Source organism: Vicugna pacos, chromosome 32 (assembly GCF_048564905.1).
Source record: "Vicugna pacos chromosome 32, VicPac4, whole genome shotgun sequence".
Taxonomy (NCBI): Eukaryota; Metazoa; Chordata; class Mammalia; order Artiodactyla; family Camelidae; genus Vicugna; species Vicugna pacos.
In genome coordinates, this window is record NC_133018.1 from 16,058,551 (window position 1) to 16,128,263 (window position 69,713).

The window sequence follows — 69,713 nt, forward strand, 5'->3', positions numbered from 1 at the left end:
ATCAAATTGTAAGGCGCTCTGGGTTAATGAGAGTAGGTGGTCAAGAAGAAACGTGCAGAAATGTAAACAGAAAGCTTCTGGTTACTTGATTAAACTGATAACTTGTTTATGGAGGTTCAAGAATCCATTAAAGGCATTTAACGGTTGGTTGTTCAAAACCTTGCTGTAACTCTTGGTACAGTTCCATAAGCTGACAGTTATAAGTTTCTTCAGCCCTTACTATGTGCCACAAGTCGCGCTGAGAACTTCAAATGCATTCGTTTATTTAATATTTCCAACATCCCTATGAAGTAATTTACTTTTATATTTTGTCCTCCTTTACAGATAGAACACTGAGGTTCAAACAATTAGTAATGACAGGGCTGGGATTTAAATCCGCATGTGACCCTGCTCCCCCCAACCCAAGATCTTGCTTTTTTAATCACTTAGTGGTTAGTCTTCCCAAAAGAGAGGAAATACCTCTAAGGGATGAGGTGCCTATCTATCCATTATGGCACCGCCACCCCAGAGATAAATCCTCACCAAGAAACTCCCACACAGGAAAGACTGCCTCATCAGAGCAAGAGGCTCCACCCTTGACACATACACCCGGGATCAGCACTCCCAAATCCACTCAGAGGGCCGCACCCCCACCCCTTAAAGAACCTCTGCTTTGCCCAGCGGGAGACTCCACTCTTGGGTTCAATCTTTTAATTCAAACCCTCTCCCATTTCTGAGGCCCTCTAACCACCCTCCACACACCACCATATTTCAGAGGAGGTCCAGCTGCGTAATTGCGTGCCCAATGCAATATGAAAATGTGGCGTCCCTTGTTTAAAAAAAAAAAGAATTTCAAGAATGAGACAGCAGAGTTTCAAACCAAATCCTGGGACCCCTCATCTGGGACTGCACTGGTCACTTGCCCACGGAACCGACCCTGCTTCGGAGATACCCTTTTAGTGAAGGGATTGGCCAACTCGGTCAGAATCAGTAAATCTTTCTGACCTGGAGTGGAGGAGGGGGAACATAGAATACCCAACTTCCCAAGACTACCCTTATTGGAGAACACATCCTGGGACAACCTCCGTAAACTTGGAATCACTTCTCTTGGCTTGGGCTGAAGCTCCCTTCGCACCTTTCTAGCCGCTGGGTGGTCCTCGTGACCCAGCCCCAGCTCCACCCGCCGGGAGTTTGGGCCTCACCGCATGCGGCCCATTGCCGGGGCAACCGACGCCGAGAGCGGTGCATTGTGGTTTGCAATAAAATGCAGGCGAAAGATCCTGAGGGAACCATTGAGCCCATGGGCCAATGGGAGAGTCCTGGTGGCTGCGTCAAGCCAATAAGGACGTCCAGCGGGAGGCGGGGCCGGCGGGAGCAGGGCGGGGCCTAGGCACTAGGCGGCGGCGGCTGGCTTGGGGCTCCTTAGATGCGCCACGGCTTCAGTAGCGACCGCTGCTATTGTCGGGTCTGAACCTCGCCAGCCCCTCCCCCAGGAGACTGTTGCGGTCGGCCACCCCCTGCTCCTTGGTGAGCGACAGGGGTCTCCGCTACCTGGCTTCGTTCCCTGCTGGACTTCTCCCGCCGTTCGGTCCGCGCGGCCCGCGCTTCCTGAGAAGTGGGGTGGGGGGCGTCGTCCCGGGGTGGCATGGCGTGGGGCGGAGCGGGCTGGGAACGCTGGCGCTTCGCGGGCGCAGCCCACCCCGCAACTTCTCACCCTTTACTTGGGCCTCGCCCCCCAGGTAACCATGTGTGACCGAAAGGCCGTGATCAAAAATGCCGATATGTCGGAGGAGATGCAACAGGACTCGGTGGAGTGTGCTACTCAGGCATTGGAGAAGTATAATATAGAGAAGGACATTGCGGCCCATATCAAGAAGGTGAGGATTGGGCGCGGGCGTGGGGGTCTCGGGCAGTTTGCGCACAGCTGGGGCGAGTTACAACTTAGTTCCTTCTCCCCGATCCTGGGTCCCCAGGGCGCTGGCAGAGATTCTCCCGGCCTGCGAGGCAACGCGGGTGTAGAGGTTTCCAGAAAGGAGGCAGATGAATTTTTGCACTCCTCCTGAGAAGATCAGACCCTCAGCGCCCGAAGTTTTTTTATTACCCAGCTCCGCGGGGAAAGCGCCACCTAGCAACGGTTTCTAGGATCAGGGAGCAGCGGTTCCCCCTTCTGCATGGTTGCTGCGCCGAGGATCCATCTGGGTGTTTGTGAGGGAGAGCTGCGTGGGTGTTTCCAGCAGGGCCGGAGGGAGATCTTGCCAGCCTTCAGTGGGGAGTCAGTCGGCAGTTGAGGGAAAGTGGGTGGTAGTGGTGGTTGGGGACTGGGGTGGGGGCTTGGTGAATGGCAGTCTGTAGAAAGCTGGCAGGCCTGCCAACTTCTCGAGCTATGTTTTCTGGAAAGGGAGGAAGCTGGCAGCCTAAGCCGTGGGAGGGTTCCAATGGAGAATGAGAAGATGAAAGACTTCAGACAGAACAGACATACCTTTTTTGACAAAGGCAGCAAGCAGTGCGTTGGTCTAGCTTGTAAGAATGTTATTCCCTTTAATCTAAAAGATGTTCTGGTTGCCTAACTAACCAAAGACTTGTAAGAATTTCAAAGAAAAAGATTAGCTTTGGCCCCTGCCTGGGGTTATCTAGTGAAGAAATTAACTCAGGCATTCTAGTCCCTAGAGCCCTTTGGAATGAGGAAGATAGGGAATTACTGCATTTTGCTATCCTTGAGGACCAGGTGGTAGGTTAACACCATCAGGGTAGAGGTGGGAAGGAGGGCTATTGACGTTAAAGATGAAGTGTCTTGTCCCTTTAGATTAATGATGTACAGAGGTTTAGATGCTAATTGAAGCTTTGTTCTTTTGGAATTTTTACTTTCAATGATACTGGAAGGACTTTAACAATAGAGTATGAGATATAATGGAGTATTTTAGGCTAAATATTTACTATTTTCTTGGATTTGGGGGTGATTGTCAAACTGTAGGAGCGTAGTTTAGTTCTGTTTAGACATAAAAACATGATAAACTAGAACTGTTACCACCTGCTGTCAATGAATAAGAATATTATAGAAGTTATGAAGGTGGAATTAGCATGATAACAAAGCGCTCTGTCTTTGAGGCTGCCCTTTCTGCCTTTTACCTCCCCAGCCTCTGCCCTGCCCATCCTAGCCCCAGCTTAGCTCAGATTGCAAGTATGTTTGCATTAATGCACTATGTAGGCGACTTGGAGCTGGGGAACATTTCTTTCATTCTAAGAATTTGCAGATGCTAATATTCCTTTTTTCTGCCCCTACAGGCTCTGCTTATCTAGGAGGCAAACTCTGACCTCTGGTTTAGCACTAAAATTCTAGTGTTCTTTTTCTCCCTCCTCCCCTCCCCAGGAGTTTGACAAGAAGTACAACCCTACCTGGCACTGCATTGTTGGGAGGAACTTCGGTAGTTACGTGACACATGAAACCAAACACTTCATCTACTTCTACCTGGGCCAAGTGGCCATTCTTCTGTTCAAATCTGGTTAAAAGCATGGACTGTGCCACACACCCAGTGATCCATCCAAAACCAAGGACTGCAGCCTAAATTCCAAATATCAGAGACTGAAATCTTCAGCCTTGCCTAAGGGAACACCTCAATCTTTGAACCTTTATTGTGTTGTTTTGTACAGGGCCTTCTCTGTACTAATTTGTTGTGGTTATAAACCAATTAGCAAAACAGCTTACATTTGTATTTATTTTCTATTGCATACCTCTCTGCCCCATGTTTTTCTCTTCAAAGTCCATTCCTTTAAAGAAAAAATAAATCTGTTGGAGAAGTATGTGTTAATTACGATTTGTTCAAATAATCTAGGGTTGAAGATGGCATACCATTTGATCTCGAGTAGGTTGGTGGGGGTGAGTCCTTGAAGTTTCTGCGGGATATAATAGTCTAGCTTGTTCAGTACTCTTTTGAGTTCCATTCTTGTCCATCCTGCAACTGTTGTGCATGGGAGAATAATACTCAGAAGTGCATGTTGAGAAATGCATGGCAGAGAAACTACTGGATTAAATTTAACTCCTAATCTGATACTTTCCTTAAGTGCTCATTTTGTTAAAAGATGTTGCTCTATAGTGTCCTGGGCCTTAGGCCTCAAGTGATGAATGTATAGTAGAACTCCTTTAAGCGTTCTATGGCTGTAAAATGGAAATAAGCTGGTAAGAAAGTAGGACTAATGAGAAATTCGCTAGGCTCTAGACGGCTTCCCCTCCCTTGCCTTGGCCAAAGTATATTCTAAAGATTAAAGGTGGTCTTAAAAGAGAAAAAGCATTTGAGCAGCAGCCCTCCATGTGATTCTAATAAAGTCTTTGCAGGAATTTAAACTTAAGCCTGCTGTGCTGTGCTTTAACATGTGAATTGAAGCATTCATTAAAAGACCCAATTAAAGCTGTGGATAAGTCAACTTCATTAAAGTTTCCTGCTATCAATTTTAGGACAACAAATATTTTATATGAATAAAAGCAAATATGGCAGAGTTGGCTTTTGTGGGTAGAGAGGAAATATTCCAGAGGCTGAAACAACCCATACCCACTTTGGTAAGCTGCAAGAAAGGTCCTGGCTTTCAGTTTCCCTGTGTTCTTTTCAGTGTTCACATGAAGTAAGGTTTTTTATTTTGGCCCTAGGTCTATGAGATAAAATTAGGATGTCTGAGCAGCCCTTGCCTCACAGAGGGGGTGACAGACTTGAAATGACTGATGACTCCATGTTAAGAGCAGCCTTAGGTCTGTAACATCTTGAAGATTATTTTTCTTTACCAGAATTTGAACTTTTAGAAGTACTAGTGAAGCTGAGCCATGTTAGGACAGGGAAAATTTCAGGGTAGAGAAGCAAAAAACTTACTATTTATAATGGCAATTAAAATGGGAGAAGAGTATTTTTCCCCTGCTTTCTGAGGGAAAGAAGGATGAGGAGGAACTGTGGAACAGGGGACTGCAATTGGGGTGATTCAGGTTTGTATTTCTATGAATAGACATAATTCATCTTTTTTTCTAGCTACTTTTCCTCTTGTAACTTAGTTATAGTTGTTTGAAACCCAACAGGAATTTGGCCTCCAAAGCTGTTATCAGTCTTGTCCATTTTAGTTCTACATTGAAATAGTCTCCAGGAACAGACCCTAAAGCTGCTTTAGTCCACAAACAGCAGGACATTGGGGAGTTCTAATTTGATCAGGCCCATATCCATTGCCAGGAAATGATAGCTTTTAAATTTTATTTCTTGATTCAGATATGAGAAAACCACATTGCCACTGAGATGGGACTGGGTTGAGGTTTTATGAAGTTCCTTCCAGCATCTGCATTCCTTTCAGCATTTTCAAAGGCTTCAGCTGGCTGGAAACAAAATGGAAGCTAAAAGTTTTTTTCTCAGGTTTAGCACTTTATTGAATGTTTTCAGGTGCTGTTCTATGAGACAGTTGTAATATAGAGAGCTGTATTTGGAAGCTTTTCAAATGAGAGGGCAAGATTCTGTGGGTGAAGGTACTTAATGACCCTTCCTGTGCTGGGACAAGAGGCAGCATTATTTGAAGCCTTTTGAAGTAGCCTTGAACTAAGGTATCTGCAGTTAAACTGCCAGCCAACTCACAGGTTGATTTTTGCAATTTCTTAGCAAGACCCTCAAAAACTAAGCTTCATTCACACTCAAAATATGGCCTCATTTTAACATGAGTGGACTGTATCGAGACAAGCTCTGCCCAGCTCTGCCGGAGTACTGGAGCAGGTTAGGCAAGGTAAATAGTTATCAGACTTTTTTTTTTTTTTTTTTTTGCTATAAAATCCTTTCTTCAAATGTATTCTGGCAAAGAAGCTCTCCATGTAAGACATGAAAGCTGGAAATTGCTGGTACATTTATTCTTTCAACAAGGATTTGTCAAGTTGCTTTCTTCATGACCGGCACCGAAAACACAATAGTGGCTTTTGGTAGAAGAGGACTGAACGAATAATGACAAAAGTTTTTCTCACTTCCCCTCAAGAAAAAATGACAAATACTACACAAACTAAATGCATTTAGTGCTTCAGTGCGTATTTCTAGTTGCGATCCTTAGCCCTCTAACTCGGGCCTTGGCTTTTGGCCCTGGACTGTCTGGACTGAAAGGTGGACTCAGGTACAGCTAGGAAGTTCTCTGGTTCAAATCATCGAGTTCAAATGACTCATTATGCAGAGAAGCTACAAAACACTTCAAAACTGAGTTTTAGTGCTGGTTTTAACGACACACTGGACAGCCAAGAAAAATTAGTAGGAGTTAAGCAAAAAGTACAGACCAAATAAATACCTTTGGGAGAAAGCCTGAAGCAGCCCTTAAGGAAAGCTGCAGTAAAGTGACAGAAACTTGTTTCTTTCACTTGGAGATTGGTCACATCAGAACATGAGTCCAAGGCAGATAGCCTTAAGAGATGTTCTGCTGCTGGTCTCACTAACCAGATTATCCTTCAGCTCCAGGCTTTCCACAGGATGTGACTGGTTCATGCTCCAGGATCTTAAAGGAGTTACAGTTTGAAGCCAGAATGAATGGCTACAATGCCTGACGTTAGATTTTCATAAGTCACTTTCTGAAAACCTGCATCTTCTATCATCTCCTTGAACTCCTCCTAAAACACAAAGAAAGATATAGCAAAAATCACCTGGATTTCAACCGTAGGGTCTTTGTTGTAAGCTGTAGAAGTTCTGTACCTGAGATGGGAACTGTCGGATGCTCTCTACCAGGTATTGGTAGGACTTCCAGTCTCCTGCAATCACCTCTCCCAGGACAGGGATGACCTGGAAGCTATATACATCATAGAGCCTAAACAAAAAGGCAAAAGATTAGAACATGACCCTTGATAAGAAGCAGGAAGATCTAAGCCTGGGCTCATAAACTCACATGCCTATAGGGAGGGGTCAAGCAAGTACCTGAAATAGTGGGCCAAATGGCAAGATCAATAGGATGTGGTGACAGGTACAGTTAGAAGGACCATAAAGTGGGGGAGGGGTGGCTACTACTCAGCTCTGACTATTGCCATGTGGAAATACAGGCTTAACCGAGGGTCACCACATATCTGATTTCTCAAGTGAAGCTGGAAATCCAGGTTTTTATGTAAAATTTCCTTATTTTAAAAATTTAGACATCTAAGTCCATTTCTAAAATACCAAGAATCAAACAAAATACAGACGTTGGCCCACTTGAGTCTCTGGTTACTGGTTTGAAACTCTTCTGGCCTAGGTGTCATCATTTAGAACTGGCTAACCTCTGAGGTGGCACTGTCCCTCAGGGACTCTGGGACTCTGAGCTATGAAGTTTAGGCTTAGAGCTTACTGACTATTTTCTCTCCATTTTGGGATGGGAAGCTCTTGGCTAGATGATGAAAATAAAGCCCTGTTAACAATGCCAACCTGGATACGAGGGGATTGTTCACTTGGCTAAACTCCAGACAGAGAAACCGTCCTCCTGGCTTCAGGACCCGATGGGCTTCCTGGAGTGCCTGAGTGAGACAAGGAACAGAACACACATCTCAGCAGCCCTCACACAACTCTGGGAGGCTGAGAACCCTTTAGCTTTCACAGGCATTATACCAGCTACTTCCCACAGATCCCTTGTTCACTCTCAGCTGCTAAGCTGTAACAGCAGAAATAACCCTACAATCTCCTAAATGCTTTAGGCATCCTGCTGCCCATGACTAGAGAAGTTTGCTTGGAGTAACCTAAACTGACTCAGATTGGCACAACCCCCATGGGGGTCAATTTTAGAATGATTAAAATCACACTGAATATTCCTCTTTGATCTAGCAATTTTACTTCAAGGAATCTATCCTACAGAAGTGCATCTACTGTGGAAATGACATGTATATGGGTTATTCACTGCAGCACAATTTGAACAGCATAAGATTAGAGCATCTTAACCATTAATGAGAGACTGATTAAATTATGGACTATCTATGCAAATGGAATCTATGCAGCTATTAAAAAAAATAGCCAGTATTCTTTATGTGCTGACATGGAAAATCTGCAAGGTATATTTTTAAGGAAAAAAACAGCAGTAGGCAAAGCGTTTCAAGGCTAGTATTCGTATAAAAGAAGAAAGAAAATATATATACTTAATATGCACAAAACATCTTTGCAAAGATGCATTAAGAAATTAGTGACTATAGGGGGAAGAGGCACTGACTGAATGGTTGGGACACAAGGGTGAAGACTTACCAATACATCATTTTGTGCCTTTTGAACTTTAAACATTTTTTTTTAATTTAAAAGGAATAATAAACTGGCTACATACACAGGACAGGTCATAAAAACCAAGCTAGCACACACCATAAAGGATGTCTCACCCAAAGCAGGGAACCAGGCAACCGGAGTCCACACTAGAGATATGAAACTGGTTGCCTTGCTCAGCATCTTCAAATGTTTTGGACAGAAAGAAATAAATGATGAAGAGCTGAACACTCCCTTCTTCCTACAGAGGAACCATGAATCTAGCAACCTTCTGCCAAAAGAGGGTTTGAGTGTCTTTTTCTGTGCCGGCCAAGGAAATGCCTCTGATCTGCAAAATCACAGAGTCAGATGGCTTCACAAATGAGAGAAAACAGATGAAGTAACAGAGAAGACCGACAGTCTCAAAGATGTAAATACCAGCCCAAGCAACAAAGGCGTCCATGGGGATCTCTCTGTGATTCTGTTTTTTTCTTTCAATTTTGTGAGCAGGAAAATTGGCAACTTAAAGGATTAAGACCTCTAAGCCTGAAATGTTCCACTAAAGAGCTGGGCCCAGAAAAGGCTCTCTCCCTCTCCTCATCCACTCCAGCAGCACTAATATCCTGAGTCACACCAGCTGAGGAGGCAGCCATTCATACCTGATCGATGTGTGTGACATTCCGGATCCCAAAGGCAATGGTGTAAACATCAAACTTATTGTCATCAAAGGGTAGTTCTTCGGCATCTCCCAATACCCAAGCAAGTCCTGAAACAGAAGAACAGTTCCAGTCTCAGTCTGGGGAGTTGTCTCCTCTGCACGCAGCAAACTGTCAAACCTGAGGAGGGGTTCGAGGAACCCCTGAATTTGTAGTCAGCCAGACAGAAGTGTAGGTAGCCGGGATGTCCTGTCTGCGGCTGGCTTGTGAAGTGGGAGCAGTCTTGTGGCATCAGTGCTAACTTTGGGTAATTAATGTCAGAACTGAACTGAATTGCTGGACACCTGCTTGGTGTTGGACAGCTGGAGAATTGTTTGGTGCCTGGTGAACATCCCACATGTGGTATCTGAAGTGGCGTCAGAAAACACGTATCTGCCTTCTCCACTGGACTCCTGGCCACTGTCTTCAAAGTATCCCCCCGTCCCAAGAACTTGAAGATGGTGTCCTTGAAGCTTAGCAGGAAGTCCCCCAAGGCTTTGAGTAGAACTTGAGTACTTAGTAGTGCCTCACCATCAAGCAGTTTTTATCCAACTAAGTGTTTTGTGTAGAGCACTGTGGTTAAAAAGGCCCAGGTCCTGGGTTGCCTGGGTTCTAATTCCAGCGTCCCCATTTATTAGTCATATAATCTTGAATAAACTACTTTGCCTCAGTTTCCTCATCTGTAAAATGGAGTCAGTAATAATACCCACTTCAGGGGTCATTGTAAGTATTCTAAGTACACAATTTAGCATAGTTATATTGGTTTTATTGGAGTCATAGAGAAGCAAAGTGTCTAGACCCCAAGTCTGGTCATGAATTCAGCCCCTGTCAGGGTGGCTGTGTCCTCTGAGGGTCCTGATTCAGCTTTAACATTATTCACCTTGCAGTGAATCCGACATAAAATATGACACAGAAGGAAGGGACTATAGAGGAAAAGTAAATAAAAGACATCTTCCTCGAAAGCACACTAGCAGTATTTAACAAGGGCCTTAAAAGTAAGCATACTCTTTGACCCAGCTATTTGATTTTTAGGAGGGAGATATTAATGACATCACCATCCAGAGCTACTGCTTACTGGGGCCATGATGGCAGGGTCTGTGTTATCACGTTACCTTCTCACATCCTCATACTGACTCCATGAGACAGCTGTTAGTATCCTTCAGGTGAGCAAAACTGAGTTTCAGAAAGGTTAAAGTAGCTTGCCCAAGGCCACGCAGATGGATTAGAACACAGGCCGTTTTACTCTGCAGCCTGTGTTTTTACCAGTTATGGTACAGTATCCTCCTACTGTGAGGTGGTTTTATTTTCTCCATTTCATAGATAAGGTAACTGATATCCAGAGAGTTTAAATACTTATCCAAGTTTATATAGTCAGTAAAAAAAAAACCTAATGAATGTATGCAAAAATGTATAAATAAGGATGTCACAAAGTTGTGTTATATGCAAAAACATTAGGAAAAAAGGAGAGATCAACTGGTTATTGGTTATGTAAACTGGTTATGGGAATCATAAAACATTTGTATGGGGGACTATCATGAAAAATAATGATTTTAAGGAATTTCTTAATAACAAGGAAAAATCTCATGATACAATGCTGAATTAAATGAAGCAGGATACTAAATTGTCTACACAGGATGCTCTCAATTTCATAAAAAGGAAAACATTCAGAAGAAGATAGGAAGGAAATATATTAAAAATTTGAGGAGTATCTCTGGATGTTGAAATTGTGGTTAACATTTACTTTCTTATGAGTACTTTTTCAAATTTTTGCATTTCTGAAATCCAAATTTTTCTCAAATATATCACTTTAATAACCCATCAAGTAATTTTTGGGGGGGGAGTGTGTAGGGGGAAGAGGTAATTAAATTTATTTATTTACTTAAATGGAGGTACTGGGGATTGACCCCAGGACCTCCTGCATGCTAAGCACACATGCTACCCCTGAGTTATATAACCTCCTCCACCTTTAAAAAATCTTTTTAAGGTTCCTGCCCTCCAAGCTCCCATTTGGGGAGGAAGTGCTACCCATAAAACGTAAATAAAACACATCATAGCACTAAACATAAAAATGCCTCTACTCGTTAACATTTACAATTATTAAATACTTTCTAGGATCCTTCTATTTAGTTTCAAACTTTTCTGCATGATATTCTTTGCAAAGGCATTATTATTGGAAATTGATAAAGTGAGGAGGAAAGATAAAGCTGTACTAAGCAGCACTTAGAGATTCATATGCAGGTAGACCTGTCCTGGCAAGAGGGATTCAGAAGTGGAGCACCAGCCATCACGTCTGTCTTTGTTCGCCACACTTCGTAGCTGAGCATGAGAGAGAGGGAAACACATTTCTCAGTAGGAGTAAGGAGACATAGTGCCTTTGTCTAGAAATCCTAGTGACTGTCGGCCTTCTGATCCATGTTGATGGTTAACAAAGGAGTCCTTCATTTAGGGGGCCAAGTGGGCTGCAGTTCGTCTAGGCAGCTTGTTCTCGGGGTGGGGGCAGGAGGAGGAGGAAGAACTGACCTAAAATAACCATAGACACTCATGGTGGGGGCGGGAGAGGAGAGAAAAGCTGATGTTGACAGGAGGGACTTGGCTTTCTTTGCTGTGTCCCACTGCCTGTCGCAGGGGCCGCCTGCAGTGCCTGGCCGGCGTGGAAGAGGGAGCCACAGCATCTCTGAGAAGCTGGGTAAAACATGCCGTAGCTGCCACATCAGAACTTCTCCTGGGGCAAAAAACTGGGGGCTAATGTATTTCAAAATATTAAAACAAACAGCCAAACGTAAAAGGTACATTTTAAAGCTAGAGCAGAAATTGTCCATCTGGAGGCTGCAGTAGGTTCCTGGAGAAGCACAACCACTTTCCTACGGGCCATTGAGAGCAGCACCATGCGAGGGAAGCCGGATGACTACCATTTACAGGTGTCCTTTCAACTGTATCACGTGGGCCCCTGAGATGGGGGTATCACGCTGGGATGGACGGAAGAATGCAAAAGGTTTTTTCTTTTTTTGGGTGGGAGGGTGAGGGGAGACACTTGGGAAGGATAAAAAGAAGAGGAAGCAAGGCTGAGTGGGCAAAACCGTTTGACCTTGATGCAGATCTGATAAAGCCTCGGCCTACCCGACTTGGAACTCTGGAGCAAAGACTGCCTGCAAAGAGAGTCTCGTGAGGGAAATGCCCAGGCCCCAGCACCCTGTGGTGCTCAGTAACTGGCCTGGTTTGAGAGCTGAGGTCAAGTTTAGTTCTGGGTGGGGAATGAAATGGCTCAAGAATAGGGCACTGGGGTCACCAGTGAGCTGCTGGGAATTAAAAGCCAAACTTCTGTCTCAGGGCCCAAGAGCTGAGCTCTGAAGATCCAGCTCCAGTTTGGGATCTGCCATTTAAACTGTGTTACTTGAGTGAGATACTTAACCTCTTTGGGCTTTGGTTACCTCCCCTGTCACACAGGGGTGATGACCTAACTCCCTGGGTTGCTGACATAATGTGCATAATGGCACACAAATTACCTTCAACGCCTACCTATCTATACGTTTTTAAAACCCGGAAAACAAAGCACTTCAACATTGTACCTATTCCATCTTATTTTATGAACGTACAAACATTTCTTCTGTGTCCACTTTCTGCAGGACTCACCAGCTTTGTATCCTCGGGCACAGGCTTTCTGTTTTCCCATCTTCAGCATCTCCTTGTTGATGTCACAGACCATGACACGAGAACCGCCCAGTGAATCCTCCTGATTCTGGTACTTTTTGGCAATTTCTTCCCAGGATAAATTTTGCTGGGCCCTTAACTGCCTCTTCTGCTTTCTCTGATGCTGTGCCTGAACATAATTCAGGAACCGGAATGCAATGTCACCTGTCGGAAGCCAACAGGAGGAAAGATCAAACACAAACACAAACAAAAAACCAGCATGTCTTAAACCCAAAGGGAGCGAAACAAAGGCACAGGGATTGAGGAGCGGATACTCTGTGCTTTTGGTTGACATTCAGTTAAAAAGAAAAGAGTAATTAACTTTGTTAGAAGTGTATCAATTTTCAGTTGCCATCATCAGCCTAATGGTAGGTGAACTAACTCATTCCAAGAAGAGACTCTAATTTCCATAAAAGGTGCACAGTGGTACCCGAGGATACCAAACTGGACATTACCTGTGCCTCCAGCAACATCGAGCAGCTGGGTCCCAGGAAACGGGTGCATCTTCCAGAGCAGCAAATCCTTCCAAACACGATGGATACCAAGACTCATCATATCATTCATCACATCGTACTTCTTGGCCACACTTTCAAACACCTGATAGACTTGACATGAGAGAAACATGACTGCACTATTAGTAAGATTAACCTGGAAAAGTCCTAAATGAAAAGAGGAAGTTTTCCTCCCTGAAATTAACTGTCTTTGCAAGGTAGAGCCAAGCCGCAATGCTTGACACTCAAATCTACACCTGAACATTACCTCTTTTAAAAAAGGCTTAAACTACTTCATGTAAGAAAGAAATCAACCTCTTTTCTGTTATCTATCTTTACCTAGGACTGCTACCCTGTAATAACTCCATGCACATACTTAGTGCTAAATAGGTTTCTGTTTTTTTAGAGGATGGGGGTGGTGGTGGAATTTTTCTAATACTATTATATTAAAAGACAACAAAATCCATTAGAAAGACATATGAAAAATAGATGCGAAGACCTCAGCTCATCTCTGCCTGCATTGCTGAGAAAAACTTCAGGTACAATTTGGTGGGCAGATGGATGGCAGGATGTGAATCAGGGCCAAGTCACACTGTAGAGGGTCCTCATGAATCTTTTCCACAGGGTCCAGGCAGAATGTGGAATCTGGGCTAGCTGGACAGATAAGGAATTTACTATCCAAAACACTTTAAAGCACAGGCTACATTAACTTTTTTTGCAGCTGTGTTTCTGCCCATGCGGTGAGAATATCAGCGCTAGCCCCCTACCTGCCTGCCGTTAAGGCTGAATTTGGTAATGAAGGGAAGATACTTTGAGTTCCTCAGATGAATTGTGCTGCTTAGATCCAAAACGTTACTGATCTCTGCTGAGTCAGCAGAATATAGAGCCCCTCCTTTAACTCAGTCTTGAATGCCTATTCTCAACCTCAAAGCTTGCTCTTTGCTTTTGAACATCTTTGGGGGTATTCAGAGGGACACTAAGGCTCAACCCACTGAGTGTAAGCCCTCTTTGCTCCATGTGGTTCTAATATGCAAGAATGTCAGTTACTGTGGTTTAGTTAAATAACACCAGTTCTCCAGCAACATCATTCAAATACAATGGTATATTAACTGTGACTAATTGCATAAAGTACAAATTTTGCTAGTAGTTCTTCAGTCCACAAATCACTACATAAATAACAGATGTGCGTCATGATCAGAAACCAATCACGTCACTTCTTTCAGTTTGTAGGCGGTTGGTTACATCAGTTACTCAGTTCACACGCAGACAGCAAAGCATGTTGTTGTGTTACCTCCTTCTCTCTCAGTTGTAAATCCCTGTGGCATTTTGTGAGATAACTGAAAGAGGAAATGAAAATGAAAGTGCAACAAAATAATGAAATGTGACAATGCTGAAAGTGAAACTGGAGTAGAATGTCAATGGAGTTACAGGAGAAACATGTCAGTGGGAATGTTGCTACTGCTGCCACTGGAGGGATTTTAAACATGCAGCCAGAGGAACTTTGGGAAGATGAATTTAGGGTTGTAAATGAGAATGTGGTTGTGATGAAAAGGCTGAAGATGTCCCAAAGGAAATGATGCCAGCAAAAAAATTCACATTTAAGGAATTCTTGGAGATACTTCATGACATTGAAAGTGAAAGGATAAAATGTTGGAAGTTGATTGAAACTTAGAAAGGAGTATGGTAAAGCGCCAAGGCATGGAGAAAGTGCTCACTCCTTATTGTAAGTTATGACGAAAAGCTAGCAAACACTTCTTAAACTACTTTTGGTAAAGTTTTTACAAAGGAATGAAACAACTTAATTCTCAGTCTAAATTTTTATTAGGATGTTGATTTAATTAAAAATTTAAACAAAAATTTAAAAATTCTAATTGCATAAATTAAATCTCATTTTCAGGTGTGCTAAATCAATACTAACTTTACTATTTTTCCCTCCCTCATACATTTATAACTGACAATAAGAGAGTTTTTGATGTTTGATAATTTTTTAAGGTCCTGGAACAATTGCAATTTCTCCTATTTATCATTAAGTTCACTGTCATGATTTCAGTTTGCATGGTCGTTTTTACTGTCCTGCATCATTGTGCAAAGGGAAGACTGCCTGTACGTCAGTCTTGGCTCCCAATCTGGAAGCCATATTTAGCTCAGTGGTAACTCTTCCCCACTGCCATTGTATGAAATGTTGTTTATATATTGTAAAGCACAAATCAGAAGTTAGGCATTATTAGTATTTTGTAAGCAACACATGTGGATTCAAATCCCAACTATGCCATTTAGTAGGAGTTTATTCATCCATAAAACCAGGCTGAGTTCCTATCTCCTAGGCTTGTATTTAATTAAAAGAATTATGTAAAATATTTTAAAAGGTTTGATAAATAAAATTAGTTTACTATGGTTCTACTTGGCTCCACTTATTTCACTCCACCATAAGTTATCGAGCTCCTAATGTGCATCAGGCACTGAGGATATAGACACGAAAGAGCCACTGTCCCAGCTTTCTGGGAATTCACAGTGAAATAAATGTTAATTCAAATTCAGTATTCAAAGAGTTATAGTAGAGCGATGTGTTTAGTAAGGTTGAGGTGAGAGGTAATGCAACGTTAGTCTTTCAGATGATGGGAAATTCCATTGTGGGCTCTTTCTCTTATTTCCTGGGTGACCACACACCAAGTGAAGGAACCTCTCAGAGCCTCACCGTAACCATCTGTAATATGGACATAGCACCTTTCACATTACAAATAGTTCAGTTGGAGTTTTAAAACAGTTGTTTTTCTTTTCCATGCCTATGGCACAGTGCTGGACACAAAGAAACTGCTCTACAATATCTAACATTTATTGAGCAATTACGAAGTGCCAAGCACTGTTCAAAATTCTTTAGTGTATGAAGTAATCTAATCTTCACAAGAACTCTACAAAAGAAGTTAACTACTATTCCTACCTAGCAAATTTGGAAGCCGAGGCACATGGAAAAAGTTTCATTTTCTTTCTATAAAAAATGGCCCATCCTTTTTATCGAGAGGTAAAGAACGTGGGCTCTGTAGGCAGACCAAACTGTGTTGGACTACTAGTTCCCCCACTTACTAGCTATGTTAAATTGGGCAAGTTTTGCTTAAACTTTAAGTCCCAGTTTCCTCATGTGTAACAATACTCACCACCGGGAAGTTGAAATGAGAATTGAAAACGTCTGCACATTGGGTAGAACATCATAAACGCTCAATTGGTGGGATTTCGTGATAGTTACTCCACTTAAAAAGAGAAGGCGTCTACGTTTAGCAGGGTCAGGCTGGGGGTACTCCTTATAGGTCAGGACCGCACAAGCTCAGCATCAGAGCTGACAGGACGTTACATCAACCCTTAGTATGAGCAGAAGAAACAAGATCGCAGATCCCACCATCCGCCCTCTCGCCCCTTTCACCTTTGCCCCCCTTCTCCTCTTCCGACACAGTCTCAAACCCGAAGTGCGTTTCCGTTGCCCGCTTCTCTTGGGAAAAGGGTCGTGCACCCAGCGGGCCGCTGGGCCAGCAGCTACGAAGCCAGGGAAGCCTGCAGCCCGGCAACACCGGCGACCACCCACGGCCGCAGAGGCCCCATACAGCCAAGCTCCTGGGGGCCGCCATCTTGATAGTCGGGTGACCGCCGCCAGACAGTACGCCGTGTTGCATCACTCGATGGCTGACGGTGGCCGGCCGGAGACATTATTAGCCGAACGCGTCCTGAAACCTGATATTAAGGAGCTTAGCACGATCTCTGGGATCCGGAGTCTATTTAGCCTTTGAATACCCCAAATCCCTTTCTCTCTCTCCCCCAAATTGAATATAGAATTCACCAGGAGTGAGCGGACCTTAGGGAGAGCCCCCAATCACCTCTCAGAGGCCTGAATCTTGCCAACCTTAATACTAACTCTCAAGATACCGGTAAAATCTTGTTTTCTGGTGCAGAAGAGGGCAAACGGAGGTACGGTATGGTAAAAGGCTAAGAATACAGGGTTAATTCTCTCCCAGTCTTTGGTGTGCATAATAATCACCTGATTTGATCTTTGAAGTGCAGATTCCTGGGTCCCAAATACCAGAGATTTTGAATCAGTACATGTGGTATGGATACTGGGAGTCTATTTGATGAAACTTTCCATGCAAGGGATTTACAGACCAATCTTGAGAAACACATGCTAGATTACTCTGAATAATAAACACAGGAAAGACTATCTTTGGTCTTTGTATTTTATGAACCTAGGAATTTCATAAATGGGAAGGAAAGCTCTATCTATCTGTTTAGTAAGTCACAACCAGACACAATTCAGCCTTCCTCTCCTGCTATTACAAAGCTACATTTCTAGCTCCAGCTGGCAGGCCATGAATGTTTTACTTCAAACCCAGATTTTCCTGTTCTTTTGTGTGGAATGGGTAATGTAGACCATCTTGCACAAGAAAGGATGGAGGTGGTGAGTTTTACTTGGATTTCTGTATGTTTCTGCTTTAATTCTCTTTAAATATATGTTTCCTGTAAATGTTTCACAAAGAGAGAGTGCCAAAGACCCTACGAAACTATTTTGAAAATGAAAAATCTCTTCTTGGCTTAATGTAGCCTGACAGATGGACACCTACCGCTTTCTTTTGGAAGAACTGCACTGAGATTTCTCTCTTTCCCTCTCTTTTATTTTTAAGAGTGATAGAAGGAAGGAGTGATTCACATATGTAATCAGAGTTCTAACCCATCTTTGTTAAAGGAAATAAAAAATCATCAAGGACTCAGTATATCTTCCACATCTAGTCATACACAAGAATGGACTTTAGGATTTGGGCTGGTCCCGGACATCAGATTAAGTTTTCAGGCCAGCATTATGTAGTTATTCTCTCATTTCAATATGATTTGTAGGGGGAGGAGAATACTGTAAAAGGGAAAGCAAGATAAGGACTGGTGGAGGTCATTTAAGAAAATCTAAAAATATGAGATTAGTATCTAATTTCCTTTATCCAAGTTAAAACTGTTAACTTCAAGAAATTGGTTGACTTGTACATACTTAATGTTTTGCATAACATGTGATGATTAATAAGGAACCAAAAAGGACCCAATTAGGGGAATTTTAGGATTCTGTCTATTTATTTGTTCATATATGACTGCTGAAATTCTGCTCATCCTACTATGCTCAGCTCAAGTGACACCACCTATGGGGAAGCCCTCCACTAACCCTTCCAATTTTTTGTGCTTCTCTCCTTGAGGCCTCTGTTCTGGTCAGCATTTTGTGTTAACTTTATTAGAATCTGCATCACAGTCTTCCATTAATGTATTTTGGAATTTCTGTGCTCAACACAGCGCCTGGCATGTAACAGGTTTCTAATTAGCTAAGTTTAGCCTTGTTTATTCTTATATTTATAAGAATTATTTTCTCATTTTTAAAACTGTGTTTCTGTGATTCTTTGAATCTCAAACTGCTATGGTTGGAAGGAATCATTTATAATTTTCCAAAGTATAGATGGGTGTCATATGACTTCTAAAATACATATGTGATTTTTCTAAGTTTCAGTGTCCACATCTGTAAAATGGAGAACTGCTTATATTTAGATAGTTAAGAACATCACTTATTACCTGTGTGATCGTGGTGAATGATCTAAGTTTTTTTGAGCCCTTTTCCTTGTCTTTAAATTTGAGTTATTGTGAAGATTAAGCGTGATACTCCATATCAATTGCACAGAGCAGGGTCTGCTAATGATAAGCACTCAATGATAACTATTATTATTAACAATGAAATGAAATATTGACAATGATTTATATTATAAATGACTTAACAATAAAAGCAAGTAATGGTGTGAGGAAGTGCTATAAAATTGTAATAGGGAAGAACAAATCTGACTCCATATTAGATCTGTTCCTTTAGCTCTAACCTTGTGCCCTGTTTCCTATGTTTGGTCATACTGGTTCTGCATGTTTTGTAAAAAGACTCTTGGCTGTAGCCTGAAATATACAGGATAGCCCATTCTCAAGGCTCTGACCTTTAAGGGTATAACACTTTTCCATTCATATATAGAGAAAAAGTTGCACAGCAGAGAATAACATTTGTCTTGTTGGAGGTTTACCAGGAACACCGTGACCTCACCTAGGTGGAACAAAACATAGCATCCTAGGTAGACCTGCAAGAACAAAGCATTCTGACACCAAGTCTGCAACAACTAACCACATCTCCTCAACCTTTTAGCAAAAAAGGAGCCTGAATTGTGGCTTGGGTAAGATGGTTCTCCAGGACGTACGTCTGCCATCTTCTCAGTCTGCTGACTTTCCAAATAAAGTCATTTTTCCTTGCCCCCAACGGTTTGTCTCCCGATGTATTGGCCTGTCTGCAGTGAGAAGAACAAGAATGGACTCGGTAACAAAGTGATATTAAACGTAAGGTATTGTCCTTAATACTGCTATTATCATTATTATTATTATTAGGACATTGAATAAGAGCCATAGATAAATTGATATTAATAGTAGAATAAGAACTATAGGTTAAACAATGAGTCAATAAGAGAATTCCACAGTTATTCCAATATTTGGATGCATTATTATTAGTAGTATATACTGTTATTATGCACATTAGTGTACTAAGACTAAAACCTGTCCTGCAAGTCGTCCTGTAAGACTTCTCACCCATGGAGGAGAGGGGAAAAAAGGGAAAACACCCACTGGACCCGGATGTAGGCAGAAAACTACGTTTCCCAGCATGCTGCACTCCTACAACACCACTATATATATACTCCATCCGGGTTCTTCGAGATGCTGTTTGGCGACTCGTCGCCATTCCCGGAGCAGCTCGGCCTCGGCTCAGAGGCGAGTGACGGTCGCTGTGTCGGAGACACCTGTCCCCGACACCAAGACAGCCAGCCCTCTCCCCTGCTCCGCGGCGGGAGAGCGTGTCCGGCCGGCCGGCGGGGCTCGCGCACCCTCCCTCGCCTCCCCTTCCCCCGCAGCCTCCGCCCCGCCAGGCCCGGCCCGGACCTCCGAGCCTCGGCCTCCTCCTCCTCTTTCTTGGTCACCGCCGCCGCCGGGCTCAAGAGCCCTGCCTGCCGCTTCTCCTCCCAGTTTGAGAAGCCGAGTAAGGAAACAAGGAAAAATGTCGCCATGAAGGCCGAGAACCGCTGCCGCCGCCGACCCCCGCCGGCCCTGAACGCCATGAGCCTGGGTCCCCGTCGCGCCCGCTCCGCTCCGACCGCCGCCGCCGCCAAGGCCCCCGTTGATGCCGCAGAGCTCCCCCAACGCCGCCGCCACCGCCTCCGACATGGACAAGAACAGCGGCTCCAGCAGCTCCTCCGCCTCTTCGGGCAGCAGCAAAGGGCAGCAGCCGCTCCGCTCCGCCTCGGCGGGGCCGGCCGGCGAGTCTAAACCCAAGAGTGGTAAGGGCTGGCTCCTACGGCGGTGGGCTAGGGGCTACTGCTTCTTACGCTAGGGAGGATCCTCGCTCGGGTGTCTACTGGGTCACCCAGGGACAAGCTCCGCTTTCTACCATTGTTCCTACCTTTCTCTTTTTTCCCATGGCTCCCATTACTTAAAATTAACACTCAGCGAGCACTGTACTGCTCGGTTTACGTAAATCCTTGCGTTAATGCTCGAAACAGCTCAGTGAAGTAGGTGCAGTTCTTACCCCATTTTGCGGATGAGGAAACTGAGGTTCAGAAAAGGTAAGGTTACCCAGACTAGTATGTGCCTCGCAACAGGCCTGAAAACCTGGTTTGTCTGACGCATCAGTGCTCTCTTCTAAAACCACTAAGTCGATCTTCCCTTTAATGTTGAATTAGCATTGAACAGTGTTCAAACTTAAACAGTAGAAGGTGGGGCCCAAAGACTGGTCAAAGTCAAATCTCATATTGAATAACCTGGCCCTAGATCTCCCCAGAAGAAGAGGACTTGTCTTTGAATGGCTTTGTTTAGTGTGCAGTAGTAGTTAAGAGCGCAGGCTTTGCATTCTGTCTTTTTAGATTTGCCAGACCTTGAGTGTCTCAATTTCCTTCTCTGTAAAGGTGAAGATAATGAGAATTAAATAAACTTAGAAAATAAGTGAACTAAGGGCATAGGAAAGTACCTGACACCTGTTACACATCGAATGCACATCATGCCTATTTCCCTGTGTTAGGTTAGGGTAGTTAGTGTGCTTTTATGAAGAAGATTTTGTTGTTTCGGTAGTCATGTCTCAATATTAAGTTACGACCATCGTGATGATAATAGCTACCATTTATTGAGGTCTTATCGTGTGTCAGGAACTGGACTAGGCTTTTACCACTTTTATCAATACTCCAGTCACTAACCTGTCTAACAGGGTGGAGTTCTTCACATCTAAAGAAGGAAAAAACTGAGAGGCCAGGAGTTGAGGAGTTGGTAGAGTCTGGAGTTGAATGTTCTCAATCTTACTTTATATATAGCCTGTGGACTCATCTCTGCTCTTTTTTATTGTGATTGTTTTAGCAGTATTAGGAAAATGTTTTTAGTGGGAGTGGGGATGTGTGGCCCAGGGAAAACATTTGGAGTCCCCAGATGTGGGGCTCCAGATGTTTAAAACCTCTAAGATTAAAACTGTAAGACTGACTTAAAAGCACAAACAGGAAAAACACACAGGCTGACTTGAGTTCAGAGTTTATCTGCTGGACGAAGCAAATTTGTTTATCGGGTGTGTCGAGGACTTCTAGAGCCTGCTTTTGGAACCCAGGTGGAGACCAGCTGTCTTGATAATAAATGAATCCTTTAAATACCTAAGCGAAGATTAGTGTGGACTCTCAGGCCGCATTAGGCAGTGTTATGCAGACTCATTTGGGGGTTTTGCACATGTGTAGCTTTATCACCGATCCCCCAGATAGAGACAGAGGTGTGCCAGTCCTCTTGTCCAGTGTTGGATCTGATTTAGAGGGGTCTGAATATTTTTCATGTAGTTGATCAATAACTTTGTTTTTGCGTTCTAGTCCTAGATGTTAGATTCTGGTTCTCCAACTCTGTGAACTCTCAACTAATTATTCTGGGGCTCTGGTTTAAGCCACTAACATACAATCATGAGTCAATTGGAATACGTGCCTTAAGTTGATTTATTCCTTAGTGAGGCTGTAGGTAAAAGTTTGCAACAACCCAAACAAGATAAAACAACAGCAAAACTGAAGTATTTGAGGCATTTTACTTGTATTGTCCCTGACTGTGAATAAGTTGATTAGTGGAACCAGCTCTCATTACCCACCAGGATATAGAATTCTAAGCAAATATTTGTCAGTGTTTATGTTTCAGTCAGACTTGGATAGAGTAAATATTCTTGGGTTCATTCTGACTAAAAGTGATTTCTGTTTTTGTTTAACAGTTAAGATACATAAAATACTCTTAAAACACTGTTCACCTTAATTGAAAACTGAGGAAGAACTAAAAACTCATGTAAAGGACTTTTTTGTTGGGTTTTAGGAAATACACAAGTGTGCCGTCTGTAGGATTAGTTTCTGTTTAGTGTGTTTGTAAGAGAGCTTGGCCATGTTTGCCACTACTAGTGCCTACTTTTCTGGCTACTGCTATGTATATTCCCTTAGCAAAAAGGAAGGATAGGTCTGTAGCTAAGAGTTCTTCACTGTTTGCATTTAGGAACAAATTCAAAGACAGAGTAAGTCGAGATTAAAAATGGCTTAGGAAATTGGATATTGGCTTAATTTTTAAGGTTGAACTGTGCTGCCTTAAGAACATGACATCTTAAAAAAAAAAAAGACAGCTAAGACCAGTGCTACCACAGCAGATGTCATCCATGGCGTCTTCTACAGTGTCTTCTACTTCTGGATGGTCGCTCTAGTAAAAAGTAGATTCAAATTTGGTGTAATTCCATAAGAAAGTTTTCTGTAGGATTTCAAAAGCCGACTCGACGCTTGATGTACTTGATTCAACTGACAGTTGTTGACAGGCCCTCTTGAGTTTAGGAGTACTGAGTTGAAGGAAGAACAAGAAGAGTAAGGTGAAAAGACATGACTTGTCTTTTTGTTATCAAAATAATGAGAGCAGGAGTTTTTCAGTTTTTAAATATTTAATTTCCCTTTTTCCACTCTCCTTTCCCTACCTCACATGATAAAAAGAAAGCCTTTGGTTTCTATCCTCTAAACTATGCGTGTAATAAATGGTCATTAGCGTCCTAGTTACATGATTAATGTACTTGAGCCTTTGTTCCTGTGGCTGGCTTAGGTTCGCCCTTGCGCACAGGAAATAAGTAAATTTGGCTTCTGGGATTTACTTGATCTTTCCGGTCAGATTGGCATACCACAGTTTCTTTGCCTTGGCTAATTGCTTCTAACATTCACATAATGCTCCTTTTCTTGGATCTTTTCCTACGGCTTTGTTCCAGTAGGGCTAAGATTCAGTTGTAAGAACATTCAACAGTGGATATCCCAGGAATGTAGCCCAGAGGAGAGAGGTGGGTTAGGGTTTGGGGAAAGTTTAAGAAAGAGCAAAGAAATTAAAAAGAGGCAAGAGAGAGGCCAGATTGTTTACGGGCAAACAATGGACCCTGGCCTGAAACCAGGCTCTTGCCTCATCCCCCAGAGTGGGGGATGGTACTGCCATGGAGGTTACGGGAAGGTCGGGTATTATGAAGCGGTTATTTTGAGGTTGCTGGTATGAAGCACTGTCCTGACACTCTTCCTCTTATTTCGGTACCAGAAGCTGGGTTGCTAGTGGTAATCCGCCTTGAAGAAAGCCTTTGAGTTGTAAACAGACCTGGAGGTTTTGATGGCCTTGAAAACTGAAGTGACTTGAAGCCATCAATAAAAATTACTTAGAGAAGTTATAAGAATTTCCAGGCTTGTTGGCTGGAGTCCTTGGTTTCTGTGGTTTTGTTGGAAGTCTAATAGGTCCTTTTGATAGGAATTTTAGGTCTGTTAATAATATGCTTTCAAATAATAACGGCAGCTATGTGCCAGCCACAGTGATAGGCATTTTACAGTTTTCTTTTAATCCTCATGATCCTGGTGGAGGAGGGCAGGATTAGCCCTATTTTGTAGTCAAGAATACCACGGCTTAGTTAGAATGATTTGTCCCAGTGAATTCCTAATAAGTCCTAGGCAATATTCATAAATACACCTTTGCATAAATTCACTTAGCAAGCAGGTAACTTACTGGCACATGCATCATTCCTGATACCATCTCTCTCCCTTTCATTCAGAATTACTAATTTCAGCTGGATTCAGTTTGTTGTCAGTTGATTCTGTAGTAAGGCCATATATTACCCCCCTGGAGGTGCTTGTCAGCCACTCTGGATGATGGGTAAGCAACTTGCTTGTGACTACAGCATGAATCAGCAGCAGAAACTTCCTGGCTGGTATTCTGACCTCTAGGCTGTGCCACCTGTTACAACTATAGCTAGAAATGTTGATGATGCCAAATAATTTAACTGAAAAATTTACGGCCTGTGACTTGGTAATTAGGGGGAAGAGACTGAGCTATGCCGTTATTTGGTAGAGACCTTTCTCAGGGAAATATGAAACAACTGAGACACACTGGATTAAGTTTTCAAGTCTTGTTGACTCTAGGATCCTGAGTTCTGGCTTTGAGCCATTTAACTAATGGTCCATTTTGGAATGTGTCTTGACAGAAGTTCTTGGCAGTTGTTCTCAGCTCTGGCTGTGTGTCACAGTCTTCTGAGGACTTTTTTTAAAAAATCAGGATGTGAGGGCTCTTCCCTAGCAATTCTTTCTGATTTTTTAGGTCTAAGTTGGACCTTGGCATCCGTAGTTTTAAAAGTCTCTGCAAATGATTCTCTTGTGCAGCCAGGATTGAGAACAACTATTTGGAAATTTAAAACTTTCAACAGAGAGTATGTTTCTCCTAGGAAGTTAGTTTGACTTTTTTGTCTGTTTTCCAAAATCTAAAGCAGATCACCTCACACTATGTCCTATCAGAGAAAAGAGGACAAATTCTACCCCAAGTTATTCACGTATATATCCTGGCAAGTTACCTATAAGACATCTCAGAAACAGCACTCTGAGTTTTATCTCCGGGTCCCAGACCTGACGGACCTTCAGTTTTCAGCTGTGTGTTGCCTGGGTCTAGAGATAAGAGCCAGCCTCTCACTTTCGGTGTCTGATTTTATGTCTGTAGGTAAGTGGAAGACAAGATATGAGGGAGTTGATTTTAGCAGCGAAAATCATGAATCCTCATGTGGTTAGTGGTTGTAATGTTTCAGAAGTGAGCACTTCACTGTCAGAGCAGTTCTGTAAGCATTATGAAACTGTTTCCTTGCCAGTGTGGTAATAAGTGAAGAAATGAAAACAGCCCTCTGCTGAGTGTTGGCTTACTTTGTTGAGCCCTTTTTAAGTGTAGACTCTGACTTTACCTAAATCTGTGCAATCTTAATCTGTTAGGGCTTGAAAGCAGCAGGGTCAGTGCAGGATCATCTGAAATAGTGAAATAGTCTTGGATAATGAGGTTTGGGGAATATGTGTTTTCTGGCCATGCTTATCCTCTTCATGAAACTGCATTTATTTTCATGGTAAAGTTAGCTGGGGTTCTCTATCCCTCTGAATTTTCTGCTCATTTGAAATCTTATTATTAACGAATTCCACAGATTGAGGGCAAGGCAAAATTTGTATGAGAGCTGAAGCCTCACTTACCAGTTGTTACCACTGATGCCATGTTTGACAGTAACTGTTGCTAACTGAAGTAGTAGGTAAAAGTCTAGTTCTTAAAATCTAACTGCAGATTAAACTCTGGTCACTGTTCCTCACTGGGATTTAAAGGAAACTGGCAGTGTTTCTTTGACCATCTGCTCTCTGTTTACAGTGCTGCCATCTCACATGACTAATAGCTTGACTCCCAGGTTGTAGTTTGGTCAGGTTTGGAGAGGGTGGCATACCTCTTATTTATCCCATGTAGTTGGCAAGCTGAGTGTGAGATGGTTGCTTTCAAACTTTGGACTCTGGTTTCTCAGCTAACATTCCTTTGTCTCTGAAGATATGCTTCACTTTGGATTTATTTGCTGTGCTGTAAAATTAGCTGGTTATTACTTGTCTAGAAATAATTTCTTCTAGGTACTTACAGTTTTTTAATTATCCAAATAATTAATACATAGAACGGTAATCAGTCAGAATCTTAGAGGGTGAGACCTGAGCGCAAGACTCCCTTGAAAACCCATCTCACTGATTCCTACAAACTGGCAGGATTGAGAACCACTGTATTAGGTAAAAGTGAATACCTTCAATTCCTAAAGTTAACTGTCATTAACAGCCTTCTTTGTTGCCTTTCCAGACATGTTTTTTATCAATTATATATTTTTAAGATAAACAGGCTTAAGCTATCTTGGGGTGGGGAGGAGGTTTGTAGTTTTTGAGGCTCGCTCATGCTGCAGTCTTCTTAACTTTGTAAACCACCACCTCCTTTAAGTTTGAGGATAAGCCTAATGAATTACTTCATTAAGTGTCCCCCAACTTCACTTCTCTCTGGTATTGCTTTTAAAGTCATTAAATTAGTATACAGACTTGATTTGGTCAGGTTTCTATGTTGAAATAAGGCTGGATGGAGTGAGTGAAGGGACAAGAAAGAGAGATTAGTCTGTTTTTGTCCAAAGGCTAATTTGGAGACCTCTTGCATCCTTAGTTATTTCCTTGGTTTTATTTTGCACCGTCCCCCTCCTTTTTTTGAAGCTGGTAAACTCTGGCACATCTTAAATGTGTCTGGTCAGGGTTCTTTGTTCAATTTGGAACGAAGTAATCTATGCACTTCAGCTCCTCAGTAGAAAAAATGGGGCGAAGAATACAAACAAGCTGTTTACACAAACTACAAATGGTCAGTGGACGGAAAAAATGTTTGCTGCTAGTCATCAGAGAAATTCAAATGTAAAACAAACTATTTTGACCCTTCAATTTAACAAAGTTTTTTCAACTCAGTATTATAAACAATGTAGTGAACTAGACAGTTCTCTCTTAGAGTGTTTTTAGAATATGAATAAATTGGTATAATGGTGCTGAAAAGCAACTCAGGATGTGTAAAAGGCCTTGTGGTCATACTTGATCTCTTAATTCCCCTTTGAGAATGACATAATTGTACACACAGACCTCTGTATGAAGAGGTTCCCAGTATTACTATATTAAATTAATAAAAGATTAGAAGCCACCTAAATGTACAGCAATAGGGAATTGGTTATGTCATGCTGTAAGCAAATGGACAACAGTGTGGCCAGTAATCATGCTTTTGAAGCCTAGGGTGTATGAAAATGCTCATGGAGTAATAGATGGAAGGTAGTATATTTTGTTTGCCTGTCATTCTGTGGAAGATGTGTGGTGAGTATATAAAATGGACGGTAAAAGGAAATATACACTCCATAGGTTGGTATTCTGTGGGTCCTATTATTCTGGATTCCCAAATTGAATAACTGTTCTTTTAGTTGGAGAAAAAAAGCAAGAAACAGTTTTTAAAAGGATATAACTTACGCTGATATACTGTTAGAGCCCAATTCCTTTTTTTTAATTTATTTTTTAGCTTGACTTAATGTATACTTTTTAATTTCTTTTATATATATTTTTAAAGTATAGTCAGCTTACAGTGTTGTCAGTTTCTGGTATATGGCATAATGCTTCAGTCATACATGAACATATATATATATTTGTTTTCATATTCTTTTCACATAAGTTACTACAGGATATTGAATATAGTTCCCTGTGCTATACAGTATAATCTTGTTGTTTACCCAATTTCTCTTGTTTTATCAATTTCTCAGTTTGACCTCTAGAACATATGTAAATATTGTTTTGCTTTTATGCCTCTTGAATATATATCTGCTGGCACCTAGGCCAAAGCTATTGGAGTATAAAATCTAGCTATGTTGTAATTTAAGGAGAATGTCTTCTGTCCTGCTTCCAGATAAAATACTTTTTCCTAATATAAATAGGCTGTTCCTTTTCTATTACTCTGTCAGAATGGACTTTACAGGAACACTGATTAAGTTCTGTTATAAAGAGAGACATTGTGAACTGAAAGTTTATATGGTCTTGTAGGAGGGACCCTTTAGGCTTCATTAAAACAAAACATCTTACTTTGTCGTGTCTTGCCCAAAGCACTAATGCTCTGGCTCAAACCCAGATTTCTTGGAGGCTGTAGAAGGTCCCATTTGCTCTTGTTTAAACACAGTTTTGTTGAGAGGTGGAGAACTATTGGCCAAATATCACTTCTCTTTTTTGTTTATATAACTTTTATTTATTTTTTAATTGAAGTATAGTCAGTTTACAACGTTGTGTCAATTTCTGGTGTACTGCATAATGTTTCAGTCATACATGTTCATATTATATATATATATATATATATATATATATATATATATATATATATATATATATATATTCCTTTTCATATTCTTTTCATCCAAGTATCATTTCTTAACTAGTTCTTTCATGTTTTTTTCAGATGGAAAGAACTCAAATGGATCCAAGCGTTATAATCGCAAACGTGAACCTTCCTACCCCAAAAATGAAAATTTTATCAACCAGTCCCGTCGCTCCAATTCACAGAAAAGCAAAACTTTTAACAAGATGCCTCCTCAGAGGGGCGGCGGCAGCAGCAAACTCTTTAGCTCTTCTTTTAATGGTGGAAGACGAGATGAGGTAAGACATTTTAGAATGTCCTTTTTAGAACATAAGAAGCATGATTTTTTTCCTTCTACCCCAAGTTTACCAATAGTTGAGGAGAGGGGAGCAAGAGGTAGAAGAATAAATAACCAGAGCAGTCTTGAGTAGTTGAGGATTAGCTAGGTTTGGAACTTTGCCTCCTTTCTTCCCCTGAAGATTATGAAAATTTCCATGGAGGAAGAAGACATCATAATCATGGATTGTGAAAAATGACAGTAAATTCGGGGTGCTTTAATTCTGTGTAGTCCTTTTATTACCATTCTTGATGTATAGGTACCCTTTGGAATATTTAGGTAATCAAATGACATTAATTAGTTAGTGACATTTGCCCTACAGTATCTAGCAAAATGTAAAATGCTATTTATCCTTAGTCCCAGTTACTCTGATTTTGGGGATTTCTTAGATACCCTTCTGTAAGTGAATAAAGGCTTATGCACAAGGGAGTTACGTATAACTGCAGACCTAGGTACTACTGCAGCGTTGTCTGTAGTTGCAAAATTTAGAAAACAACCTAAATGCCATCAACAAGGGGCTGGTTAAATAAATTGTCCTGCTGTTTGAGTGTTCCATCCTATGTAACCAGTATGGAATAAGATTTAATGGAAGAATTCATGGAAGATTCATTCACTCGCCTACTATGCACCAAATACCATTTAGACTTTGGAATACCACATTGGGTGGGGCTTATGTTCTAGTTTGGGGAGACAGTAAAATCATCATGTAATAAATCTGGTGGTAAGTGCTTATTAAAATGTTAAAAAGTGGACTGAGAGTGGTAAAGGAATAGAGAGTAACAGTACAGTTTTAGGAGGTGGCTAAGGAAAGCTGCTCTGAGGAGGTGAAAGCTTCTTTGAGGACTCTGAGTAGAGTCCTGAATGAAGCAAGGGAGCACAGCATACAGTTTTGAGGAAGGGTGTGTAAGCCAGAAGGAGTTACAAGTCCAAGGGACCAGAGGTGGTAATGTTTTTGGTGTGTTTGAGATAAAGCAAGGAGGCTACCATGAGTGGAGGAGAAGTAGGAAATGAAGACAGAGAATAACAGAGAGGGGTCAGATCACATGGGGCCTTGAAGGACTTGGTTTTTGTTCAGAGAGATGGGAAGCTATTGGGTTTAAGAAGAGAAGTAAGGTAATCTGACTTGGAGTTTTAAAGAGGAGAGTGGAAGCAGGGAGACTAGTTAGGTTATTAAGGTATTCCTGGTGAGAGTGATGGAAGCTTTGAAACAGTGATAGTGGTGAGAGGAGGTCAGATTTGGGGAGATATTTCAAGGTAGAACCAACAGGATTTTTTTTTTCCCAACAGGATTTTTAAATAGATTAGATATGGGGTCTAAGCAGAAAAATGAATGACATGTTTTTGGCAGGAGCCGAGATCAGGTACCATTTGCTGAAATGGAGAGGACTTCAGGAGGAGTACAGGGTTTGGGGGTGGGGAGGGAAGGGGTCTATGGAGACAAAGGCCTTCATTTGGAAATGTTATATTTGTGTTGAGATGCCTGTTAGATCTCTAAGTAGAGATAGGCTGTTAACTGAGTCTGGAGTTCAAGGAGGAGACCCAGGCTAGAGAGCTGTCCAGGTACACTTAGTGTCTGCAGCTATGGAGCTAAGTGAGATGATTAAGGAGTCAGTGTTGCAAAAAGAGACTAGATTGAAGGACTGAGCTGTGAATCGGGGTGATAAGGAACCAGCAGAAAGGGAGGAAGAGAACTGAAAGCCATTTGGAGAAAGTGATCAGTTTTGTCCTGTACTGCTGATAGGCTGAGTAAGATTAGGATGGAAAGTTGACCATTAGATCTGAAAATGTGAACGTAGGTTAGATTGTTGGCCTTGAGCTGCTTTGATGGAGTGGTGAGGACAAAAACTTGATGGGCATAGATTTGTAGAGAATGGGAGGATGGGGAGAAGAAACAGCAAGTTCAGATAGTTACTTTCTAGTGGTTTTGCTCTATAGGGGAGCAGAGAGGTGAGGCAATAGCTTGAGGGGAATGTGAGGTCAAGAGAGATTTTAAGGATAGAGAAATTGCAGCATACCTCTGCTAATGGGATTGTTCTGATGAGAGGGAAAGTGTGATGCAGAGAAAAGGGGGAGAATTGCTGAAAGTGTCCTTGAGTTCTCGAGGAGTTGGCTTAGGAGCTTTGCCAGTTCATCCACGGTAGTAAGAGGAAGGCCGACTACTGGCAGGAGGGTGTAGGAGTTCTTTTCTGATTGTTCTTGCTGGCTCAGTGAAATATAAAAGGTGAGCTGAGAGAGGAGGTTTGGAACCTGCGGACTGGAGGAGTTGTCTGGCTGACTGGGGAATTAATGGAGCACAGAAGTGTAATAGGATTGCAATATGATCACCAGGCAGCATGAGGGTCTGCTTCAGTGAGATGGGTTGGTATGGTGTGGTGTGTCCTTTAGCTGTGTTTAACTGCTCTGATGCTGGTGTGAAATAGGCAGAGAGTGGTTTAATCAGGAGAAAGTTTTGCCAGGTGAGTATAGTCAACAAAGAGAAGGGGGCAGTGGACCACAGAATTAGATCCAAATAAGGAAAGAAAATTTGGGGGGTGTTGGATCACTGGTTTGGAGATCCTAGTGGGGGTGAAAGTTGTTGGGATCAGAACTAATGGGAACAAGCTGGGAAAGGAGTGAGTTGCTGGTAGGGTGCTCACAACTAAGATGGTGGAAGAGGTTGCAGTTGTTACCAGATGGTCCAGACTGTAGAGCATTGCCGTCCAGTAGAAGTGCTAAGCCACATATGTAACTTAAAATTTTCTAGTTGCCCCAGTGAAAAAGTGAAAACGATGAAATTAATTTTAATGTAGCTAATCCAGTATAGCTAAAATGGTGTTTTGTGGTACGGCACTGGCTCAGTAGCAGTATCTGGATAGTAATGACTGCTTTATTGGACAGCACAGTTCTAGATGGTATGCTCATGGCGATGGGTGGTGGCGGTCAGGTGGAGGGCAAGCTGCTTGGAGGAGAGGAGTTCAAGGAACTGAGAGGTGAGTGTGTTGGAAGTGTAGTCAGGAATTATGATGAGCAGTATCAGAGAGAGACAGTGCGCCAGTTAGGATGAAAAGATGACGATGGAAGGTTGAGAATGTATGGGATTTTGTGAGGCGAACATAAGCTCTTATCTATAAGTTGGGGTGGAAGACTGATTAGGGGAGGCAGAGAGAGAGCCCTCTGGAGATGAGTGTCAAGTGGGTGAGAGGTAAGGGATGACCTGGCAGTCTTTGGATTCCTGTTGTGAGTTACATAAACAACTTGGGGGAGGTGTTGACTCCCAAGATACATTGTTAAGATAAAAGGAAATTGTCTAACTGTATGCTATTCACTGTGCTCAGTGAAGTCCTATACTCTGAGTCTGTATGCATAGAGTATCTCACAGGGTGTCTTGGTTGTCTCTCCAATAGAAGGTGTCTTTGGATTCTTTATCACGTGTGTGCAGATGCTGCTCATTAATCTCTAAGTCTGGCTTACTGATAAGCAGCAAAAGCCTTAAATTTGCATTTCCTTTGACAATAATTCCTACTATATATTCGAAAGAATTGTAGGTATTTAAATATTTGTGCACAAAGATTTATCCAAAAGTGTGTTTATCACGGCATTATTTTGTTAGCGGTGGAAAAGCCTTGAACAACCTGTGTCCTTCACTAAGGCATTATGGTATACCCATATAATATAATGGTGTATAGACATTTAAAGTGCCTGTTTACTAGTATTTAGTGACAGTGCCAAGTGCGTATGACATTAAATGGGAAAGTTACATTAAGAAATGCACTAGCTGACTTAGCGCAGATACCTGTACCACTTTAAATGTTAAAGAGGACTGAAAAAGCCCCAATATGATAAAGATTTCATCTTTGTGTGGAATGATATTTCTCATATGTGATTTCTCGCCCCTTTCTAAACTGTTTCTGAATCTGCTGATTGGGTTTATTTCTGGACACAGAGATTGTCTGCCTACATGTTCTGGTTCTGCCGGTTTTAATTAACAGTGAATAGCAGTGTATGTCTTAGGCGGGAGGTCTCTGGCAGGATCCTGAAGCCTGTGGCAGTTAGCAGCTGCCTGCAAGCCACCTCCAGAGTGTAATTCCACAGACTCATGTTTGCCAGGAACAAACCAGATAACAAGTAGCTAACAAGAGTGAAGGTGTAGGAGTCTTGTGGGACTGTAGAAAGATTAATCCGTTAAATAAATCTTTGTATGTTACAAAGCTCTTTTCCCTTCTCCATTCTCATCTAGGTCTTGGGTAGACATTTGCACTACCCCTCCTTAGGAAGATTATTTACTAAATTCAAGCCTGTGTCTTATTTAGTTAATATTTTAAGCCATGTAGAGGAGGAGTTGTGCTGGTTTCTGCTGTGAGTCAGTAAGTATCATCCTAATCTAAAACACCCTGATTCATTCTCATTCTCTCTAGGTAGCAGAGGCTCAACGGGCAGAGTTTAGCCCTGCCCAGTTCTCTGGTCCAAAGAAGATCAACCTGAACCACTTGTTGAATTTCACTTTTGAACCCCGTGGCCAGGCGGGTCACTTTGAAGGCAATGGACATGGCAGCTGGGGGAAAAGGAACAAGTGGGGGCATAAGCCTTTTAACAAGGAACTCTTTTTACAAGCCAAGTGAGTACAGCTCCTCTTAGGAGGAAAGTGAAACTGAGCCTCTGGGCATTTGTGGTGCTTGTTTTAAACTGCTGTGGGAGACAGGCAGAACAGGTATTGATCTGGTTCTTTTTTTCTTTTTTCTCCTTCTCTTTGTCCCTCCCTCCATCCCCCAACCTTCTTTCTTTCTTTTGGCAAGTGTTGAAAACCCATTTTTCAACTTGATGTTCTTGGTGCTTAAACGAATATAATGCTGAAGTAAACATTAAAATTAAATAAGGCTTTAGTATCATGATGAGGTAGTAAAAGTGTTTGCTTTGGATTTGGACCCAGATTTGAATCTTGTTTTGGCCTTTGACCTTGGATAATTTGCCTAACTGCTTTGAGATTCAGCTTTTCCTCTATAAACGAGGAGAAATTACTTAAAGAATTGAATGACAAGGAGTGCCTGGCATACATTTGCTCAGATACTGATCCCTTTTGTTTCCTTTTGTGTGGCGTTATTTATAATTTGAGGTTTGACCTTGGATCTAGACTGAAGTAACCATTTATTATTTTACATAAACTGGTACTCAGATGATTGAGTGGAAGTCTTTTCTACTGCCTTGAAGACTAGCTATGTTCTGAGGGAGGAAATCTGGCTTCCTTCTGGTTGGTGGAGCCATAGTCTGGGTTAATTTTAGTTCAAGGGAGGCCTACAGGTGGCTTGGCTGGGCTTGGAAGCAGAAAAAACAGAGTTTATGGATTTAGACTCCTGCCTGCTGAGACTTTGGATTCCCTCCAGAGTCAGGGCTTGGAACTGAGGCTGAAGTCCTGGTTCAGTGCTTCACAAGCCATGACTGCTAATGGCCTGCATATGATTTCTAAGTGAAGAAATGATGGATTTCTTCTGAGGGTTTGTTGGTGGATTCTGACAGTCTGCCTTTTCCTTGTCTTCTTCCTGTTTCTAGCTGCCAGTTTGTGGTATCTGAAGACCAAGACTACACAGTTCATTTTGCTGATCCTGATACCTTAGTCAATTGGGACTTTGTGGAACAAGTGGTGAGTGGCTCAGCTAAGCTTATAAGCTGTTAGTGTGAGAAAAAACTAAAGAAAGGGACTGTGGGACGCAGCAGCTGTTGACTGGGTTCACTGCCTATCCCCCTTTCTGCCTGGCCTTGCTGTAGACACTTCCTTGATTTCTCCTGGAGTTCACTTTGTGCTAATTTGCACTGGCTGGTGGGGCTGGGGTGTCGGGGTTCTAATCCATAGGGTGAAAGCAGTTCTACTACCTCCTCCCTCCTGGGGAGTAGTCGGGGCGGTAGGAGAAGTCAGGTTACTCTCCTGACCCAGGATGGGCTCACTACATGGACACTGCTTCATTGGTCGCTGTTTATAGTAATCAGTGTCAGGTTAGGCCTTGGCCTTGTGACAGGTGAATGAGCCACACAGCCGTGCTTCCGTCTAAGCCACTGCTGCGTTTGTCTTCTTTTGGAGTTGCGGGCTCTAGGGATCCCCTTGTGTGTAGGTTATATGATGTAGAGTACCTTTCAAAATGATAGATCCCCAAAGCCTGGACTCCCATTTCTGTGAAAATTCATAAAATTATCTGAGAATGACATAGAAAGCCTATGAAACTGAAGTTCTATATGCATTGGTTTAAAAAAAAAGAGATATATGTAAAATGAAAGTCTCATCTCCTCTGTTGAAAGTTACTGGTATATTACTTCTAGACCCTTTTTATGCCTTTATATATAAATCATTTTTTATAAATGAGATCATATATTGATTTCTGTCATTTTTTCCCTTTGATGTAGAATTCCCCAAAATACCTATGTAGTTTTATTATATTAAACCATTTATTTATTATAGTTTCCTTAATGATTTGCTTAAATTTGCTTTGATATGTTGTGTCAACATATACCTGCAGTGTTGAACAATTTTATGGAGATGTATTGAGTTAGAGATGTAGAGGGACGAGGATGGAGATGGAAAAGAAGAGGCTTTAACTTTGACAATCCCTAGTTAGTTCTGGAAGCAGTTTAACTTGTGGAGGCATTTTGTTTCGTTGGAGATGGAAATGGAGAGGCTTTAACTTTGACAATCCCTAGGTAAATTCTGGAAGCAGTTTAACTTGTGGTGGCATTTTGTTTCAGCGCATTTGTAGCCATGAAGTGCCATCTTGCCCGATATGCCTATATCCACCTACTGCAGCCAAGATAACTCGTTGTGGACACATCTTCTGCTGGGCATGCATCCTGCACTATCTTTCACTGAGTGAGAAGACTTGGAGTAAATGTCCCATCTGTTATAGCTCTGTGCATAAGAAGGATCTCAAGAGGTAAGATGGAGATACTTGCTAAATTAGACCCCAGTCTGCTAACTCCTTGCTCTGCTACATATAAATGTCCATGTTACAGTGTTGTTGCCACAGAATCACGTCAGTATGTTGTTGGTGATACCATTACAATGCAGCTGATGAAGAGGGAGAAAGGGGTGTTGGTGGCCTTGCCCAAATCCAAATGGATGAATGTGGACCATCCTATTCATCTAGGAGGTGAGTTTGGTTGATTGGGTGGCAAATAATGGTGGGTACACCCTTTAAGGCTTCTTGAATATATCTGTGTACTATCAGAAATTTAGCCTTTCAGCAAGCCATTTCTAGCATTTCCAAATTAGTCATAGGATTCCAGTAGGTTAGGTGGAGTTTGCAGAAAGTGGTTTAACTCTTGGTTCCAAGTTTGCCCAGTTGCAGGATGAAAAATTAAAATACATATAAGGCTTTGAATAGTGTCTGGCACTGTGCTCTGTCTTGGGGATTCCACAGTCGGCCAGTCTTGGCACCTGTCATCAAGAAACTTGGTAGTCTAACAGAAGAGACAAACTGGTAGCCAGGCAGTTCGGACACAAAGTGTGGTCAGTGCGTACAGTGGGGAAAGTGCAAGGGGCGGTATTCCCTGTATTCCATACGGAAATGAGCATTGGATTAAAGTGGCATTTCAATTTCTGGGCAAAAGAGATTTCTCAATAAGTGGTATTCAAACAGTTGACTCTTATGGAAAAAAACAAAAATAAAATTAGATCTCATACCATTCATAAAAATCAATTCCTGATGGACTGAAGAGCTAAATGTAACAAAATTCAAAACTTTTAAAAGAAAATATAGGAAAATGTCTTTATAAATTCTCAAAGTTTTTACCTGGATGGATTTTTGAACCTGGCTAAAACTATATAGATGCTATAAGTGAAAAAGATTGATTAATTTGATTTTATAAGAATAAAATATGACAAGGCTCCTCAAACTCAACAGGTGATAAATAAACTTAGGGGGAGATTTACACATTTAAAATAAAGATTAACATCCAGAACATAGAGGTGTTCTATAGATTAGATAAACAGTCTAGTAGAAATATATGCTAATAATAAGCACCTGACAAAGCATTTCCTAGAAGGATATCTGAATATCCTCCAAGTGTCTGCAGAGGTTTAGCTTTGAATAGAGTTATGCAAATGTGAATCAAAATGCCTATCATAATGACACAAACACACACAAAAGACAAAGCAGATAGAGGCATATCTCATTGTACCTGCTTTGCAGATACTGCATTATTTACAGATTGAAGGTTTGTGGCAACCCTGCATTGTGAGATGATTTTTTAGCAGTAAAGTATTTTTTTGTTTTGTTTTTGGGGGGAAGGTAATGAGATTTATTTATATATTTATTTAAATGGAGGTACTGAGGATTGAACACGGGACCTCGTGCATGCTAAGGATGCGCACTACCACTGAGCTATATCTTCCTCTCCAGCAGTAAAGTATTTTTTAATTAAGGTATCTTTAGACATAATGCTATTGCACATTTAATAGAGTACAGAATAGTGTAAACATAACTTTTTAAAAAATATTTATTTATTTATTTATTTGGAGGAAGGAGGTAATTAGGTTTACTTATTTATTTTTAGAAGGGTTGCTGGGGGTTGAACCCAGGACCTGTGTATGCTGAGCATGTGCTCTGCCACTTGAGCTATACCTTCCCCCCTTAAACATAATGTTTGTATGCACTGGGAAACCCCAGAATTTGTGTGACTGACTTCATTGTGGTGTTCGCTTTATTGTGGTGGACTGCACCTGCAGTATTCCTGAGGGATGCCTGTATTGAGTTTTGGCAGGGGTGGGGAAATGGATACTCTTGTTCTTGGTAGGAGTATAAATTAGTACAGCCTTTTGTGTATGTGTATGTGGTGGGGAGATGAGGTAGTATTTAAATAGCATAACTGATTTAGCATTTAATCTTAAATATCATAAAGAAATCGTTTGTACTAAGGAGCATGTATAAGGATTTTTTTTGTTACAAGGTAATAGAAGTTGTCAATAGCCTAAATATTTCACAAGAAACTTCCTAGAGTATATCATGCTGTCAAACACTATACAGAAGGTAAAAATGAGATCTGTGTGTTAACATTTTGGAAAGATTTTTATGATACACTGAAAAAAAATTAACTGCAGAACAAAGTTTATAGTTTATCATTTATGGACAAACTTTTTTTTTAATGAACACAGATATATAAATATATATAAAAAGGTTTGAGGGACATACATCCAGATTTGTAAATGTTAATCTCTGGGTGGGTACTAGATTGGGAGAGTGGGAAAACTCAAAAGATAACATAGTCTTAAAGGTTTTTTTGAAGTCCGCAAAATACGGGAAAGGGAAGTAAAGGAAATAAATCATCCATGATCCTTTTACCCAGAGGTACCCCACGATGTTGATTGTAGAGTTTGTTTGTTTGTTTTTTCTTTGCATGTATGTTTTTGTGAGATTGGAATTGTTTTCTTGTCTGGCATCTGTCTTTTCCCCATGTAATGTGGGTATTTCTCCATGTCATTAAACATTTCCTTCTTAGAAAAGCATTTTTAATGTTTGCAAAATTCTTTTTAATGAATATACCATCATGGCACTAACTGTTTCTTTACTGTTGGACGTAGTAGTTGGTTGGAGCTTTTCTGATACTACAGAAAATGCTGTAATTAATGAACATAGTTTCACTGATTATTTCACTACATCTTTGGTGTTTTTAGGATAGATTCCTTGTGTTATGGGGTTAGAGTTACAAACCTTTTGTTAAGGTTATTGCTCAAATTTTAAGGGAAAATTGCTAAGTTATTCCATTTTCACCTTAGGAAAAAAGCTGTGTATAAAAGTTCCTATTTAGTCACACAGCCGTGAGCTTTGAGTTTTGCATTTTTGTGATCCTGTTGGCTCTCTTGCAGATGAACAGCACAGCCAGTACTCCAAGTTGCTGCTGGCCTCCAAAGAGCAGGTGCTGCACCGGGTGGTTCGGGAAGAGAGAACAGCGCTGGAGCAGCAGCTGGCAGAGGAGAAGCACACTCCCGAGTCCTGCTTTATCGAGGCAGCTATCCAGGAGCTCAAGGTGAGACGATGTTCTTGAAATGGGACGGGTGGTGGGGATTAGTTACTTCAGCCCCACATTTAAGGTACTAAGCAGGGAATGGCTAAAAAAGCCGATTTGCTCTGGGCTTTGGTGATACGAGGGAAAGGTTGACCTAGTGGTTTTTAAGTGCTCTCTGGAGCTGAAAGGAGCAAGTCAAAATTATCTTAACAGCTGAGACACTGGAGTTTCTCAGGTTAGCTGTGTTCTTAATTAAGCAAGGTAGGTTTTTTATTTTCTAGGAAAACACTTGGATTTATTTTTGGAGATGTTTTGTATGAGGGACATTGTGGAGAAATTATTATGGCCTATTCAGCAAGTTCTAGCAATATATGCTGAGGGTTTTGAAGCAGCAAGAATTACTCAAGTAGAGAATTCCTCATGTCCCGTATTTTCTACAGTAGGGATTCTTAGGCTTTAACAAGCATCAGGATCACTGGTTTCTGGGCTCCACACCGAGAGATTGATTTAGTAGGTCTGGGCTCAGTAAGCACAATAATTTGCATTGGAACAGATTTCAGGGTGATTTTGTTGCTGTGCATCCCCAGATCATGTTTTGAGAATCACTGAGCTATATTAACACAATGAAAGCCCTCGTTTAATGAGTGATTGCCATGTGACAGGCCCTGTGCTAAGGTACTGTGCTTACATTTATCTAACTCCAGCTTCATTTCCTGGTGTGATAGGTAGAACTGCCCCCTTTCACGGATGAGGAAATGGAATCATGGTTTAGGTAACATACTTATGGACATATAACTAATCTAAGAGGTGAAGTTGGTATCTGAATTCCTGTATCTCTGGCTCATAAATCCTCTTTGAGCAGGGTTCTGTGTATTTCTGTTTTGTTTTCTTTCTGTAATTCAGCATATTTGTTCAAATGCATTTCAGGGAGAAGAAAAGCTACACAGAAGTGGAGCTGTCTAGGTTGAGGTGGGCCTTGCCCAAAGCCTTGCCTCCTCCACTAGGGGTGCTCTCTCTAAGCATAGTTTGTAAAACTCAGGTGACTAGTTCTGTGTTCTTGGATTTCTGTTCAGGAAATTTTTGTGCTGTGTTGTCATTATTCTTGTCAGAGATGCTCAGCAGAATACCATCCCATTTTAGTACTATTTGCTTTTTGTTTCCTTTTTCCCTTAAAGATTGAGAAGAATTTTAAGTACTTAGTTTTTCCTTGTTGCCTTTTAACTTTTGCTTCTTTTGAGAGAGGCCATTGTAAGCTTTTGCCCTTCAAACCTAGTGTGTTTCTGGAAACTTAGTTTTCTCTGATTTTCTGTCTGGTGTCTAGACTCGGGAAGAGGCTCTGTCAGGACTGGCTGAAAGCAGAGGGGCGGTCACCGGTGCCGTGGCTGCTCTGGAACAACTGGTGCTGATGGCTCCCTTGGCAAAGGAGTCCGTTTTTCAACCCAGGAAGGTTAGTGTCCCTACATGGCTGCCATTCCTCAGATGCTGCTATTGAGCTGGTGGGCATTGTTGTGAGGTCTGAACTTCTGGGGGAGAAGAGGGAACTATGAGTATTTCCTATGAGCTTATCAGTTCTTCCCCTGTGGTGTTAAATCAGTGACCGTGACAGCTAAGATAAACCTCAAGAGAGCTTGGTTCCTGTGCCTGCCTTTGCCACATGTACTTTCTGTGACCTATAGTTTGTCCCAACAGGGTGTGCTAGAGTATCTGTCTGCTTTCGATGAAGAAACCAACGAAGTTTGTTCTCTGGGCTCTCCACCTCGTCCTGTTGCTCTCCCTCTGGTAGAGGAAGAAGAAGCAGTGTCTGAACCAGAGCCCGAGGGGTTGTCAGAGGCCCGTGATGACTCAGAGTTAGCAGAAGACAATCTTGGAGAGGGGACCATTTGTACTGAGTCCAGCCAGCAGGAACCCATCACCAAACCGAGCGCCACACACCTGGGCAGCTCCCCTTGTTACTACTTCTACCAGGGTGAGTCTTCCTGAGCAGGAGGGCGGGGCTGCTGCTTAGTGGTTCAGAGACGTGATCAGGCTCTCTAAGCAGGAGGAGGCATCGCCACCAGATCCCGGGCCCTTGGGTCCTTTGCGCCTTTCACCTTGGGGAGGGAGAGGAGGGCCCTGACTTGAGGGCTGGCCAAGACTGTGATGTGACAGAGCCACTTGTCTCCAGCGGAGGACGGGCAGTACATGTTCCTGCACCCTGTGAACGTTCGCTGCCTCGTGCGGGAATACGGCAGCCTGGAGCGGAGCCCTGAGAAGATCTCGGCAGCGGTGGTGGAGATCGCTGGGTACTCCATGTCGGAGGTAGGGCCGGCGCGGGTTGGGAGCAGTACTGACATAATCTCTCTGTGGTGGGTCTGGCCGGTCCCCGTCCCCAGACTTCCAGGCCTTTAGTGGTTGTGTTTTTAAGTCTTTCTGTCAAGTGATGGAGCCTGTGAGTTTTTAAAAAGTTAAATGGTGCTCCCTCACTGTGCTGGGGTTCTGTTATCTCGGTCACCACTGCTCTCTGCATCACAGGTTCATCTACTGTGGTTTGAGAATAGTTATCTCCTACTTTCATTTGAGATGAATTTGTTTTTTGTTTCTTTCTCCTCCTTGCTTGCGAGAAATGGCCAAGAAAACATAAAGTCCTTGGAAGCTTGAAGCTAGTTTGCATAAACTGGAAATGAATTTCTGGCTTAGCAGATACCCATGAATTATTGTCTGATAATTTACAGATGTGAATTTGAAAGTTACCATTGTATTGATCGCTGATTTGTTTTAAGTCTCAAATTTACTCTTTCAGTACTCTAGCCTTTGCATTAGAAATGCAGAAAAAGCATAAAAAGAAAATTACATTGATGGGCTTCCTTTTTTTTTTTCCAACTGTTTCAGGCCAAGCTTCATTCAGTAGGGAAATCTGCTTTATCAGCCTTCCCAGTTATCATTAATTCTGTCAGTGGTTTCCAGATGTTTTTGCCAATAATAACTGTTCCTTATTCCCCCCTGTCAGTCGTGGACCCCCAGAAAATCAGAAACAGCTGATCAGCTTTAGTTTATTCATTACCAGTCTCCATTCATTCATTTGCAGCACAAACCAAAAACTGCTTTTGGTTGCTTTTTCTACCTTATTGTAGGTTGATTGACAATTCTGTTCAACTTTTCAAAATGGTGACAGCTTGAGCACTACTCGTTGAGCCCCAGTGCCAGCTGAGCGTGTGTGTATACTGCCGGATATCTGGGGTGGGAACCTCTGCTCGGAGTTAGACCTGATCTTGTTTAAGTGTGGTCCCTTTTCTGTTGTAGGATGTTCGACAGCGTCATAGGTACCTCTCTCACTTGCCCCTCACCTGCGAGTTCAGCATCTGTGAACTGGCTTTGCAGCCTCCTCTAGTCTCTAAGGAAACCCTAGAGATATTCTCAGGTGAGAATGCCCGTACTTTGCTTCTCTTTATAGTGGATTCAGGGAGTCTTGTGACAAGAAATCCAGTGTAGAGGAATTAAGAAACTGTGTCATGAGTCTCAGAACCTCCGATGTACTCCATTTATCCAGTTCAGCTGGGCCAACTCATGTGCCCAGCTATGAGTTAGCTACTCGTTAGCTGGGAGGACTTAATAGCCATGTTGTCCTTGCTTTGCCTTCTCACAACCTCACCAACCCACAGATGACATTGAGAAGAGGAAACGTCAGCGGCAGAAGAAGGCCCGGGAGGAACGCCGCCGAGAGCGCCGGATTGAGATGGAGGAGAACAAGAAACAGGGCAAGTGTAAGTTTAAGAGCTCTCATTGTTGATAAGCTTTGCATCATTGTAAGAGGCCCCCGTGCCTGGCCCAGGAGCTACACTGCTTAGGGTCACATCTCAGCTCCGCCACTTGCTTTCTTCAACTCTTAAATGTGTGTTGTGAGAGTACCTCCTTAGTAGGCTTATTTGAGAGTTAATGAGTTAATGCTGGTCCAAGTGCATAGCACACAGTAAGGAGTAAGACTGAATTCATCCTTGGCATAGTGGGTAAAAAAACCAGGGGGTAGGTGGAGGGAATTAGATCTGCTGAATGCTGGGGATAACTGTCCCATGTGCTTTCTGGATAGATTAAGCCTCACCTTTGACTCTCTGGGGACATCTATACATAGCACGTCAGCCAAGAGAGTCTGAAATAGTAGAAAACTACTGATAAACTAGAAAATACATGCAGGAAATTGGATTTGAGCTCTTTCATTACCAGATCTTTTGATCTGGTTCGCCAGTGTAAGCTTCACTGAACCCAGGAGATTACTGTGACACGAGGGCCTAGTTAGCTTCTGGAAGACAAAAGAATTGAGTCCTTGGCTAGGGAAAAGACTTAGCTATTTTGACTTGATATGGTATGGTAAACATAAATTTTACTTCTTCAACTGGGATAAGTATATAGCTGGGATCCCACTGCTGTGTAGCTGTTTGGCACAAGTCCTAAACATTTGAGAAAACTAATGTTTCAGAAACAAAGCTTTTTAAACTTTTTTATTATGGAGCTATTCAAATACAAGTATATACAATAGTATAGTAAACTCCCAGGTTTATCACCCAGCTTCAACTAGGAATAGTTAGAACAAGCCTTTTGTACTAGAATAAAAACATACTGTAAAGTGACAGTTATTATAAGTTTGAGTTTTAAAGCTTCTGTCTGCATCCTTCAGACCTGTGGGGGGTTCATATTGGCTGTCCGCAACTGTGGGGAAAGCTTTGAGGAATTCTATAAATGGGCCTACTGTTCTCATCTTTCTTTTGCAGACCCAGAAGTCCACATTCCCCTAGAGAATCTACAGCAGTTTCCTGCCTTCAATTCCTATACCTGCTCCTCCGATTCTGCTTTGGGTCCCACCAGCACTGAGGGCCATGGGGCTCTCTCCCTTTCTCCTCTTAGCAGAAGTCCAGGTCCCCAGGCAGGTAAATAAAATTGGGATGAAGAACAAAGTTGACTACCAGACCTTAAGTAAAACCCTAATGTCTGAATTTAACAACCCTGACCTACTTGGCATGGTGGGATCTTTGGGTGACTACCCTTATTTGGGTAGTTAATATATTTCTGAGCTATATCAGATTCTTGCCATTTGATTCACCTTTCCCATTGACTGTACTGACTACCTGATGCCCTGCTAACTTCTTAAAACTTTAGGGTAGCTCATACGTCAGGGTGGTTAAACCTAGACTTTTCTTTGCAATCCAGCTGTTTTATTTATATTTTCTACCTTTGAGATACTCTGCCTTAGACATAGTAAACATCTTCATATGTGTCTTCTATTGTACATTGTTTATAATAGGGTAAAAAAAAAAAAAAACAAGCTATTACGTCTACTGGTAAGGGAAATGGCTAAGTTATAGCATTTATACTATGAAATTCTTTACACCTATTGAAAAAAGAAATAGCTTTCTTCATGAACTAATGGGTAGACCTTTAAGGTTAGAGAAAGTTGTAGAATAAGACAAAATATGATTTAAAAAAACTTTTGGGTTAAAAAAAAACCCACACAAAACATAAGCTCTTCAATATATGTTTGTATATCTATAAATATATAGAAAAATATTGGGATGATTGTGTTCCAAATTGGTAACAGTATTCCACTCTAGGGAGTGAGATTAGGATTGAGAGGTTGTTCAAAGAGGCCTCCAGTCTTTTAAAATTTTTTTTTCTTATATATGTACAGAGAGTATATTAAAGTGTTATGAAATTAAACACTTAAAGAGTTACTATAATTTCAGAGAGCTGTCTTTTCTGATCTTCATCTAGCTGGAAGATAGTATGTATGTATGTATGTATTTATTGGCAGATAGTTTTTGATCCTTAAAATTTATTTTTGTGAGGCGTTTTAAACAAAGTGTCCAAGATCAGAATATTTAAAACTCTTGGTGACCCTTGTGATCATATGCCTATCATTTTGCAGATAAGGAGCCCAGGACTAAGTCAGGCACTTGGTTATTGGCAGGGACTGGGACTAGAATCTGGATCTTGAGGGCTGCACAACCATTATGCTCTTCAGTTTAACTGAGAAGAGAGCTGCTATACAAAGAAACATGGCAAAACATTGACTATTGACTACATCATCTGTGATCTAAAGATTGTATTTCCATATACTAACTTTTCCTGAAGGTCTGTGGGCTTTAATGTATTTAGACAAAAGTACTCGGATGGTCCTAGGAAGAAAAGTACCACACGGCCCTAGCTGACTACATACAGAAGGGCCTCTGCTGGGGGAGAGAGTAGGCCTCTCCCTCCCAGCAGTGATCAGGGCAGTGGGTAGACTGATAGGTGGGAAATGTTCAACTCCAGGTTAGAAAGGATGGAGAAAACTATTACCTAGGGAGTATCGGGGGAAAGCTTGCATCTTCTTGCTGGATTTTGTTGATGTGTGTGTTTTGGATTCTAACTGAATATTCCCAGGTCACAGACATCTGCTGTCTGGAACAGAAAGGCTATCCTGACCTTGTTTTCTATCTTTTTTTTTTTTTTTTGGAGCCTTTTCATCCATATAAAACTGGTCCATCACAGTCCAATACCTAAACCTTGAGAGGTGGCTGATTTGGAAATGATTTTTCTTACTCTGGGAATAGATTTTTGCTATGCCTTCTAGCCTGAAACTTTTCTTTCTCTCTAATGATCATTGGTGTGAATAATAGGCCATGTTCTTGGTTTATAAGAACATGGCAGAGTGGAAGTTGGACCAGGGTTAGCTTTGTGAGGCAGGGTTGGTAATTACCCAGACTTGATTCAGGGTTCATCTCTTCTCTTATTAATAGGACAGTACCTCTTTGGAACTTGACTTGTATAATCAGGTTTCTGGTTTCCTTTCAGACTTTCTGCTGACCCCTCTGTCACCTACTGCCAGTCAGGGCAGTCCCTCATTCTGCGTTGGGAGTCTGGAAGAAGACTCTCCCTTCCCTTCCTTTGCCCAGGTAAATCCTTTGCTTGTGAAGCAGCCCAAGGGTATTTAACGTGAACTCTGCTACTTGTTCTTTCTGGAAATCCCTGTCGGAGATGGGGAGACTTACAGGCTAATGTTGTACTGAGTCTTAATAATCCCAGAATTCTTTTTTAAGAGGGAAGCTCATGGATTTAGTCTCAGATATTGCTGTAGACTTATCAAGGAAAGAAGCCAAGAGTAGCTGAGGGAGAATCAGAGTTTTAATTATTTAACACATCATTAGATACTTGTGAACTGAGCACCGTTCTAGGGGCTGAGAATAGGTCAGTCAACTTTAACTGGTCCCTGGGTTCTAGGATCTCTGATTCAGGTGGTATCTGTTACATACAATAATCCATTCCTCTTCACTTTGGGAAGGGAAAGGTTGTCTTGGTTATCTGGTAACTAGCCAAACCAGCTTTCTTGGGGAGCTAGGTTGGAGGGAAACTAGGCTAGTGAGATTTGATGTCAAATCACTATTAATCTTTAAAACAACAAGCAAACACTCAGCATTCCTGCATTCAGATAACTGAGGAAGATGGACAGACAGCTTGACAAGCACCCTCATAAGAAGTTGGTGTTAACTTCTTTGGGGCTAGTTTGGAATCATTAACTTAACAGTTCTTTACAGCAGTTGCTATGGATGTTTCTCACATACAAATGGCAGTTTGTGCTGAGAAGTAAGCAGGAATTGAACTTTGGTGAGGAGAGTCCTTGAAGTCAAGGAGGATGAAATAATTGTGAGCAATCCTGAAAATGAACTGCTAGGCTTCAGGGGTTATAAGCAAGTGGTTCCCAGGAATTAGGTCAATGCCTAGGTTGTTTTTTTTTTTTTAGCTAGGTTTTACTGCCATTGCTTTTTTCAACTTTATATTTTTAAAAACGTCAAACTTAAAAGGTTGAAAGAATAGTATAATGAACACTCATATCCTTCACCTAGATTCACCAGTTGTTACTATTTTGCTGTATTTACTTTCTCTCTTTTCTGCGTTGAAGATAAGTTACAGACCTCATGAATGACGCTTCACCACTAAATTCTTGGAAAATACATTCCTCCAAAATGACATTCTCCTATATAACCACAAATATCGGTATCACATCAAAGACATTACCTGATTTAATATTATCTAAGCAAATATTTCTGTTTTCCCATTTGTCTCAGTGTCCTGTATTCTTTTCAGTCAGTCTAATCAAAGATTATTATCTGCATTTAGTTTGTCACCTCTTCAGTTTCCTTTGACCCATAACAGTTCCAACAAGGGGTCGAGGTACAGCTCAGTGGTAGAGTGCATGCTAGGCACAAAGTCCTGAGTTCAATCCCCAGTATCTCCATTAAATAAATAAAAAACCTAATTACCTCACCCCTAAAACAAAACAAAACACCCAGAAAACAAACATAACAGTTTCTCAGGCTTCTGTTTGTTTTTTCGCCTGTGGCATGGATATTTTTGAAGCACCCGGCCCAGTTATTTTATAGATTGTCCTATAGTTTGGATTTGTCTTGTTGTTTCTTTATAAGTGGATTCAGGTTAAACGTTTAAACATTTTTGGCAAGAATAAAGCTCAGGTGATGTATTTTAATGAACTTCTAAGAGTAAGGTGATTCGGATGTCATACTATTAGACCCCAAACTCCCAGGGACCAAAGGAGCAGATCGTCAAAGTGGTGCACAGTGAAGAATGGTTGTCAGTGAAATCAACATCTGCTATTTGAACTCATCTTGTGTAACATTGAAGCCTCACTTTGGGACACATACTGTGACAGGCATTCCTACTGGAATCTTGTGGGGCTTGTCTCTTGGTGTTTTTCCAGGAATAAAATTCCCCAGGCTCTCAGTGGCCTCTTGTGTCTGTCAAGTGGGACTTAGCGTGGCCCTTGGCAGTTACAAAGCCGGCCTTGGCCAAGTAAGATGAAAAAACTCACTCAGGGGCAGGAGAGATTGTTCTCATTTTATTGTGTACTTGCTGGAATCTAGGCTATGGCTGGATCTAAAAGTTAATAATTAAGGATCTATTGGAAAAGCAAAGACTAAAAAGTAAATTAGGAGGGCTGTGGAGCAGTTTCAGGGTAAAGTTAAGTTGCTTTTCATGGCCTTGAATAGCTGAGATTTGATAGCTAGCTGGTTTGTTTTAAAATTGGAGGGTCCTGCACACTCCTTATTCCAAGAGGTTGATGATTTTAGGGGTCTCAAGAACAGTAGGAAAGCCCTGTCAGAAGCAGGGAATGACACAAAGACAAGATTCCCATCTTGAGAATCTGAGTATGAATCTCTTGTGCTGCCTTTGCAATATTCTTTACCTGTTTCCTGAGGAACGAAACAGCTCTGGTTTCCCACTTTGTGGGTTTCACTGCCAGTTCCATTGGTCAGGATGTCGAGGACATGACCAAAACAATGTGTTAAGGAGAGAAGTATCTAGAAAATCTTTTTTGCAGAGGTGGTAGTTGATTCTTTGTCTCTCTAAGCAGCTAATGTCAAGGCAGAAGTCTGGAAAAGAAAAGGGTCATTTACTTAAATTCTTTTTCCCCCTCTTTCCCTCCTTGGCAGATGTTGAGAGTTGGAAAAGCAAAAGCAGATGTGTGGCCCAAAACTGCTCCAAAGAAAGGTGAGAATGGCCTTCTGGTTAACGGGAAATTTGGCCCCTTTCAGAAAGTAAAAGGCTCCGGAGTTATTTCTGCAATTTTAACGCTGGTATTTTTCTAGATGAAAACAGCTTAGTTCCTCCTGCCCCTGCGGACAGCGATGGGGAGAGTGATAACTCAGACCGTGTTCCTGTGCCCAGTTTCCAGAATTCCTTCAGCCAAGCTATTGAAGCAGCCTTCATGAAACTGGACACGCCAGCTACTTCAGATCCCCTCTCTGGTAAAGGCACAGAAGTGGGGTGCTCAGCTCAGGTGTCATTCCCTCCTGGGTCCAGTGGCAGATGTCACTCATCAGTCGGCACTTTTCCCTCCGACCCTCTTGGTTCACATTCTAGTGTCAACTCATATTGTCAGATATAGCACCCTTTTGCCACCCTAGGTAAATTCTTGAGGCCTTGATGTGAAATTCTGAGGAGTTCTTTTTAAACCGTCTTAAGACACAGTGGTGGAGGGTAGATTTAAGAATCCTGAGTTGGTGAGGGTGGCTAATGGGTGGAGATAGGCTTGAGGCCCACCCCACTCTGGTGTTCGTGACTAGGTGGGAACAACACTGACGTTGATGGTGTGCTTCCTGTGTGCCTAGCATTGTGCTAATTTTATTCTCCCAACACCCGTATTAAAATGGGTGTAACTCACATCACAGACAAGAAACTGGTCTAGGGATGTAAGTGCCGTGCCTGCAGACAGAGGCTCTGGGTATGGAAGGACTGGTATCTGAATCCAGACAGTCCAGCTCCAGAGCATGCCCTCCTAACTGCCTCTGACTCTCAGTAATGAAAACTGGCCGGGAGACAAGAGGATGGCATTCTAAGCTAAGCTCTTTCTGTTTTCTGTTTAGAAGAGAAAGGAGGAAAGAAAAGGAAAAAACAGAAACAGAAGCTCCTGTTCAGCACCTCAGTCGTCCACACTAAGTGACACTACTGGCCCAGGCTACCTTCTCCATCTGGTTTTCTTTTTTTGTGCGCTTTTGTTCTGCTGCTGTAATTTTTAAGTATTTGAGTTTGAACAGATTAGCTCTGGGGGGAGGGGGTTTCCACAATGTGAGGGGGAACCAAGAAAATTTTAAATACAGTGTATTTTCCAGCTTCCCATCTTTACACCAAAATAAAGTATTGACACGCACAAGAGATCTCTTCCTGCCAAGGTTTTTAGTTTGTTGTCAGGTTAGTCTTTCTGACCCACGTGTAATTAGTTTTTCTCAACTCAGAGTAAGTTTGAGTCCTTCCAGCATCCCTTGGAGCAGCCCAGCCCAGCCTAGAGTGTTCAGTGCTCTGCTGTGACATCATGTGTGAGAGCATCACGCTTTCCGCACACCTTATTGGCATGTCTTTTAAACACAGTTGGATCTTTTCTATCTGTTCCATTCTCTTGTTAAAGAAACAGGGATGGGAATAAAATGGATTTAGGACACCCAGCTTGAATTGCAGTTTTTCTTCTGACAAAAGCCAGGCTGTGGTGTCAGATCTGGGTTGCACTAGCATGTGTGATGGTGGACAGTTCTGCCTCTGCCTCCTAATGTGGCTTCTGTTTGGCAAGGAAAGCTGTAACTGTCACTGACTAAGGAAGCCCTGGCAACCTTTAGATCAAGCTTGTTTCAAGAGACAGTGGCCTGAATTATAGGAACAGAGGAGTCTGTCACACCTGGAGGCAGAGCAGGACAGGTTCAAAGAGCAGTGTGGGTTGCCCACTGCCTCCCTGTTTTCTAGAGTAGTTTTATGCATTGGTTTGAGCTGAATTTGAGTGATGTGAGTTATTTTGTTGCTTAATAAAGTGACCTCTAGGTGTAATAGAATATGAAGGCAAATAGTTGCAATAAATCACTTGCACAAGCATTGTGAGCTTTCTGGTTTCTTTAAGATTATTATAGGTCAGCTAGATGTACAGTTCTTTAAGTTAAAGTAACAGCTTTCGTGAGCTTGAGGAACTCTGCTCCCATGGAGTAATGCCTTTCCTAGTGTCAGGCCTAAAGGGTTCTCAAGCTGGGCTTCGCTCTAACTTGCCATTCTTAAAGGGAAGAGGTTCAGAAGTCCTGGGTCAGGAACTCTCCTCGGTAGATGAGGGGGCACGTGAAGCAAAAATTACAAATCTTTGTTGAATGTGTAAGAGAAAGAGACTTTGAGTGACATCCATTTTTTTAAGGAGAAAATTGATACTCAAAATGTCTTTTACTTTAAGTAGCAGATCAAAACTGATCCCAAGTCTCTGGTCCCTCCTGATTCCTGTGGATATGGCAGTCTCGCCTGCCTCAGGTGCCAGGCCAGTAGAAGGCAGCAGGGGAGGGTAGAACTGCAGAAAACTGCCACAGGCTGGCGGCTGCTGCTTGGCTGTGTAATAATGAGGTCAGGTGAGGGTAGTTTTTTTCCCGACTCAGGAGTGCAAGAACTGCATTTTTTTGTCAGGTTACCTGATTAAATATTGGCGAGGTAGCCAGTATTTTTAAGGCCGAATGGGTAAGTATTGAGACCAGCTACAGATCTGTGCCAGTTTAGCTGCTGTGTCTCACTAAAACTGCTACTACTGTAAAAAATCTGGCTGGCTTAGGGCCAGTCCCAGGGGCTGGGGGTACAGGGTCTCAACTGTGAGGCTGTGCATCTAGTACCACATAGGGAGCCGGTCTTTTCACCAAGGCTAGGAGTAGACTTGGCCAAGCATGAACTTCATTCATATGCAGGCTAAATGCTACAGAAGCCAAATACATTTATTAAACCTGCTCTCAGCCAGGCAAATAGATACAAAGATGTCTATAACTATAGGGGGTTCACAACCTGCAGAACCACTTAACCAGGCAATGGTGGGTAAAGGTGTCTTCAGTTAGTTTTAAGCAAATAAGCCCTCTCTGAACTGGTAACTTGACTTCTGGTCACTAGTCCTTCAGTTTGAGAATTGTAAAAGATGCTGCTGCCTTCCAGAATGTCCTGTTCCAAGAAGTGGACCCCGAGGCTTGGGCACAGTGCAGCCTGCAGAGGTTCACTCCATTGCCCCAGCAGCCTCCTCACCACCACTATCTGAAAGCTCCTCCCCAGCCGATTCCTCCTCCAGGAAACAGCTTCTTGTGACAGACTTCTGGATAGCTTCCCGCTCTCCTGGAGAAAGAACACGGGTGATTAAAGACGTCTTTGGGAGTGACCTCTCATTCAGCGGGAGGAGGAGGCAGGCAGTGCTCAGTAGGTACTGGGCTAGTGTGGCTCACCTTCATCAGTGCAGTTCTGCAACAAGATCAACAGCTGTCTCCTGTTGTACTGAATCAGGAACTTCTGACATGTTCTAATTGTACCTGGCACATGAAAGAGCTTTGTGGTCAGCTTGTGAAAGGTATCTGCCTCAAAGTCATTCAGAGCTAAGGAAAGGTATCTTGTTCTTGGGATTCTTGGGAGGAGAGCAGGAAGTCCTACCCACTACTAGAGACTGAACTCTGAACCTGTTACCCACTGGAAACCAGTGGCCACATCACATGCACCCCTACCTCCGACATGTAAGGTGTTGAGGAAACACGGGTAACGCTGTCCTTTGTTCTCCAAGCATGTGATGAAGGGAAGAGCTGACCATACAAGTCGGTAGAATTCCTTTCGGCATCGAAGTAGCACTACTCCGGTATAGGCATTGAGGTATCGCACTACAGTGAGGAAAAAAAAAAAAGATCATTTTGGGAAACTTTGGATTCCCAGAAGATTTAAAACCTTAGGGCAACTGAGAGGTATGTGCCAGAGACTGTTGAAGGCTGTGGGACTTGGGATGCATCACTGAGTAAAATTTGATTCCTGAAGGCAGAACAAAATTTACCAAAGACCTTTATTTATGGAAGAGGGATAAACATCCAGTGCCTTGCAAGCCGCTCAGAACTGATGAATAAATTTAGAGTTTAAAATGCTCTTCTAACCCACTGACTAGTCAATACACTTGACTGAAAAACAAATCGTTCTGCATCTGGGCTACGTAGGTTCTTGTAGCAGCCAGCTGAGTCTCACCTGATGTAGGAGAGTTGTGCCTGTGCGCACTGTCTCCTCCAGGATTCAGTTTCCAGCATATGGTAGAAGAGGGAATGAATTTAGATAGTGTGGCTGTCGAGAGGGCCGCCTTCAGCGTTTATATACACACATACCTTTTTGTTTTTAATTTTCAGGAGTAATTTTGACTATTTTTTCCACATGATGTCAATGTAACCAGGCAAATAATTTACTCAGAACTATACAGGGCTAACCTCATTTGACTCTCACCATCCTATTAAATCAATCACAATCCCCAATATACACATGTCAAACAGGTACAGGGGATTCTTGCCCAAAGTACCATTGCCTGCTGCTCTCAGCTCTCCACCTAACTTTGGACACGCCCAGACCTCGGGCTCAGGGTCCGAGACGCCTAAAGAGGACGACATTTTACAGGGGATGATGCACAGGGCTTGACAGCTCGTGCCCCTTCCTTCTCTCCCCGCCCTTTGGCCCCCGCGCTGCCCATTTCCACGGCACCCTCGCACCTGCGAAGCCGATGGAGCACGCAGCCGCGCCGAAAGTGCCGTGCACGCGGGCGATCGTGTCCCGTACCAGGCAGCCCAGCACTCGGTCCTCCAGACTCAGGCGGCAGCGGGGGTCGTCAGACACCACTTCGCAGAGCAGGTACCTGCGGCGGGCGAGAGGGAGATGAAGGCGGGGTCGGGGTTGGGGCCGGGGCCGCCGGGACTGGGCAAGAAGCTGCTTACCTGTGTTTGAACCGCACCATGGCCGCCTTCGCGTTCCACGGCCCGATGCGCAAACCGGAAATCTGCCTTCTAGCGGGCGGCCAATGGGAAGTTGGCCTAGCAGCCACTCAGAGAGGGAGGCGGAGCTAGAGTGTAGGAGGAGCCCCGTGTCAGTATCCGGGCTCCGCCCCTCTCAGCTTGCGGAGCGCACACGTCCTGCTCAGACCCACGGTCATTTAACTTGGGGGTTGAGCTCCGCTTGTGTCTGTGACGGGTGGGTTGTGACCCGCGCCGGAGTTTGCAATACTGTGTAGGAGGCAGATGCTCGGCATTTGGAGTCTCCGGGACGTTTACCTTCGATTACCTTGTGACACAGTCATGTATGCACTTAACATTTTCTCTCCAAACTGGACAGTGGAAGTTTTGAGGGCAAGACGTTGCCCTAACAGACCAGGGATTGACACAGGGGAAACCGGACCCTTATTTTTAGTTTAGAGCTCGGTTTAATTAAGTAATTATTTTAAATTTTAAATTGAAGTACAGTTTTTATAATTTGCGTTAGTTTCAGGTGTACAGCAAAGTGATTCAGACATATATATATATTTTCATCATTATGGGTTATTACAAGATATTGAATACAGTTCCCAGTGCTATACAATAAATCCTTGTTGTTTATCTGTTTTATATATAGTGGTGTGTATCTGTTAATCCCATACTCCTAATTTATCCCTCCCCACCCTCTTTCCCCTTTGGTAACCATGTTTGTTTTCTGTCTGTGTGTTTGTTTTGTAAATAAATTCATTTGTGTAATTTTTTAGGTTCTACATATAAGTGGTACCATGTAACAGTTGTCTTTGAGTTACTTCACTCAGTATGATAATCTCTAGGTCCATCCATGTTGCTGCAAATGGCAATATTTCATTCTTTTTTTAAGGCTGAGTAATAGTCCATTGTATATGTATATGCCACATCTTCTTTATCCATTCATCTGTTGATGGACACTTAGGTTGCTTCCATGTCTTGGCTATTGTAAATAGTTCTGCTTGAACATTGGGGTTCATGTATCTTTTTGAATTAGAGTTTTCATCTTTTCTGGATGTATGCCAAGAAGTGAGATTGCTGGATCATATAGTAGTTCTATTTTCAATTTTTAAAGGATCCTCCATAGTGGCTGCACCAATTTACATTCCCACCAACAGTGTAGGAGGTTTCCCTTTTCTCTACACCCTCTCCAGAGTTTATTATTTGTAGACTTGTTAATGATGGCCATTCTGACTGGTGTGAAGTGATTCCTCATTGTGGTTCTTTTTTCCAATTTTTTTAACAATTTAAAAAAATTTTTTAATTGAAGTACAGTCAACTACAATATGTCAATCTCTGGTGTACAGCGCAATGCCCTAGTCATGCATATACATACATATATTGGTTTTCATGTTTTTTTCCATTAAAAGTTATTACAAGATATTGAACATAGTTCCCTGTGCTATACACAAGAAACTTTTTAAAAATCTATTTTTATATATAGTGGCTAACATTTGTAAATCTCAAACTCCCAAATTTATCCCCTCCCACCCCCTTTCCCCGGTAACCATAAGACTGTTTACTAGGTCAGCCAATCTGTTTCTGTTTTGTAGATGAGTTCATAGTGTCCTTCCCCCACCCCTTTTTTTAAAGATTCCACACATGAGTGATATTATATGGTATTTTTCTTTCTCTTTCTGGCTTACTTCACTTAGAATGACATTCTCCAGGTCCATCCATGTTGCTGCAAATGGCATTATTTTATTCTTTTTTATGTCAGAGTAGTATTCCATTGTATAAATACACCACAACTTCTTTATCCAGTCATCTGTCAATGGACATTTAGGTTGGTTCCATTCATTGTAGTTTTGATTTGTATTTCTCTAAAAATTAGCGATGTTAAGCATCTTTTCATGTGCCTGTTGGCCATCTGTATGTCTTCCTTGGAGAAATGTCTATTTTGGGCTTCTGCCTACTTTTTGACTGGGTTGTTTTTTGCTATTGAATTGTATGAGCTGTTAGTATATTTTGGAAATGAACCCTTTGTCAGTTACATTTTCTTCCATTCTCTAGGTTATCTTTTTATTTTGTTTATGGTTTCTTTTGCTGTGCATAAGCTTTTAAGTTTGATTAGGTCCCATTTTAAAATTCTGGTTTTATTTCTTTTGCCTTGGGAGACTGATCTAAGAAAATATTGTTACAATTTATGTCAGAGAATGTTTTGCCTATATTCTCTTCCAGGAGTTTTATGATGTCATGTCTTATATTCAGGAGGTCTTTTCGTTTTAATTTTTCCCTATGGCCAAATATGTTATTACTATTTGGGCCTTTCAACAATCTTATGGAGTCAGGTGTACTGTCTCATTTTTTGTTTGCCAGAACAATCCGTGGTCACTTTATTTTCTATTTTTTAAAACAGGAATACGCAAAGAACCAAATAAAAATAAATTATAATTTCAGCACTGGGAGAGAACAATTTATCATGTAGTGAGTTTTTTCCTGTCATTTTTCCTCCTGTGCCAGTGGTTTTTAAGTGAGGTCCAGGAACCACTGGGTTTTCTGAGACTCTTTCAGGGAGTCCCCAAGGTCAAATTACTTTCGCAATAATACTAAGATGTTATTTGCCATTTTCACTCTCTCAGAGTGGACAGTGAAGTTCTCCAGAGGCCATGTGATGTGTGCTAACATTATTGCTCTGACAGCTAAGAGAATTGTTTATTGTGTTTCCAACATGTCTCAGTTTTAATAAACATAGTATCAATATATTCCAAAAAGCTAAAGCTCTGTGTGATCCTCAATAATTTAGTAAGGCTGAAAAGGGGTCCTGAGACAAAAAAGTATGAGATGAGGACTACTGCCGTATGTTAAATTGTATTTGTCCTTTTATTTTCTTTTAAAGAATAAGATCATACTGTTTAGTACTTTCCTTTTTTTCTGCTTAAATATCTTAAAAAAACTGTCTTAGTGAGGCATAAACATACGTAAAGTGCATGTTAAGTGTACAGCTCAATGAAGTTTTACATATAGACTTTTGTAACCACTGCTCAGATTAAGAGATAGAGCATTTCCAGGGCCCAAGAAGGTTCCTATGCCCTCTTCTCAGTCAAAAACCTTCCCAGAAGTAGTCTATTCTGACATCTTTCATGATAGATTAGGTCTGCCTGTTCTTGAAATTTATATAAATATAAATATCCAACAGCGTGTGTGTGTGTGTGTCTGGCTCCTTTCTCTCAACATAATGTCTGTAAGTTTCATACTTGTTATTTGACTATATTTTCTTTTTCTTTTTTTTTGGCAGGGAGAGGTAACTAGGTTTGTTTGCTTATTTATTTATTTATTTACTTACTTTTTTGGAAGTACTGGGAATTGAACCCAGGACCTTGTGCATGCTAAGAATACATGCTACCACTGAGCTATACCCTCCCCTGACTATATTTTCATGTCAGCTGTTCTACAAGGTTATTTTTCAGCTGCCCCAGACAGCATTGTTTGGATGTACCACTGCTAAACTGGTCAATATTCCCATGATGGACGTCCAAATCTGTTCCAGATTTTCTTGTTATTCCCAGCACTTTGATGCCCAGCCTTGCAACTAGCTCGTTATACCCATCGCTGACTATTTGTAGTCAAGGACTTGGCTGGCTCTGTAAGGTCCATGAAGGGAAGCAGTCTTCACCAGTTATTTGCAAGATTTAGAATGCATTCTCAATTTTCCCATCTCTCTCTCTTCAACACCTTAAAGGAGGGATGCTTTTAGGGAGCTGTTAACATTGTAAAAGATTATTTTAAAATAAAGGGGGGATGCTGAGGAGGGAAGGGAGGAGGGAGAACAGTGGCCCTGCTGAGGGACCAGTGTTTTTTTTTCTCCTCACCCAGGAACCTCATTATCCAAAAAACGGTCTTGCCAGTGTCCTCCTTTGGCCAGCAGGGGGCGTCAGAGGCTCGTAGTGCGGGAGTCTCCTTTGAGCTTCCCCTCCCCCTCCCATCTGTAAAATAACTCTCCTAACACCGGGCCCATTTTACAGATGCATTTGGGGCTGTGACCAAAATCACACATCCAGGAAGGAGCAGGATCAGAATTTGAATCTCAGGCCATCCGACTCCGAGGCAGATGTGGGTTAGATCTTTCCGTCGTTTACTAGCCACGTGCTGTCGGGGCGGTTAATTCTCCTCTCCAGATCTCAGTTTCCTCGTCTGTGCAATAGGATAATAATGGTTCCTCCCTCATGGGTCCAAAGGAGATTTAAACATGATAACGTGGGTAACCCCCTGGCACATGAATGCACAGTCAATGATGTTTTGAGTGAATGATTCAGGGCTCCTCCCCTCCTCGGACCAGACCCGGCCCCCTGCCTGCCGGCCCCGCGAGGGTGCAGTCGCTGGCCCGGCGGCCGGCCGGGGTGTTCGGTGTCGGCGGCGCCGGCGGCGCAGCCCGCGCCCCGCGGTAATTAGCCGGTGTCGGCTCCCGCTCCGCCAGCCGCTAATTACACGTCTCGTAATGAGACCGGCGGCTGTTTGCAATCACCCGGGTCCCTGTCGCGCGGCGCGGGAGGCCGCGGGGGAATCCGCCCGCGCGGGCGCGGACGGCGGCTGCCTCCCGGGCCGCGAGACCCGCTGGGCGGCGGCGGGCGTGTGTCCCGCACGCGGCGCCCGGCTCACCGTCAGTCGCTTCGAGCTATCATCATCCCACTTCCAGCTGCGGAAGGGGGCTGCGGCTCTGAGAGGCGAGAATACACAGGCGCAAAACTCACGCTGCAGGAGTCTAATCCTGATCTCTGCCCCCAGCCTGTGCTCTCAACTGATTCAGGTACCGCCTGGATCAATGCGGGATTTGCTGTTGCTGTGACTCCTAGGACTTCTCGGAGTGGGTCTCAGATCAGATAAACGGAGGAATGGGGGAATGGGAGGGATGGGAGGTGGATGGGAAACTGCCTTTGATCTCTTCCTCTCCTTCCCATCGGAGGGTTCCCACCCTCAATTCGCCCTTTTGGATCAGACACGAAACCGAGTATCAGCTCCAGTGAGGCCTTTAAGGCTTCCTCGGAAACATAAATCACGAAACCCCTTTCACAGACGGAAATCTGGAGATTCCCTAAGAGGTGATTGGGGCAACTGCTAAAATACTCCCATAAGATGAGGGAGAGTGGGAAGCTACAACTTTGTACTTTTCCCCCAGGGTTTTCTAGGGAGGGATCCAGAGTAGCTGTCTTTATTCTTCGTCTTTATGTCCTGGGCTCCCATTCATTAAAGCTCTCACTATGTGCCAGGCACTGTACTGAGCATTTCATGTATTTGACTTCATTTAGTCCTCACAACAACCCCGTGAAGATGGGTCCCATTATTCTCAGGGAAAGGGCTTGCCCAAAGTCACACAGTAATCACAGCAAAGACCTTTTGTCTTACCCCCTAAACCTGTGTCCTTGACTCCTTGCTCTCACTTCCTCCGGGACACCTGGGACTTAGAAGGATGTTCAAAGAAGGCATATGCAGTTGGCCTCCTGAGGTGCCTTTGGCATCCAAAGGGTCCCGCTCAGAGCTTGAATGCTGCCATGGCGGATGGTGCCAAAGGAAAAGGGTTCAGCTTCAGCATTTTGTTTAGCAGCCGTTGCTCATTAGGGGCTCCTGCTCCTCTAATCCAGTCCACCAATTCCCTATAAAACCTTTATGGGGACAATCTGGATAAAATTAAACCCTCCATCTGCCTGGCCAGGGGCCTGGGGAGCTGCTGCATCCTCCAGGTTGCTGGGGCAGGCATAGCCCTCCCTGGACCTCAGAGACAGAACATCACACATCTTGCTTCTCCCGCATCCTCACTGCCTTGTGGACCTCTTTTCCTCTTCCCTGCCTGCTGCGAGGATTTGCTCATCCCCAAATTAATTGAAATTACAAGGGCACTACTGTTTGACCCAGCAATTTCTCCGCCAGGAACTTACCCCACAGAGATTCTTGCACTTTTGCCTGATGACAAGTGGACAAGGATGTGTCTTGCAGCATTGTTTGTGACAGCAAAATTCTACCTCAGTGTCTGCCAGAAAGGATCCAGTGTTTGTGTGTATTTATTGGACAACCATGTGCCAGAGAATTTACTAAATGCTTTACACAGATTGCCGTTTAATCCTCACAATTATATAAAGTAGGTACTTAGTTTTATTAACCCCATTTTACAGATGAGGAAACTGAGGCTCAGAAAGACTAAGTAACTTGCCCAAGCTTCACAAAGCTGATAAGCAGCAGGGCCAGGATTTGGACCAGGCAGTCCTTGTCCTTAACCACCATCCTACTCAGTTTCTCTGTCTTTATGTGCACAGAAAATTTCCAGAAGATGACACAAAAGCTTTGACAGTGGTTACCTCTGGGGAGAGGAATTAAATGTGTGAAGTAGGAGGGGGACCTCACTTTTTACTGCATCCCCTTTTGTACCACATTATTTTTTTTTTCTTTTTTATTGATTTATAATCATTTTACAATGTTGTGTCAAGTTCCAGTGTAGAGCACAATTTTTCAGTTATACATGAACATATATATAATCATTGTCACATTTTTTTCTCTGTGAGCTACCATAAGATCTTGTATATATATCCCTGTGCTATACAGTATAATCTTGTTTATCTATTCTACAATTTTGAAATCCCAGTCTGTCCCTTCCTACCCCCTGCCCCCTTGGCAACCACAAGTGTGTATTCTATGTCTGTGAGTCTATTTCTCTTCTGTATTTATGCTTTGTTTCTTTGTTTCCTTTTTTTTTTTTAGATTCCACATATGAGTGATCTCATATAGTATTTTTCTTTCTCTTTCTGACTTACTTCACTTAGAATGACATTGTCCAGGAGCTTCCATGTTGCTGCAAATGGTGTTATGTTGTCGGTTTTTATGGCTGAGTAGTATTCCATTGTATAAATATACCACATCTTCTTTATCCAGTCATCTGTTGATGGACATTTAGGCTGTTTCCATGTCTTGGCTATTGTAAATAGTGCTGCTATGAACATTGGGGTGGAAGTGTCGTTTTGAAGTAGGGTTCCTTCTGGATATGTGCCCAGGAGCGGGATTCCTGTGTCATATGTGTACCACATTATTTTACCATGTGCAGATGTTAGTTTCATAATTTAGAGGAGTTATTGAGCCCCAGTCCCCAAAATATGTTATTACTCATCTGTACCTCAGCCCTGGAAGTACACACTACCATGATCCCCACGTTGCAGGTAAGGAAGCTAAGCTCACTGAGGTGGTCTTGCTGGGCCACCTGATTAGGGAAGGGCCGGCAAGGGGGAGACTGACTCTCAAGCCAGTGCTTCTCTCCTAATTTATCTTAGCCTCCTGGGCTTGGAAGTTTCAGAGGGGAGAAAAGTAATTAAAAGCATGGACTCTAGAGCCAGCTCACCTGGGTTCAAGTCCTGATTCATTCACATGCCAGCTGTGTGACCTTGGCCAAGTCACTTCTCCTCTCTGAACCTCAGTTTCCTCTCTGTGAGAATTAAATGACTTACCTCCACGTCAAGTGCTTAGAACAGGGCCTGTCTCATCATGAATGCTCAAGAAATGTTGGGTATTTTTATATGTTGTCCTGAACGCTGTCTCCCCCAATTTCAAGCTCAGAGCCGTTCCGTCTCCCAGCTGGTGGGTTCCGCTGTGGCTGCAGGGGAAAGTCCCAGCCCACCCTGTGCTCCAGCCTCCAGCAAGTCCTTTGGAACCTATTCTCCTGGGTGATCCCACTGTGGTGGCTGTGATCGGGATTGATCACATCGCCAGAGCTGGAAAAACGGGCAGAGCCGCAGGGCTGGTGTGGCCCAGATCCAGGGCGAGGCTGCGACGGGCGGCCTCCCAGTTCGGGATGTTCCCAGCGCCTTCCCACCCTCATGCTTGGAGGGAGAAGGGTCTCAAAATAGCTGTTGCTTCCCCAGCACGGCGCTAGGCCAGGGACAGGAATAGACATCTGGGGGTGGCCGCCTCAGCTTCCCTCAGGAGCCCTGGGGGGCCAGGAATAGGCAGAGGCCAGACTCCCCCTAATGTGCTGGGGGGAGATGGTGCAGCTGTCAATATGCAGTGACCCACCTGTGACAGTCTGGCCCATGCAAGGTGTTGCCCCAGCTGGGATGCGTGGTCAGCAGGTCACCGGCACTGGCCAGATACCGTCCAGGGCCTGGATTCTTAGGGCAATAGGGAGTGCTCTTCAACACTGGCCCCTACCATCCTCTCTTGGCCAGTGAGGAAACTGAGGCCCAGAGAGGGGTTTACAGGCTTAATTAAGATCACAATGCTGGTTAGAAGCCAAGCTAAAAAGAGAGGCAGGCCTTGGGACTTTGAGAGGCTTAACAGGGTGGTGGTTAGAGGATTAAAGGACTCAGACTATACACGTTCAAATCCAGCCTCCATTACTTATGACCTGCATACTCCCGGGCCTCAATTCCATACCTGTAAAATGGGCACAATAATAGCACCTACTTCCTTTAGAGTTTATGAAGATTGAATGAATCTTGAAACGTGTGGCTATTATGATTGTTACTATTTTCTTACCAGATTTCTCACTCATTCATTCATAAGGCATTGGCTGGACACCTGCCGTCTGCCGGGCACTGTGCTGGGCCCGGGTCAGTGTATCTCAGTGTGGCAAGAAGAGATCGGTTGACATTTCAGGGAAGTTGCCATGTGCCAGCTACTCTGCAAAGCATTTTTACCTACATTGTCTCATTTATTCCTCATGACAGCCAATGAGATGCCATTCTCCTGCCCTATTTGACAGCTGAAGGAGTGAGGCTCAGAGAGGTGAAGTCACTCCTCCAGGGTCACACAGCCAGGAGGTAGCAGAGCCAGGATTTGAAACCTTGGCTGCCTGCCTGCATAGCTCATGCAAACCTCTGCATGACACTCTACTGGGGAGACAGACAAGTCGTTCAGTAGGTGCAGTCCAGGGGTTGCGGAGGAGGTGCTGGGTGCATGGAGGAGGGCTGCACTCTGCCACCTTAACCCTTATCACCTCTGCCCCCCAGCAGCCCCTCCCTGACTTCTTTCCTCTCCAGGCCCCTCCAAGTAGCCAGAGTCTTTTCAGTCTGCAGCTGCGCCTCCCTCACACACCACCCCCACGTCAGAAGGGAGGTGGTCCCTAGCCGGTACTACCAAATTCCCGCCTCTCCCGCTCTGGGTTTCTCTGGACGCCTACTATGTGCCAGGCCTGTGTGAAGCTCTGAGAACACAAAGAGTTCATCTTTGCCTTGACATTGCTCAGGGTGTAGCGAGAGAGACAGGTACCCAAATGGCAAGAGCAGCACGGAGGGGAGGGTAGAGCTCAGTGGTAGAGCACATGCTTAGCGTGCACGAGGTCCTCGGTTCAATCCCTAGTGCCTCTGTTAACAAATAAATAAATAAAAATAAACCTAATTGCCTCCCCCAACCAAGAAAATCACAATAATTTTTTTTTAAAGAGCAATACAGGGAGGCAGCTGCTATGATGGTTAAAACAGGGGCAAGGATGTGCCAGGAGGAGGTACCTAACTCAGCCTGGAGGTCAGGGAAGGCTTCCTGGAGGTGGTGGTGTGTGAACTGAGGCCCAAAGGAGAAAAAGAGTTAGTTAGCCAGGAGAAGAAAGAGGTGTAAGAAAGAGTGTTCTAGATAGAAGAACAGCTTGTGCTAAGGAGGGGAGGTGCCGAATTCCGGGAGCTGGGAGGAGTAGGGGCTGGGGGTGTGGGTGAGAGGCACTGGTGCTGCGGAGATGGGTGGGGACAGGTCTCTCATGCCTTGCCGCCTTCGGTACTCTCTGGAGGGCAGAGAGAATGACATCAGGGGCTAGAAGTTTCCCTCTGGTTTCAGGGGAGGGTGGACCTCAGGAGGTTGGACTGAAGACAGGGAGCCCGAGGAGGAGGCTGTTGCCTTGGGGGAGAAGAGGGACTTGGGCTAGGGTGCTGGAGGTGGGTGTGCAGAGAAATGGGCTGCTTTGTAAAGTTTTTAGAGGTAGAACTGGTTGTTGCTGTGTAATAAATCACTCCACACTTTGTGGCTTAAAACAACTTGTTATTCTTCATGATTCTGTCAGGTGACAGGACAGTTCTGCCTAGTGTGGTTGGGGGCACTGGGATGGCTGGAAGGGTCTCAAACGGCCTCACCTACATGGCTGGTGGTCGATGCCGGCTGATGACTGTGGGGGTCAGCCTGGGCTATTGGCTGGGGGGGGGCCTCAGTTCACTTCCATGTGGCCACTCCATGGGGCTTGGGCTCTTGACAGCACAGCAGCTGGCTTCCAAGAAGCAGAACCTGCCATGCTTCTTAAAACCTGACTCAGAGGTCCCAGAGCACCACTTCTGCTGCATCATGATGGTCAAAGCCGGTCCCAAGACCAGCCTCATTCGAGGGGAGGGGAAATAAGCACTATTATTATTATTTGTATAAGTTAATAGCATTTAGTCCATTTATGATGTTGTACAACCGTGGCATCTTCCTAATTTCAACTTTTTAATCATCTCCTAAGAACGCCCTGTACCCATTATGCCATTGCCCCTCTCCCCAGCCCCTGGCAACCACTAATCTGCCTTCTGTCTCTGTGGACTTGCCCACTAGGTATTTCATATAAAGGGAATTACAAAATAGGTGACCTTTTACGTCTAGTTCCTTTCAGTTAGCATCATGTTTTTGAAGTTCATCTCTGTTGTATCCTGTATCAGTGCTTCGTTCCTTTTTTGGCTGAATTATATTCCACTGTATGGATATACCACAATGTGTTCATCCATTCACCTGATGGACATTTAGGTAGTTTCCATCTTTTAGTGATTGTGACTAGTGCTGCCGTGATCATTTGTGTATAAATTTTTGTTTGAATATGTGTTTTCTATTCTTTTGGGTATATACCTAGGAGGTGGGTCATATAGTAATTCCATGCTTAACTTTTTGACAAACCACCAAAGTATTTTCTGTTGTGGGACACACAACATGGCCAGTCGGTGAGCCAGTGACAAGCGGGTTGATAAAAGAATTTCCCAGATAAAGTAATGGGAATAGAAAGGAGTTTATTAGGGTGTGCTGTCATAGACAACAGTGGGCCACACAGACAAGAGGTGTCTGTGTGAGCAGCAGGAACTGTTGGGGTATTTTATGAGGTCGGTCACAAGGTGCCTGATTGGCTTGTGCACAAGGCTCTGATTGGCTGCAGGTGAGGTAAGAAGTTCAGGGTCTGAGAAGGGTGATGGGGTCTATGATGAGGTAGGCATTACCTGGGGCTATTAGTTTGTTAGGGGAAGCACACTCAATAAGGAATGTACTTTATCTGTTGAGGGATCACAAGTAGACATCTGAGATCCCAGAAGTGGGGGTCATTGGACTTTGAAGGATGTCCGTTGGCCCAACATTTTCCACAGCAGCTGTACCATTTTATGCTCCCATCAGCAGTGTATGAGGGTTCATGTTTCTCCATATCCTTGCTGACATTTTTTAAAATTAAAAGCAATCCTAATAGGCATGAGGTGGTATGTCATTGTGGTTTTAATTTGCATTTACTAAATGACCAATGACGTTGAACATCTCTTCTTGTGCTTTTTGGTCATTTGTATATCTTCTTTGGAGAAATGTACTTTGCTCATTTTTTATTTGAGTTGTCTTTCTTCTTGTTGTTGAGTTATCAGAGTTCTTTGTATATTCTGGACATTAGACCCTTACCAGATGTATGATTAATAAATATTTCCTCCCAGCCTATAGGTTGTCTTTCCACTTTCTTGATAGTGTCCTTTGATGCACAAAAGTGTTTACTTCTCATGAAATCTCATTTATCTCTTTTTCCTTTTGTTGCTCCTGCTTTCTGTGTCAAATCTAAGAATTCATTTCCAAATCTGAGGTCATGAAGATTCACTCCTGTATTTTCTTCTAATTGTTTTATAGTTTCAGCTCTTTAGTTCATTGATCTATTTTGTGTTAATTTTGAAGAAACAGGCACAGAGAGGTTAAGTAACTTGTCCAGTGCCACAGTTAATAAGCAGCAGAGCTAAGATGCAAACCCAGGCTATGTGGCTCCATTGTGCTGACTAGTAGGGAGAGCATTGAGTAGGGCAATTCATTTGGGGAAGAACACTCTAAAAATGTGACATTTGAGAGGAGACACATGATAAGATGCCAGCAATGAGAAGTCCAGGAAGCTCTGTATATGGAGTGAGGTAGGGGGTCAAACTTCATTCTCTTGCATGTGGGTAAACTCTACCTCTTGATGGGAGGTCAGCATGTCCTTACAGGGAGGGGAAGAATGGTTGGGGGCCACCTTTGGAGACAGTCCAACACAGCATTTCCTGGTGATGTGTTGGCTATGACGGATTGGGTGGGGAAGGGGGAGGAGAAGGCAGGCAGAGTGACATCCACATTTCTGGGCCGAGTCACTGTCACTGAGCAGATGGGGAAGCCTTGAGGGTAGGAGCAAGACTTAGATGAAGGGAAGAAGAACTCAGTGTCCTGGACATGTTGAGTGTGAGCTCCCAGAGGCATCCAGGCACCAAATAAATGATGACTGAAACATGGAATGATGCTAAGGTTCTCATTCATCCAACAAATAGCTATGGAACACCTAATGCTAATACTAGGTGACATTTATGTGGTGCCAACCATAGGCCAGGCACTTTGCATTTTTTCTTTCATGTTTACTGTGTGCCCATTGCTGGGTGCTTTACACATGTTATCTAAAATTTTTACACAAATCCAGAGTGTTGAGTATTCCTGGCTCCATTTTTCATACAAGAAAACTGTAGCTCATTGTGGTTCCTCAACTTGTCCAAAGTTGCACAGCAAGTTAGCTGCAGAGCCAGAATTTAATCGCAGACTTTCTCTCTCTCTCTTCAAGATCTGGGACTTTGCACTTTAAAAGAAATGGAGCTATAATGTACATGTGGTAAACCAAACAACTCTCAAGTCTGTTCATTAAATTTTATATACACCACCTCCCAGGTAAAGATGTAGAACATTTCTGGTTCCCAGAAATCTCCCTCAAGCATAGTTAATTCTCACAGTGACTCTGCAAGGTAAGTAGTATTATTGTCCCATTCTTCAGATGAGGAAACTGAGGCTTAGAAAGGTGGAGCCACTTGCCCAGGACCACACAAGGGTGGAATCTGGGTTTTAACTCAGGCCAAAGAACATGGAGCTTGGAATCCTTTCCACCTGCCCCGAGATTGCTCCCTAAGGCCAGATTCCAGATTCTCAGAAACTCTGAAACCAGGCTGAGGACCACCCCACCCCCTACTGGGCTGGGACTGGACTCATGCCTGGAGAGTCCCTGAGGGCAGGAGCTGGCCTCTACTGAAGGGCAGGAGGCCTTCCTTTGTGATTTTGTGGGGAGCGCAGGGCCAGGGAGAATGCGGATCTAGGGTGAGGAGAGAGGAATGAATTGAGCTTTCCCTCCTGCCTGTCCCCATCAGTCACAGAGGATCGACAGCAGGCAGTTGGGGGAGGGTACAGCTCAAGTGATAAAGCACATGCCTAGTAGGCATGAGGTTCTGGGTTCAATCCCCACTACCTCCTCTAAGAATAAATAAATAAATAAGCCTAATTACCTCCCCCCATCCAAAAAAAAAATGATGGGAGGAAAAAAACTGCAGGCAGAAGCCCAGCTGGGGCCCTTTCCCAGCAATTGGCCCTGTAGTGGGTGGGGAGCTCACCTCTGCCTGGACCTGATTGGCCTGAAGTGAGGAGAGGAGGGAGCACCACGCCTGTCACACAGCTCTGGACCACTTCCTCAGCATCCTGTGGACCAGGTGGGAGGATCCCAGGAGTGTCCTCTGCACTTCTTCCCGCCTCCACGTGTCTGCCCCGCACCCGTCTGACCTCCTCTCCTGTCCCTCCGCTCCAGCTAAAATCGGCCTCCTTGCTTTCCTTCCAACCTGTCAAGCTCCTACCAGCCGCCGCAGGGACTTCGTATTCAGTGTGCCTCCATCTGGACCCTTCTGCCTCCTGGACTTCCTATGGCGCCTTATCACGCGTCTCCCTTCACATGTCACCCCTCAGAGTGCTCTTCCCTGAACAAATTGCCCTATTTAATGCCCTTCCCAGCAGCCAGCACAGAGGAGCCAGATGGCCTGGGTTTGAATCTCAGCTCTGCAGCTGATTAGCTGGGTGGCATTGGGCAAGTTGCTTCACCTTTCTGTGCCAGTTTCCTCAGCTGTAAAATGAGGCCGATGGTCATAGCACCTACCTCATCGGGTTGTAGGAGGGGTGAAATTATGTAACAGCTATTGCCGATGTTTGGCCCATAGTAGATGCTGTACAGATACTTGCTGTTGTTCACCCTCAACCGGTTGTGAAATTATCCCGGTTCCTGGTTTGTTTGCTTGTTACCCACCCCCTTAGAATGTGAGCCCCATGAAGATGGTGGGTCCCTCACTGCTCTATGTCCAGTACCTCGGACAGTGCCTGAACCCAGGAATAAGCCCCGGTTGAATACATCGAATGGATGAATAAGCCAGGCTACTGGATGATTCTGCTTGTAGCTCCCCAAAGATGCCACGCTTGCTCTTATTTCCTGACCTTTGTGTTTGCCTGTCCCTCTGCCTGGAGCCATTCCCCAGAGGAAGGGAGGGGGCCATGAAGAAAGATGCCCCGCAGCTGCCCAGGGCTCTCTCTTACCCGTCTCCTCACTGCCTGCTGCACAAGGTGCCCACAACAGAGCAGTGAGCAAGAATCTAGACTCTCTGGGACCAGAATCAGCAGTTCCTACCCCTTTGTTCTGCAACTAGGGAAACAGGCCCAGAGACAGGAAAGGACCAAAGTCCCACAGCCAGCTGAGGGCAACATTCTCCCAGCTGGATCCCCCCCTGACAGATGTCACCTGGAGGCAGTTTCCAGTGTCCGTGCTATACCTGCCTTCCTGCGTGGGGCCTGGAGAAAGCGTGGGGTGAGGGGCCCCGGGCTACTGCCCTCTGCCCTGCCTCACTGAGGAGGGGCCAAGGCAGCCAGGCCTAGGAAAGGGACATGCTTCTGACACTTCCATGTGACCTTGGGCTCTCTGAGCCTCAGTTTACTCCCCTGGAAGATGAGGAGATGGAAACCCACCCTTTGGGGTTGCTGGGAAGATTTGTATTAAAAGTCCTCTTGCACGAACACTTATTCTCAGCTAATGAATTTTATCCCCATTTTCCAGATGAGAAAACTGAGGCTCAGAATGGGGGCAGAGCAACTTGTCCTAGATCAGCAAGAAATGGAGCAGGGATTCAAATCCAGCAGGCTGAATACAGAGCTCACATTCTGAGCCATGTACTCCAGCCCTGGGCACACAGTAGGCACTCAACGGACGGTAGCTGACGGTACCCCTCTGACTCAGGACCTCTCAAGATCTTTGACACTAACCCTTGTGTTTGCTGTTCCCTCTGCCTGGAGCCATTCCCCCAAGGAAGGGAGGGGGCGATGAAGAAAGACTGTTGTCCTCGAAGATGGAAGATGGCGCTGCTGTCCTCGAAGACAGAAGCATAGGCACCATCTTCGAGGACCACAGCCCCTCACTGCAGACCACATCTTTTGTTAATTGTCCTTCCCTCCAATCCCTGCTTGGAGGTACAAGGGCCCTCGCAGCCTCTCTCAGATGGATTTTCGGATTTTCCCCACCTTGATTAGTTCCAGAGTCTCCTGACAGAAGCAGGAGTTATTCTGGGGCCTTGATGGCACCCTCTGGCTGCCTCTGACCTCCCGGTCCCCCAGTTGCAAACACCTCTGCCTTCAATTGCATGGTTCGTTAGGGTTCATTAGCTGCCTCCCCACAGCTCCCTTCCTGCCCCTGCAGCTCTCCGACTGGAGCCCAACACCTGCTCTCTGTTCCCGCCTCCCACCCCACCACTGCTCTGCCTTCTTCCCGCTATTTGGTAGAGGTGGGGGCTGTCAAGTCTTTCCTAATCCTGGTCCCCAGATTTTGCCTCAGTGTTGACCCTCCCTCCAGTTTTGGGATTTTTCCAGACTTGAGCCAAACCTCACACACCATTTGGATGCAAATATTTTGCCAGTGTTCCCTCTCCCTATTCCTTTTGGAACTTAGTCCCCAGTGTCATTCAGCTTGGCTCAAAAATTCCCAAGGATAAATTTTATGGTGGGTATATTTTAACACAATTTTAAAAAATTCCCCAGGGAATGCAGGACGTCCTCTCCCCCACCCCAGTGTTATGTCACAGTGCGTGGGGCTGACATCACAGGCATGCGGCGTGGGTTCTGCTGTCCCTGTCTGTTCGCTCTGCTCCTGGCTCTTTCTTCCAGCTCAGAGCTCTGCCAGGGCCGCCCGCAGGCCTTGCTGGCTTTGCAAAAATAACTCTTGAGTCTCTCCTTGAGCTGGGGGGCTGCTTCCTTGGTGCCCCAGGCTCTGTGTTAATCCTTTCAAGGCAAAGACTACCTGAAGCCGACACAGGCTGGGCTGGAGGGCAGGGCATCAGTTGTCCCAAGTAGCTCAGATGCAAACATCCAATTCTAGTCCCTCTCGCTTTCAAGGAAGGAGATTGGTGCCCACCTCGTCATTCATTCATTCAGACATTGTACAAGCATTATTGTATATTGGTGCCCACTGTCTGCAGAGCACGCCTCTGGGTGGCCTCTGTTGTTTTCTCATTTGTTTCTGAGATAGCTCCCTGCTTCTCTTTGACTTTCTACTTCCTTCTCTAAAGTATGGGATGTTAATGGGGGTGGCCAGTCAGTCCCAGAAGGAAACAGATGGCATGCTCAAATTGGGCACTGAGGAAGGCAGGATAAAGGGAGGATCTAGGTGTGAGCAGGGTGTAGGGGAGTCGCCAGGGAGAGTGCAGTGCGGGAGAGCTGTTATCTCCCTGGGCCTAGTGGGCGGAGGGAGCAGTTCCGGGATGTTAAAGGAGCCGCCTTAAGAGAAGCTGTGACCTTCTGTTGAGGTAGGGAGCAGAGGAATAAATGTCCTGACCTTC

At 43.5% G+C, this 69,713-nt stretch overlaps 4 protein-coding genes across 5 annotated transcripts; 2 read left to right on the forward strand and 2 right to left on the reverse strand.

Annotated features, from left to right (window-relative positions):
* The first annotated feature begins 1,348 nt into the window (after window positions 1-1,348).
* DYNLL1 (dynein light chain LC8-type 1) lies at window positions 1,349-3,777 on the forward strand. 2 transcript variants are annotated; one of them, XM_006204810.3, is made up of 3 exons: window positions 1,349-1,506; window positions 1,719-1,856; window positions 3,347-3,777. In XM_006204810.3, the coding sequence occupies exons 2-3, from the start codon at window positions 1,725-1,727 to the stop codon at window positions 3,482-3,484; spliced, it is 270 nt and encodes an 89-aa protein (XP_006204872.1). In that variant the 5' UTR covers window positions 1,349-1,506; window positions 1,719-1,724; the 3' UTR covers window positions 3,485-3,777. The 2 variants fall into 2 exon arrangements, with proteins under 2 accessions (XP_006204872.1, XP_072809482.1); XM_072953381.1 differs by lacking the exon at window positions 1,349-1,506 and adding an exon at window positions 1,548-1,567.
* Window positions 3,778-6,177: 2,400 nt separating this feature from the next.
* On the reverse strand, window positions 6,178-16,681 carry COQ5 (coenzyme Q5, methyltransferase). Its single transcript, XM_006204811.4, has 7 exons — window positions 16,445-16,681; window positions 12,994-13,143; window positions 12,482-12,703; window positions 8,816-8,922; window positions 7,362-7,450; window positions 6,663-6,774; window positions 6,178-6,580 (listed from the first exon to the last, which is right to left on the reverse strand). Exons 1-7 carry the CDS (start codon window positions 16,644-16,646, stop codon window positions 6,479-6,481), a joined length of 984 nt encoding a protein of 327 aa, XP_006204873.1. The 5' UTR covers window positions 16,647-16,681; the 3' UTR covers window positions 6,178-6,478.
* Window positions 16,682-19,781: 3,100 nt separating this feature from the next.
* RNF10 (ring finger protein 10) lies at window positions 19,782-49,278 on the forward strand. The gene is made up of 17 exons (XM_006204814.4): window positions 19,782-20,396; window positions 28,402-28,598; window positions 33,031-33,230; window positions 34,160-34,250; window positions 35,345-35,529; window positions 35,609-35,745; window positions 38,460-38,620; window positions 39,921-40,046; window positions 40,289-40,565; window positions 40,764-40,897; window positions 41,879-41,996; window positions 42,238-42,339; window positions 43,342-43,497; window positions 45,401-45,501; window positions 48,055-48,112; window positions 48,211-48,369; window positions 48,988-49,278. The coding sequence occupies exons 1-17, from the start codon at window positions 20,240-20,242 to the stop codon at window positions 49,062-49,064; spliced, it is 2,436 nt and encodes an 811-aa protein (XP_006204876.1). The 5' UTR covers window positions 19,782-20,239; the 3' UTR covers window positions 49,065-49,278.
* A 1,551-nt stretch (window positions 49,279-50,829) lies between these two features.
* On the reverse strand, window positions 50,830-53,132 carry POP5 (POP5 homolog, ribonuclease P/MRP subunit). The gene is made up of 5 exons (XM_006204813.4): window positions 52,846-53,132; window positions 52,624-52,766; window positions 51,613-51,762; window positions 51,340-51,423; window positions 50,830-51,232 (listed from the first exon to the last, which is right to left on the reverse strand). Exons 1-5 carry the CDS (start codon window positions 52,863-52,865, stop codon window positions 51,117-51,119), a joined length of 513 nt encoding a protein of 170 aa, XP_006204875.1. The 5' UTR covers window positions 52,866-53,132; the 3' UTR covers window positions 50,830-51,116.
* Window positions 53,133-69,713: the final 16,581 nt, after the last annotated feature.

Coding starts and splice junctions, on each gene's coding strand:
- DYNLL1 (XM_006204810.3), top strand. CDS start 1,725: ATGTGTGACCGAAAGGCCGTGATCAAAAATGCCGATATGTCGGAGGAG. Junction 1,857..3,346: donor TTGCGGCCCATATCAAGAAG/GTGAGGATTGGG, acceptor TCCCCTCCCCAG/GAGTTTGACAAGAAGTACAA.
- COQ5 (XM_006204811.4), bottom strand. CDS start 16,646: ATGGCGGCCCCCAGGAGCTTGGCTGTATGGGGCCTCTGCGGCCGTGGG. Junction 6,775..7,361: donor AACAATCCCCTCGTATCCAG/GTTGGCATTGTT, acceptor CTTTTTGTTTAG/GCTCTATGATGTATATAGCT. Junction 6,581..6,662: donor TCCGACAGTTCCCATCTCAG/GTACAGAACTTC, acceptor TTTGTGTTTTAG/GAGGAGTTCAAGGAGATGAT.
- RNF10 (XM_006204814.4), top strand. CDS start 20,240: ATGCCGCAGAGCTCCCCCAACGCCGCCGCCACCGCCTCCGACATGGAC. Junction 35,746..38,459: donor CCATCCTATTCATCTAGGAG/GTGAGTTTGGTT, acceptor GCTCTCTTGCAG/ATGAACAGCACAGCCAGTAC. Junction 45,502..48,054: donor CCTTCCCTTCCTTTGCCCAG/GTAAATCCTTTG, acceptor CCTCCTTGGCAG/ATGTTGAGAGTTGGAAAAGC.
- POP5 (XM_006204813.4), bottom strand. CDS start 52,865: ATGGTGCGGTTCAAACACAG. Junction 52,767..52,845: donor ATGGTGCGGTTCAAACACAG/GTAAGCAGCTTC, acceptor CGCCCGCCGCAG/GTACCTGCTCTGCGAAGTGG. Junction 51,763..52,623: donor GTGCTCCATCGGCTTCGCAG/GTGCGAGGGTGC, acceptor TCCTCACTGTAG/TGCGATACCTCAATGCCTAT.